The sequence below is a fragment of the Eschrichtius robustus genome, chromosome 3 (assembly GCF_028021215.1).
Source record: "Eschrichtius robustus isolate mEscRob2 chromosome 3, mEscRob2.pri, whole genome shotgun sequence".
In the NCBI taxonomy this organism is placed as follows: Eukaryota; Metazoa; Chordata; class Mammalia; order Artiodactyla; family Eschrichtiidae; genus Eschrichtius; species Eschrichtius robustus.
The window spans coordinates 136042021-136114109 of NC_090826.1; positions in this window are offsets into that span (position 1 = coordinate 136042021).

The following is a 72089-nucleotide window of genomic DNA, read 5'->3' on the forward strand; positions in this document are numbered from 1 at the left end:
ATTCTCCATGACCCATGACACCACAATGCTCCATGACCACATTCATTACAAATCTCCATGACCCATTTCATCACAATGCTAAAAAGCCCTTGTCATCAAAATGCTCCACGGCGGTTTTCAGCACAATGCTCCATGCCCAATGTCATCACAATGCTCCATGACCACATGCATCACAATGCTCCATGAAATGTTTCACTACAATGCTCCATGATCCCTTTAATCACAATGCTCCATGACGATTTTCATCAAAATGCTCCATGGCCCCTCTCATCACAATGCTCCATGCCCCGTGTCATCACAAGGCATCATGACTACTTTCCTCACAATGCTCCATGATCGCTATCATCACAATAATCCATGATCACTATCATGACAATAATACATGACCCTTTTCAACACAATGCTCCAGTACCACTTTCATCACAATGCTCCATGGCCCCTGTTATCCCAATGCTCCATGACCCCTGTCATCACAGTGGTCCATGCACCTTGTCATCAAAATGGCCCATGGCGCTTGTCATCACAAAGCTCCATGACAATATTCATCACAATGCTCCATGATACCTGTCATCACAATGCTCCATGGCCCTCATCTTCACAATTCTCCATGACCCATGACACCACAATGCTCCATGATCACTTTCCTCACAATAATCCATGACCCCTTTCATTACAATACTCCAGTACGTCTTTCATCACAATGCTCCTTGCCCCCTGTCATCACAATGATCCATATCCCCTATCATCAAAATAATGCATTACCACTTCCATCAAAATGATCCATGACCCCTTTCATCACAATGCAACTTTGCCTGTGTCATCACAATACTCCATGACCCCTGTCTTCAAATAGTTTTATGACCCCTGTCATCACACTACCCTATGACCCCTGTCATCCCAAGGCTCCGTGGCCCTTGTCATCAGAATGCTCCATAACACCTGTCATCACGATCCTCCATGACCTTGTCGTGACAACGCTCCATGACCCCTGTCATCACAAGGCTCCATGGCCATTGACATCAGAATTCCCCATGACACATGACAACACAATGCTCCAGTACGCCTTTCATCACAATGCTCTAGGCCCCCTGTCATCACAATGCACCATGTTCCTTTTCATGACAATAATCCATGACCCCTGTCATCACAATGCTCCATGACCCCTGTCATCACAATGCTCCATGCCCCCTGTCATCACAATGCCCAATGACCCAGGTCATCACAATGCTCCAAGGCCCTTTCCATCACAATGCTCCATGCGCCCTGTCATCACAATGCTTCATTAGCACTTTCATCACAATGATCCATGACTCCTTTCATCACAATGCTCCTTGGTCCTTGTCATCACAATGCTCCATGACCCCTGTCATCACAATGCTCCATGCCACCTGTCATCACAATGCTTCATGACAACTTTCATCATAATGCTCAATGACCCGTGTCATCACAATGCTCGTGTACACATTTCATCACAATGGTCCATGGCCACTCTTATTGCGAGGCTCCATGACACCTGTCATCACAATGCTCCATGGCGCTTGTCATCACAATGCTAAAAGGCCCTTGTCATAACAATGCTCCATGACACTTGTCATCACAATGCTCCATGACCACTTTCATCACAACGCTCAATGACCCCTGTCATCAAAACGCTCCATTATCCATTTCATCACAATACCCCTTGACCACTTTCATCACAATGCTCCAGTAGGCCTTTCATCAAGATACTCCATGCCCGCAGTCATGACAATTCCCCATGACGCCTGTCATCACAATGCTGAATGACAATTGTCATCACAATGCTCCAAGACCCATTTCAACACAATGCTCCATGACCTCTTTCATCATAATGCTCCATGATCACTATCATCACAATGATCCATGACCCCTTTCATCACAATGCACCTTGGCTCGTGTCATCACAATGCTCCATGCCCCTTGTCATCACAATAGTCCATGGCGTTTGTCATCACAATGCTCCTTGCCCACTCTCATCACAATGCTCCAAGACCACATTCATCACAAAGCTCCATGACACGGTTCATCACAATGCTAAAAGGCCCATGTCATCACAATGCTCAATGGCGCTTGTCATCACAAAGCTCCATGACAATATTCATCACAATGCTCCATGATACCTGTCATCACAATGCTCCATGGCCCTCATCATCACAATTCTCATGAACCATGACACCACAATGCTCCATGATCACTTTCATCACAATAATCCATGACCCCTTTCATTACAATACTCCAGTACGTCTTTCATCACAATGCTCCTTGCCCCCTGTCATCACAATGATCCATATCCCCTATCATCAAAATAATGCATTACCACTTCCATCAAAATGATCCATGACCCCTTTCATCACAATGCAACTTTGCCTGTGTCATCACAATACTCCATGACCCCTGTCTTCAAATAGTTTTATGACCCCTGTCATCACACTACCCTATGACCCCTGTCATCCCAAGGCTCCGTGGCCCTTGTCATCAGAATGCTCCATAACACCTGTCATCACGATCCTCCATGACCTTGTCGTGACAACGCTCCATGACCCCTGTCATCACAAGGCTCCATGGCCATTGACATCAGAATTCCCCATGACACATGACAACACAATGCTCCAGTACGCCTTTCATCACAATGCTCTAGGCCCCCTGTCATCACAATGCACCATGTTCCTTTTCATGACAATAATCCATGACCCCTGTCATCACAATGCTCCATGACCCCTGTCATCACAATGCTCCATGCCCCCTGTCATCACAATGCCCAATGACCCAGGTCATCACAATGCTCCAAGGCCCTTTCCATCACAATGCTCCATGCGCCCTGTCATCACAATGCTTCATTAGCACTTTCATCACAATGATCCATGACTCCTTTCATCACAATGCTCCTTGGTCCTTGTCATCACAATGCTCCATGACCCCTGTCATCACAATGCTCCATGCCACCTGTCATCACAATGCTTCATGACAACTTTCATCATAATGCTCAATGACCCGTGTCATCACAATGCTCGTGTACACATTTCATCACAATGGTCCATGGCCACTCTTATTGCGAGGCTCCATGACACCTGTCATCACAATGCTCCATGGCGCTTGTCATCACAATGCTAAAAGGCCCTTGTCATAACAATGCTCCATGACACTTGTCATCACAATGCTCCATGACCACTATCATCACAACGCTCAATGACCCCTGTCATCAAAACGCTCCATTATCCATTTCATCACAATACCCCTTGACCACTTTCATCACAATGCTCCAGTAGGCCTTTCATCAAGATACTCCATGCCCGCAGTCATGACAATTCCCCATGACGCCTGTCATCACAATGCTGAATGACAATTGTCATCACAATGCTCCAAGACCCATTTCAACACAATGCTCCATGACCTCTTTCATCATAATGCTCCATGATCGCTATCATCACAATGATCCATGACCCCTTTCATCACAATGCACCTTGGCTCGTGTCATCACAATGCTCCATGCCCCTTGTCATCACAATAGTCCATGGCGTTTGTCATCACAATGCTCCTTGCCCACTCTCATCACAATGCTCCAAGACCACATTCATCACAAAGCTCCATGACACGGTTCATCACAATGCTAAAAGGCCCATGTCATCACAATGCTCAATGGCGCTTGTCATCACAAAGCTCCATGACAATATTCATCACAATGCTCCATGATACCTGTCATCACAATGCTCCATGGCCCTCATCATCACAATTCTCATGAACCATGACACCACAATGCTCCATGATCACTTTCATCACAATAATCCATGACCCCTTTCATTACAATACTCCAGTACGTCTTTCATCACAATGCTCCTTGCTCCCCGTCATCACAATGATCCATATCCCCTATCATCAGAATAAAACATTACCACTTCCATCAAAATGATCCATGACCCTTTTAATCAAAATGATCCATGACCCCTTTCATCACAATGCACCTTGGCCTGTGTCATCACAATACTCAATGACCCTTGTCATCACAATGTTCTATGGCACTTGTCATCACAATGCTCCCTGATTCTTTTCATCACAATGCTCCATGACCCCTCTCATTACAATACTCCGTGCTGTGATCTTCTCCAGGCTCCATGCCCTTGTCATCACAATCCTACATGACACTTTTCATCACAATGTTAAACGACCCTTGTCATCACAATGCTCCATGGCCCTTCCCATGACAATGCTCCATGACTGCTTTCATCACAATGCTCCATGACCTCTGTCATCACAATGCTCCATGTTGTGGTCTTCACCATGCTCCCTGCCCTTGTCATCACAATTCTACATGACCCCTTTCATCACAAGCCTCCATGACCACTTTCATCACAATGCTCTATGACGAGTTTCATCCCAATGCTCCATCACCCCTTTCATCACAATGCTCCTTGGCCCGTGTCATTACAACTCTCCATGAACCTTGTTATCACAAAGCTCTATGGCCCTTGTCATCACAATGCTCCATGAGCCATGTTATCACAAAGCTCCATGACTCTTTTCATTCCTATGCTCAATGATCCATTTCATCACAATGCTCCATGACCGCCTTCCTCACAATGCTCTATGAGCGCTATCATCACAATAATCCATGATCACTATCATCACAATAATACATGACCCTTTTCAACACAATGCTCCAGTACCACTTTCATCACAATGCTCCATGGCCCCTGTTATCCCAATGCTCCATGACCCCTGTCATCACAGTGGTCCATGCCCATTGTCATCACAATGGTCCATGGTGCTTTTCATCACAAAGCTCCATGCCCACTGACATCACAATGCTCCATGAGCACATTAATCACAAAGCTCCATGACAGGTTTCATCACAATGCTAAAGGCCCATGTCATTACAATGCTCAATGGCGCTTGTCATCACACTGCTCCATTACCACATTCATCACAATGCTCCATGACAACTGTCATCACAATGCTTCATGGGCCTTGTTGTCACAATGCTCCATGACCACTGACTTCACAATTCTCCATGGCCCTTGTCATCACAATGCTCCATGACTGCTTTCACCACAATGCACCATGGCCCTTGTCAACACATTGCTCCATGCCCCCTGTCATCACAAAGACCCATGACCACTTTTATCACAATGCTGCATTACCACTTTCATCACAATGCTCCCTGACCACTTTCCTCACAATGCTCCATGACCCCTGTCATCACAATGCTCCATGATCCCTTTCATCACAATAATCCATTACCCCTTTCATCACAACACTCCAGTACGCCTTTTATCACAATGCTCCATGGCCCCTCCCATCACAATGCCCTATGACCCTTGTCATCACAAAGCTCCATGGCCCTTTTCATCACAATGCTCCACGATACCTGTCATCACAACTCTCCATGGCCCTCGTCGTCACAATGCTCCATGACCCCTTTCATCACAATGCTCCACGACCCCTGTTTTCAAAAAGTTTTATGACCCCTCTCATCACACTACCCTATGACCCCTGTCATCCCAAGGCTCCGTGGCCCTTGTCATCAGAATGCTCCATAACACCTGTCATCACGATCCTCCATGACCTTGTCGTGACAACGCTCCATGACCCCTGTCATCACAAGGCTCCATGGCCATTGACATCAGAATTCCCCATGACACATGACAACACAATGCTCCAGTACGCCTTTCATCACAATGCTCTAGGCCCCCTGTCATCACAATGCACCATGTTCCTTTTCATGACAATAATCCATGACCCCTTTCATCACAATGCTCCAGTATGCCTTTCATCACAATACTCGATGCCCCCTGTCATCACAATGCCCCATGACCACTGTCATCAACATATTCATTGCCCCCTGTAGTCACAATGCTCCATAACCCCTGTCATCACAATGCTCCATAGCCCTTGTCATCACAATGCTTCATGACCCCTGACATCACAATGCTCCGTGACCCGTTTCATCACAATGCTTCATGCTCCTTGTCATCACAATTCTCCAGGACCACATTCATCACAAAGCTCCATGACACGTTTCATCACAATGCTAAACGGCTCTTTTCATCAAAATGCTCCATGGCGCTTGTCATCACAATGCTCCATGACCCATTTCAACACAATGCTCCATGACCGCTTTCAGCATAATGCTCCATGATCGCTATCATCACAATGATCCATGACCCCTTTCATCACAATGCACCTTGGCTCTTGTCATCACAATGCTCCATGCCCCTTGTCATCACAATAGTCCATGGTGCTTGTCATCACAATGCTCCATGCCCACTCCCATCACAATGCTCCAAGACCACATTCATCACAAAGCTCCATGACACGGTTCATCACAATGCTACAAGGCCCATGTCATCACAATGCTCAATGGCACTTGTCATCACAAAGCTCCATGATAATATTCATCACAATGCTCCATGATACCTGACATCACAATGCTCCATGGCCCTCATCATCACAATTCTCCAAGAATCATGACACCACAATGCTCCATGATCACTTTCCTCACAATAATCCATGACCCCTTTCATTACAATACTCCAGTACGTCTTTCATCACAATGCTCCTTGCCCCCTGTCATCACAATGATTCATATCCCCTATCATCAAAATAATACATTACCACTTCCATCAAAATGATCCATGACCCCTTTCATCAAAAAGATCCATGACCCCTTTCATCACAATGCACCTTGGCCTGTGTCATCACAATACTCCATGACCCTTGTCATCACAATGCTCCCTGATTCTTTTCATCACAATGCTCCATGACCCCTCTCATTACAATACTCCGTGCTGTGATCTTCTCCAGGCTCCATGCCCTTGTCATCACAATCCTACATGACCCTTTTCATCACAATGTTAAATGACCCTTGTCATCACAATGCTCCATGGCCCTTCCCATGACAATGCTCCATGACTGCTTTCTTCACAATGCTCCATGACCTCTGTCATCACAATGCTCCATGATGTGGTCTTCACCATGCTCCCTGCCCTTGTCATCACAATCCTACAAGACCCCTTTCATCACAAGCCTCCATGACCACTTTCATCACAATGATCTATGACGAGTTTCATCCCAATGCTCCATCACCCCTTTCATCACAATGCTCCTTGGCCCGTGTCATTACAACTCTCCATGAACCTTGTTATCACAAAGCTCTATGGCCCTTGTCATCACAATGCTCCATGAGCCATGTTATCACAATGCTCCATGACCACTGACTTCACAATTCTCCATGGCCCTTGTCATCATAATGCTCCATGACTGCTTTCACCACAATGCACCATGGCCCTTGTCAACACATTGCTCCATGCCCCCTGTCATCACAAAGACCCATGACCACTTTTATCACAATGCTGCATTACCACTTTCATCACAATGCTCCCTGACCACTTTCCTCACAATGCTCCATGACCCCTGTCATCACAATGCTCCATGATCCCTTTCATCACAATAATCCATTACCCCTTTCATCACAACACTCCAGTATGCCTTTTATCACAATGCTCCATGCCCCCTGCCATCACAATGCCCTGTGACCCCTGTCATCACAAAGCTCCATGGCCCTTTTCATCACAATGCTCCACGATACCTGTCATCACAACTCTCCATGGCCCTCGTCGTCACAATGCTCCATGACCCCTTTCATCACAATGCTCCATGACCCCTGTCTTCAAAAAGTTTTATGACCCCTGTCATCACACTGCCCTATGACCCCTGTCATCCCAAGGCTCCGTGGCCCTTGTCAGCAGAATGCTCCATAACACCTGTCATCACGATCCTCCATGACCTTGTCATGACAACGCTCCATGAACCCTGTCATCACAAGGCTCCATGGCCATTGACATCAGAATTCCCCATGACACATGACAACACAATGCTCCAGTACGCCTTTTATCACAATGCTCTAGGCCCCCTGTCATCACAATGCACCATGTTCCTTTTCATGACAATAATCCATGACCCCTTTCATCACAGTGCTCCAGTATGCCTTTCATCACAATACTCGATGCCCCCTGTCATCACAATGCCCCATGACCACTGTCATCAACATATTCAATGCCCCATGTAGTCACAATGCTCCATAACCCCTGTCATCACAATGCTCCATAACCCCTGTCATCACAATGCTCCATGACCCCTGTCATCACAATGCTCCATGCCCCCTGTCATCACAATGCCCAATGACCCAGGTCATCACAATGATCCAAGGCCCTTTCCATCACAATGCTCCATGCGCCCTGTCATCACAATGCTTCATTACCACTTTCATCACAATGATCCATGACTCCGTTCATCACAATGCTCCTTGGTCCATGTCATCACAATGCTCCATGACCCTTCTCATCACAATGCTCCATGACCCCTGTCATCACAATGCTCCATGCCACCTGTCATCACAATGCTTCATGACAACTTTCATCATAATGCTCAATGACCCGTGTCATCACAAGGCTCGTGTACACATTTCATCACAATGGTCCATGGCTACTCTTATTGCGAGGCTCCATGACACCTGTCATCACAATGCTCCATGGCGCTTGTCATCACAATGCTAAAAGGCCATTGTCATAACAATGCTCCATGACACTTGTCATCACAATGCTCCATGACCACTTTCATCACAACGCTCAATGACCCCTGTCATCAAAACGCTCCATTATCCATTTCATCACAATACCCCTTGACCACTTTCATCACAATGCTCCAGTAGGCCTTTCATCAAGATACTCTATGCCCGCTGTCATTACAATTCCCCATGAGGCCTGTCATCACAATCCTGAATGACAACTGTCATCACAATGCTCCATGACCCATTTCAACACAATGATCCATGGCCCCTTTCATCACAATGCACCTTGGCTCGTGTCATCACAATGCTCCATGGCACTTGTCATCACAATAGTCCATGGCGCTTGTCATCACAATGCTCCATGCCCACTCTCATCACAATGCTCCAAGACCACATTCATCACAAAGCTCCATGACACGGTTCATCACAATGCTAAAAGGCCCATGTCATCACAATGCTCAATGGCGCTTGTCATCACAAAGCTCCATGACAATATTCATCACAATGCTCCATGATACCTATCATCACAATGCTCCATGGCCCTCATCATCACAATTCTCCATGACCCATGAGACCACAATGCTCCATGATCACTTTCCTCAAAATAATCCATGACCCCTTTCATTACAATACTCCAGTACGTCTTTCATCACAATGCTCCTTGCCCCTTGTCATCACAATGATCCATATCCCTATCATCAAAATAATGCATTATCACTTCCATCGAAATGATCCATGACCCCTTTCATCACAATGCACCTTGGCCTGTGTCATCACAATAATCCATGACCCTTGTCATCACAATGCTCCCTGATTCTTTTCATCACAATGCTCCATGACCCCTCTCATTCCAAGACTCCGTGCTGTGATCTTCTCCAGGCACCATGCCCTTGTCATCACAATCCTACATGACACTTTTCATCACAATGTTAAACGACCCTTGTCATCACAATGCTCCATGGCCCTTCCCATGACAATGCTCCATGACTGCTTTCATCACAATGCTCCATGACCTCTGTCATCACAATGCTCCATGTTGTGGTCTTCACCATGCTCCCTGCCCTTGTCATCACAATTCTACATGACCCCTTTCATCACAAGCCTCCATGACCACTTTCATCACAATGCTCTATGACGAGTTTCATCCCAATGCTCCATCACCACTTTCATCACAATGCTCCTTGGCCCGTGTCATTACAACTCTCCATGAACCTTGTTATCACAAAGCTCTATGGACCTTGTCATCACAATGCTCCATAAGCCATGTTATCACAATTCTCCATGACTCTTTTCATTCCTATGCTCAATGACCCATTTCATCACAATGCTCCATGACCGCCTTCCTCACAATGCTCCATGAGCGCTATCATCACAATAATCCATGATCACTATCATCACAATAATACATGACACTTTTCAACACAATGCTCCAGTACCACTTTCATCACAATGCTCCATGCCCCCTGTTATCCCAATGCTCCATGACCCCTGTAATCACAGTGGTCCATGCCCATTGCCATCACAATGTTCCATGGTGCTTTTCATCACAAAGCTCCATGCCCCCTGACATCACAATGCTCCATGAGCACATTAATCACAAAGCTCCATGACAGGTTTCATCACAATGCTAAAGGCCCATGTCATTACAATGCTCAATGGCGCTTGTCATCACAATGCTCCATGACCGCCTTCCTCACAATGCTCCATGAGCGCTATCATCACAATAATCCATGATCACTATCATCACAATAATACATGACACTTTTCAACACAATGCTCCAGTACCACTTTCATCACAATGCTTCATGGGCCTTGTTGTCACAATGCTCCATGACCACTGACTTCACAATTCTCCATGGCCCTTGTCATCACAATGCTCCATGCCTGCTTTCACCACAATGCACCATGGCCCTTGTCAACACATTGCTCCATGCCCCCTGTCATCACAAAGACCCATGAGCACTTTTATCACAATGCTGCATTACCACTTTCATCACAATGCTCCCTGACCACTTTCCTCACAATGCTCCTTGACCCCTGTCATCACAATGCTCCATGATCCCTTTCATCACAATAATCCATTACCCCTTTCATCACAACACTCCAGTATGCCTTTTATCACAATGCTCCATGCCCCCTGCCATCACAATGCCCTGTGACCCCTGTCATCACAAAGCTCCATGGCCCTTTTCATCACAATGCTCCACGATACCTGTCATCACAACTCTCCATGGCCCTCATCGTCACAATGCTCCATGACCCCTTTCATCACAATGCTCCATGACCCCTGTCTTCAAAAAGTTTTATGACCCCTGTCATCACACTGCCCTATGACCCCTGTCATCCCAAGGCTCCGTGGCCCTTGTCATCAGAATGCTCCATAACACCTGTCATCACGATCCTCCATGACCTTGTCATGACAACGCTCCATGACCCCTGTCATCACAAGGCTCCATGGCCATTGACATCAAAATTCCCCATGACACCTGACAACACAATGCTCCAGTACGCCTTTCATCACAATACTCTAGGCCCCCTGTCATCACAATGCACCATGATCCTTTTCATGACAATAATCCATGACCCCGTTCATCACAATGCTCCAGTATGACTTTCATCACAATACTCGATGCCCTCTGTCATCACAATGCCCCATGACCACTGTCATCAACATATTCAATGCCCCCTGTAGTCACAATGCTCCATAACCCCTGTCATCACAATGCTCCATAGCCCTTGTCATCACAATGCTTCATGACCCCTGACATCACAATGCTCCGTGACCCGTTTCATCACAATGCTTCATGCTCCTTGTCATCACAATTCTCCAGGACCACATTCATCACAAAGCTCCATGACACGTTTCATCACAATGCTAAACGGCTCTTTTCATCAAAATGCTCCATGGTGCTTGTCATGACAATGCTCCATGACCCATTTCAACACAATGCTCCATGACCGCTTTCAGCATAATGCTCCATGATCGCTATCATCACAATGATCCATGACCCCTTTCATCACAATGCACCTTGGCTCGTGTCATCACAATGCTCCATGCCCCTTGCCATCACAATAGTCCATGGCGCTTGTCATCACAATGCTCCATGCCCACTCTCATCACAATGCTCCAAGACCACATTCATCACAAAGCTCCATGACACGGTTCATCACAATGCTAAAAGGCCCATGTCATCACAATGCTCAATGGCGCTTGTCATCACAAAGCTCCATGACAATATTCATCACAATGCTCCATGATACCTGTCATCACAATGCTCCATGGCCCTCATCATCACAATTCTCCATGACCCATGACACCACAATGCTCCATGACCACATTCATTACAAATGTCCATGACCCATTTCATCACAATGCTAAAAAGCCCTTGTCATCAAAATGCTCCACGGCGGTTTTCATCACAATGCTCCATGCCCAATGTCATCACAATGCTCCATGACCACATGCATCACAATGCTCCATGAAATGTTTCACTACAATGCTCCATGATCCCTTTAATCACAATGCTCCATGACGATTTTCATCAAAATGCTCCATGGCCCCTCTCATCACAATGCTCCATGCCCCGTGTCATCACAAGGCATCATGACTACTTTCCTCACAATGCTCCATGATGGCTATCATCACAATAATCCATGATCACTATCATGACAAGAATACATGACCCTTTTCAACACAATGCTCCAGTACCACTTTCATCACAATGCTCCATGGCCCCTGTTATCCCAATGCTCCATGACCCCTGTCATCACAGTGGTCCATGCCCCTTGTCATCACAATGGCCCATGGCGCTTGTCATCACAAAGCTCCATGACAATATTCATCACAATGCTCCATGATACCTGTCATCACAATGCTCAATGGCCCTCATCATCACAATTCTCCATGACCCATGACACCACAATGCTCCATGATCACTTTCCTCACAATAATCCATGACCCCTTTCATTACAATACTCCAGTACGTCTTTCATCACAATACTCCTTGCCCCTTGTCATCACAATGATCCATATCCCCTACCATCAAAATAATGCATTACCACTTCCATCAAAATGATCCATGACCCCTTTCATCACAATGCACCTTGGCCTGTGTCATCACAATACTCCATGACCCTTGTCATCACAATGCTCCCTGATTCTTTTCATCACAATGCTCCATGACCCCTCTCATTACAATACTCCGTGCTGTGATCTTCTCCAGGCTCCATGCCCTTGTCATCACAATCCTACATGACCCTTTTCATCACAATGTTAAATGACCCTTGTCATCACAATGCTCCATGGCCCTTCCCATGACAATGCTCCATGACTGCTTTCATCACAATGCTCCATGACCTCTGTCCTCACAATGCTCCATGTTGTGGTCTTCACCATGCTCCCTGCCCTTGTCATCACAATCCTACATGACCCCTTTCATCACAAGCCTCCATGACCACTTTCATCACAATGCTCTATGACGAGTTTCATCCCAATGCTCCATCACCCCTTTCATCACAATGCTCCTTGGCCCGTGTCATTACAACTCTCCATGAACCTTGTTATCACAAAGCTCTATGGCCCTTGTCATCACAATGCTCCATGAGCCATGTTATCACAATGCTCCATGACTCTTTTCATTCCTATGCTCAATGACCCATTTCATCACAATGCTCCATGACCGCCTTCCTCACAATGCTCCATGAGCGCTATCATCACAATAATCCATGATCACTATCATCACAATAATACATGACCCTTTTCAACACAATGCTCCAGTACCACTTTCATCACAATGCTCCATGGCCCCTGTTATCCCAATGCTCCATGACCCCTGTCATCACAGTGGTCCATGCCCATTGTCATCACAATGGTCCATGGTGCTTTTCATCACAAAGCTCCATGCCCACTGACATCACAATGCTCCATGAGCACATTAATCACAAAGCTCCATGACAGGTTTCATCACAATGCTAAAGGCCCATGTCATTACAATGCTCAATGGCGCTTGTCATCACAATGCTCCATTACCACATTCATCACAATGCTCCATGACAACTGTCATCACAATGCTTCATGGGCCTTGTTGTCACAATGCTCCATGACCACTGACTTCACAATTCTCCATGGCCCTTGTCATCACAATGCTCCATGACTGCTTTCACCACAATGCACCATGGCCCTTGTCAACACATTGCTCCATGCCCCCTGTCATCACAAAAACCCATGACCACTTTTATCACAATGCTGCATTACCACTTTCATCACAATGCTCCCTGACCACTTTCCTCACAATGCTCCATGACCCCTGTCATCACAATGCTCCATGACACCTTTCATCACAATGCTCCACGACCCCTGTCTTCAAAAAGTTTTATGACCCCTGTCATCACACTGCCCTATGACCCCTGTCATCCCAAGGCTCCGTGGCCCTTGTCAGCAGAATGCTCCATAACACCTGTCATCACGATCCTCCATGACCTTGTGATGACAACGCTCCATGACCCCTGTCATCACAAGGCTCCATGGCCATTGACATCACAATTCCCCATGACACCTGACAACACAATGCTCCAGTACGCCTTTCATCACAATACTCTAGGCCCCCTGTCATCACAATGCACCATGATCCTTTTCATGACAATAATCCATGACCCCTTTCATCACAATGCTCCAGTATGACTTTCATCACAATACTCGATGCCCCCTGTCATCACAATGCCCCATGACCACTGTCATCAACATATTCAATGCCCCCTGTAGTCACAATGCTCCATAACCCCTGTCATCACAATGGTCCATGACCCCTGTCATCACAATTCTCCATGGCCCCTGTCATCACGATGCTCCATAGCCCTTGTCATCACAATGCTTCATGACCCCTGACATCACAATGCTCCGTGACCCGTTTCATCACAATGCTTCATGCTCCTTGTCATCACAATTCTCCAGGACCACATTCATCACAAAGCTCCATGACACGTTTCATCACAATGCTAAACGGCTCTTTTCATCAAAATGCTCCATGGCGCTTGTCATCACAATGCTCCATGACCCATTTCAACACAATGCTCCATGACCGCTTTCAGCATAATGCTCGATGATCGCTATCATCACAATGATCCATGACCCCTTTCATCACAATGCACCTTGGCTCGTGTCATCACAATGCTCCATGCCCCTTGTCATCACAATAGTCCATGGCGCTTGTCATCACAATGCTCCATGCCCACTCTCATCACAATGCTCCAAGACCACATTCATCACAAAGCTCCATGACACGGTTCATCACAATGCTAAAAGGCCCATGTCATCACAATGCTCAATGGCGCTTGTCATCACAAAGCTCCATGACAATATTCATCACAATGCTCCATGATACCTGTCATCACAATGCTCCATGGCCCTCATCATCACAATTCTCCATGACCCATGACACCACAATGCTCCATGACCACATTCATTACAAATCTCCATGACCCATTTCATCACAATGCTAAAAAGCCCTTGTCATCAAAATGCTCCACGGCGGTTTTCATCACAATGCTCCATGCCCAATGTCATCACAATGCTCCATGACCACATGCATCACAATGCTCCATGAAATGTTTCACTACAATGCTCCATGATCCCTTTAATCATAATGCTCCATGACGATTTTCATCAAAATGCTCCATGGCCCCTCTCATCACAATGCTCCATGCCCCGTGTCATCACAAGGCATCATGACTACTTTCCTCACAATGCTCCATGATGGCTATCATCACAATAATCCATGATCACTATCATGACAAGAATACATGACCCTTTTCAACACAATGCTCCAGTACCACTTTCATCACAATGCTCCATGGCCCCTGTTATCCCAATGCTCCATGACCCCTGTCATCACAGTGGTCCATGCCCCTTGTCATCACAATGGCCCATGGCGCTTGTCATCACAAAGCTCCATGACAATATTCATCACAATGCTCCATGATACCTGTCATCACAATGCTCAATGGCCCTCATCATCACAATTCTCCATGACCCATGACACCACAATGCTCCATGATCACTTTCCTCACAATAATCCATGACCCCTTTCATTACAATACTCCAGTACGTCTTTCATCACAATACTCCTTGCCCCTTGTCATCACAATGATCCATATCCCCTACCATCAAAATAATGCATTACCACTTCCATCAAAATGATCCATGACCCCTTTCATCACAATGCACCTTGGCCTGTGTCATCACAATACTCCATGACCCTTGTCATCACAATGCTCCCTGATTCTTTTCATCACAATGCTCCATGACCCCTCTCATTACAATACTCCGTGCTGTGATCTTCTCCAGGCTCCATGCCCTTGTCATCACAATCCTACATGACCCTTTTCATCACAATGTTAAATGACCCTTGTCATCACAATGCTCCATGGCCCTTCCCATGACAATGCTCCATGACTGCTTTCATCACAATGCTCCATGACCTCTGTCCTCACAATGCTCCATGTTGTGGTCTTCACCATGCTCCCTGCCCTTGTCATCACAATCCTACATGACCCCTTTCATCACAAGCCTCCATGACCACTTTCATCACAATGCTCTATGACGAGTTTCATCCCAATGCTCCATCACCCCTTTCATCACAATGCTCCTTGGCCCGTGTCATTACAACTCTCCATGAACCTTGTTATCACAAAGCTCTATGGCCCTTGTCATCACAATGCTCCATGAGCCATGTTATCACAATGCTCCATGACTCTTTTCATTCCTATGCTCAATGACCCATTTCATCACAATGCTCCATGACCGCCTTCCTCACAATGCTCCATGAGCGCTATCATCACAATAATCCATGATCACTATCATCACAATAATACATGACCCTTTTCAACACAATGCTCCAGTACCACTTTCATCACAATGCTCCATGGCCCCTGTTATCCCAATGCTCCATGACCCCTGTCATCACAGTGGTCCATGCCCATTGTCATCACAATGGTCCATGGTGCTTTTCATCACAAAGCTCCATGCCCACTGACATCACAATGCTCCATGAGCACATTAATCACAAAGCTCCATGACAGGTTTCATCACAATGCTAAAGGCCCATGTCATTACAATGCTGAATGGCGCTTGTGATCACAATGCTCCATTACCACATTCATCACAATGCTCCATGACAACTGTCATCACAATGCTTCATGGGCCTTGTTGTCACAATGCTCCATGACCACTGACTTCACAATTCTCCATGGCCCTTGTCATCACAATGCTCCATGACTGCTTTCACCACAATGCACCATGGCCCTTGTCAACACATTGCTCCATGCCCCCTGTCATCACAAAAACCCATGACCACTTTTATCACAATGCTGCATTACCACTTTCATCACAATGCTCCCTGACCACTTTCCTCACAATGCTCCATGACCCCTGTCATCACAATGCTCCATGACACCTTTCATCACAATGCTCCACGACCCCTGTCTTCAAAAAGTTTTATGACCCCTGTCATCACACTGCCCTATGACCCCTGTCATCCCAAGGCTCCGTGGCCCTTGTCAGCAGAATGCTCCATAACACCTGTCATCACGATCCTCCATGACCTTGTGATGACAACGCTCCATGACCCCTGTCATCACAAGGCTCCATGGCCATTGACATCACAATTCCCCATGACACCTGACAACACAATGCTCCAGTATGCCTTTCATCACAATACTCTAGGCCCCCTGTCATCACAATGCACCATGATCCTTTTCATGACAATAATCCATGACCCCTTTCATCACAATGCTCCAGTATGACTTTCATCACAATACTCGATGCCCCCTGTCATCACAATGCCCCATGACCACTGTCATCAACATATTCAATGCCCCCTGTAGTCACAATGCTCCATAACCCCTGTCATCACAATGGTCCATGACCCCTGTCATCACAATTCTCCATGGCCCCTGTCATCACGATGCTCCATAGCCCTTGTCATCACAATGCTTCATGACCCCTGACATCACAATGCTCCGTGACCCGTTTCATCACAATGCTTCATGCTCCTTGTCATCACAATTCTCCAGGACCACATTCATCACAAAGCTCCATGACACGTTTCATCACAATGCTAAACGGCTCTTTTCATCAAAATGCTCCATGGCGCTTGTCATCACAATGCTCCATGACCCATTTCAACACAATGCTCCATGACCGCTTTCAGCATAATGCTCGATGATCGCTATCATCACAATGATCCATGACCCCTTTCATCACAATGCACCTTGGCTCGTGTCATCACAATGCTCCATGCCCCTTGTCATCACAATAGTCCATGGCGCTTGTCATCACAATGCTCCATGCCCACTCTCATCACAATGCTCCAAGACCACATTCATCACAAAGCTCCATGACACGGTTCATCACAATGCTAAAAGGCCCATGTCATCACAATGCTCAATGGCGCTTGTCATCACAAAGCTCCATGACAATATTCATCACAATGCTCCATGATACCTGTCATCACAATGCTCCATGGCCCTCATCATCACAATTCTCCATGACCCATGACACCACAATGCTCCATGACCACATTCATTACAAATCTCCATGACCCATTTCATCACAATGCTAAAAAGCCCTTGTCATCAAAATGCTCCACGGCGGTTTTCATCACAATGCTCCATGCCCAATGTCATCACAATGCTCCATGACCACATGCATCACAATGCTCCATGAAATGTTTCACTACAATGCTCCATGATCCCTTTAATCATAATGCTCCATGACGATTTTCATCAAAATGCTCCATGGCCCCTCTCATCACAATGCTCCATGCCCCGTGTCATCACAAGGCATCATGACTACTTTCCTCACAATGCTCCATGATCGCTATCATCACAATAATCCATGATCACTATCATGACAATAATACATGACCCTTTTCAACACAATGCTCCAGTACCACTTTCATCACAATGCTCCATGGCCCCTCTTATCCCAATGCTCCATGACCCCTGTCATCACAGTGGTCCATGCACCTTGTCATCAAAATGGCCCATGGCGCTTTTCATCACAAAGCTCCATGACAATATTCATCACAATGCTCCATGATACCTGTCATCACAATGCTCCATGGCCCTCATCATCACAATTCTGCATGACCCATGACACCACAATGCTCCATGATCACTTTCCTCACAATAATCCATGACCCCTTTCATTACAATACTCCAGTACGTCTTTCATCACAATGCTCCTTGCCCCCTGTCATCACAATGATCCATATCCCCTATCATCAAAATAATGCATTACCACTTCCATCAAAATGATCCATGACCCCTTTCATCACAATGCACCTTGGCCTGTGTCATCACAATACTCCATGACCCTTGTCATCACAATGCTCCCTGATTCTTTTCATCACAATGCTCCATGACCCCTCTCATTACAATACTCCGTGCTGTGATCTTCTCCAGGCTCCATGCCCTTGTCATCACAATCCTACATGACCCTTTTCATCACAATGTTAAATGACCCTTGTCATCACAATGCTCCATGGCCCTTCCCATGACAATGCTCCATGACTGCTTTCATCACAATGCTCCATGACCTCTGTCCTCACAATGCTCCATGTTGTGGTCTTCACCATGCTCCCTGCCCTTGTCATCACAATCCTACATGACCCCTTTCATCACAAGCCTCCATGACCACTTTCATCACAATGCTCTATGACGAGTTTCATCCCAATGCTCCATCACCCCTTTCATCACAATGCTCCTTGGCCCGTGTCATTACAACTCTCCATGAACCTTGTTATCACAAAGCTCTATGGCCCTTGTCATCACAATGCTCCATGAGCCATGTTATCACAATGCTCCATGACTCTTTTCATTCCTATGCTCAATGACCCATTTCATCACAATGCTCCATGACCGCCTTCCTCACAATGCTCCATGAGCGCTATCATCACAATAATCCATGATCACTATCATCACAATAATACATGACCCTTTTCAACACAATGCTCCAGTACCACTTTCATCACAATGCTCCATGGCCCCTGTTATCCCAATGCTCCATGACCCCTGTCATCACAGTGGTCCATGCCCATTGTCATCACAATGGTCCATGGTGCTTTTCATCACAAAGCTCCATGCCCACTGACATCACAATGCTCCATGAGCACATTAATCACAAAGCTCCATGACAGGTTTCATCACAATGCTAAAGGCCCATGTCATTACAATGCTGAATGGCGCTTGTGATCACAATGCTCCATTACCACATTCATCACAATGCTCCATGACAACTGTCATCACAATGCTTCATGGGCCTTGTTGTCACAATGCTCCATGACCACTGACTTCACAATTCTCCATGGCCCTTGTCATCACAATGCTCCATGACTGCTTTCACCACAATGCACCATGGCCCTTGTCAACACATTGCTCCATGCCCCCTGTCATCACAAAAACCCATGACCACTTTTATCACAATGCTGCATTACCACTTTCATCACAATGCTCCCTGACCACTTTCCTCACAATGCTCCATGACCCCTGTCATCACAATTCTCCATGACACCTTTCATCACAATGCTCCACGACCCCTGTCTTCAAAAAGTTTTATGACCCCTGTCATCACACTGCCCTATGACCCCTGTCATCCCAAGGCTCCGTGGCCCTTGTCAGCAGAATGCTCCATAACACCTGTCATCACGATCCTCCATGACCTTGTGATGACAACGCTCCATGACCCCTGTCATCACAAGTCTCCATGGCCATTGACATCACAATTCCCCATGACACCTGACAACACAATGCTCCAGTACGCCTTTCATCACAATACTCTAGGCCCCCTGTCATCACAATGCACCATGATCCTTTTCATGACAATAATCCATGACCCCTTTCATCACAATGCTCCAGTATGACTTTCATCACAATACTCGATGCCCCCTGTCATCACAATGCCCCATGACCACTGTCATCAACATATTCAATGCCCCCTGTAGTCACAATGCTCCATAACCCCTGTCATCACAATGGTCCATGACCCCTGTCATCACAATTCTCCATGGCCCCTGTCATCACGATGATCCATAGCCCTTGTCATCACAATGCTTCATGACCCCTGACATCACAATGCTCCGTGACCCGTTTCATCACAATGCTTCATGCTCCTTGTCATCACAATTCTCCAGGACCACATTCATCACAAAGCTCCATGACACGTTTCATCACAATGCTAAACGGCTCTTTTCATCAAAATGCTCCATGGCGCTTGTCATCACAATGCTCCATGACCCATTTCAACACAATGCTCCATGACCGCTTTCAGCATAATGCTCGATGATCGCTATCATCACAATGATCCATGACCCCTTTCATCACAATGCACCTTGGCTCGTGTCATCACAATGCTCCATGCCCCTTGTCATCACAATAGTCCATGGCGCTTGTCATCACAATGCTCCATGCCCACTCTCATCACAATGCTCCAAGACCACATTCATCACAAAGCTCCATGACACGGTTCATCACAATGCTAAAAGGCCCATGTCATCACAATGCTCAATGGCGCTTGTCATCACAAAGCTCCATGACAATATTCATCACAATGCTCCATGATACCTGTCATCACAATGCTCCATGGCCCTCATCATCACAATTCTCCATGACCCATGACACCACAATGCTCCATGACCACATTCATTACAAATCTCCATGACCCATTTCATCACAATGCTAAAAAGCCCTTGTCATCAAAATGCTCCACGGCGGTTTTCATCACAATGCTCCATGCCCAATGTCATCACAATGCTCCATGACCACATGCATCACAATGCTCCATGAAATGTTTCACTACAATGCTCCATGATCCCTTTAATCATAATGCTCCATGACGATTTTCATCAAAATGCTCCATGGCCCCTCTCATCACAATGCTCCATGCCCCGTGTCATCACAAGGCATCATGACTACTTTCCTCACAATGCTCCATGATCGCTATCATCACAATAATCCATGATCACTATCATGACAATAATACATGACCCTTTTCAACACAATGCTCCAGTACCACTTTCATCACAATGCTCCATGGCCCCTCTTATCCCAATGCTCCATGACCCCTGTCATCACAGTGGTCCATGCACCTTGTCATCAAAATGGCCCATGGCGCTTGTCATCACAAAGCTCCATGACAATATTCATCACAATGCTCCATGATACCTGTCATCACAATGCTCCATGGCCCTCATCATCACAATTCTGCATGACCCATGACACCACAATGCTCCATGATCACTTTCCTCACAATAATCCATGACCCCTTTCATTACAATACTCCAGTACGTCTTTCATCACAATGCTCCTTGCCCCCTGTCATCACAATGATCCATATCCCCTATCATCAAAATAATGCATTACCACTTCCATCAAAATGATCCATGACCCCTTTCATAACAATGCACCTTGGCCTGTGTCATCACAATACTCCATGACCCTTGTCATCACAATGCTCCCTGATTCTTTTCATCACAATGCTCCATGACCTCTCTCATTACAATACTCCGTGCTGTGATCTTCTCCAGGCTCCATGCCCTTGTCATCACAATCCTACATGACCCTTTTCATCACAATGTTAAATGACCCTTGTCATCACAATGCTCCATGGCCCTTCCCATGACAATGCTCCATGACTGCTTTCATCACAATGCTCCATGACCTCTGTCCTCACAATGCTCCATGTTGTGGTCTTCACCATGCTCCCTGCCCTTGTCATCACAATCCTACATGACCCCTTTCATCACAAGCCTCCATGACCACTTTCATCACAATGCTCTATGACGAGTTTCATCCCAATGCTCCATCACCCCTTTCATCACAATGCTCCTTGGCCCGTGTCATTACAACTCTCCATGAACCTTGTTATCACAAAGCTCTATGGCCCTTGTCATCACAATGCTCCATGAGCCATGTTATCACAATGCTCCATGACTCTTTTCATTCCTATGCTCAATGACCCATTTCATCACAATGCTCCATGACCGCCTTCCTCACAATGCTCCATGAGCGCTATCATCACAATAATCCATGATCACTATCATCACAATAATACATGACCCTTTTCAACACAATGCTCCAGTACCACTTTCATCACAATGCTCCATGGCCCCTGTTATCCCAATGCTCCATGACCCCTGTCATCACAGTGGTCCATGCCCATTGTCATCACAATGGTCCATGGTGCTTTTCATCACAAAGCTCCATGCCCACTGACATCACAATGCTCCATGAGCACATTAATCACAAAGCTCCATGACAGGTTTCATCACAATGCTAAAGGCCCATGTCATTACAATGCTCAATGGCGCTTGTCATCACAATGCTCCATTACCACATTCATCACAATGCTCCATGACAACTGTCATCACAATGCTTCATGGGCCTTGTTGTCACAATGCTCCATGACCACTGACTTCACAATTCTCCATGGCCCTTGTCATCACAATGCTCCATGACTGCTTTCACCACAATGCACCATGGCCCTTGTCAACACATTGCTCCATGCCCCCTGTCATCACAAAGACCCATGACCACTTTTATCACAACGCTGCATTACCACTTTCATCACAATGCTCCCTGACCACTTTCCTCACAATGCTCCATGAACCCTGTCATCACAATGCTCCATGATCCCTTTCATCACAATAATCTATTACCCCTTTCATCACAACACTCCAGTATGCCTTTTATCACAATGCTCCATGCCCCCTGCCATCACAATGCCCTGTGACCCCTGTCATCACAAAGCTCCATGGCCCTTTTCATCACAATGCTCCACGAAACCTGTCATCACAACTCTCCACGGCCCTCATCGTCACAATGCTCCATGACACCTTTCATCACAATGCTCCACGACCCCTGTCTTCAAAAAGTTTTATGACCCCTGTCATCACACTGCCCTATGACCCCTGTCATCCCAAGGCTCCGTGGCCCTTGTCAGCAGAATGCTCCATAACACCTGTCATCACGATCTTCCATGACCTTGTCATGACAACGCTCCATGACCCCTGTCATCACAAGGCTCCATGGCCATTGACATCAGAATTCCCCATGACACCTGACAACACAATGCTCCAGTACGCCTTTCATCACAATACTCTAGGCCCCCTGTCATCACAATGCACCATGATCCTTTTCATGACAATAATCCATGACCCCTTTCATCACAATGCTCCAGTATGACTTTCATCACAATACTCGATGCCCCCTCTCATCACAATGCCCCATGACCACTGTCATCAACATATTCAATGCCCCCTGTAGTCACAATGCTCCATAACCCCTGTCATCACAATGCTCCATGACCCCTGTCATCACAATTCTCCATGGCTCCTGTCATCACGATGCTCCATAGCCCTTGTCATCACAATGCTTCATGACCCCTGACATCACAATGCTCCGTGACCCGTTTCATCACAATGCTTCATGCTCCTTGTCATCACAATTCTCCAGGACCATATTCATCACAATGCTAAACGGCTCTTTTCATCAAAATGCTCCATGGCGCTTCTCATCACAATGCTCCATGACCCATTTCAACACAATGCTCCATGACCGCTTTCAGCATAATGCTCCATGATCGCTATCATCACAATGATCCATGACCCCTTTCATCACAATGCACCTTGGCTCGTGTCATCACAATGCTCCATGCCCCTTGCCATCACAATAGTCCATGGCGCTTGTCATCACAATGCTCCTTGCCCACTCTCATCACAATGCTCCAAGACCACATTCATCACAAAGCTCCATGACACGGTTCATCACAATGCTAAAAGGCCCATGTCATCACAATGCTCAATGGCGCTTGTCATCACAAAGCTCCATGACAATATTCATCACAATGCTCCATGATACCTGTCATCACAATGCTCCATGGCCCTCATCATCACAATTCTCCATGACCCATGACACCACAATGCTCCATGACCACATTCATTACAAATCTCCATGACCAATTTCATCACAATGCTAAAAAGCCCTTGTCATCAAAATGCTCCACGGCGGTTTTCATCACAATGCTCCATGCCCAATGTCATCACAATGCTCCATGACCACATGCATCACAATGCTCCATGAAATGTTTCACTACAATGCTCCATGATCCCTTTAATCACAATGCTCCATGACGATTTTCATCAAAATGCTCCATGGCCCCTCTCATCACAATGCTCCATGCCCCGTGTCATCACAAGGCATCATGACTACTTTCCTCACAATGCTCCATGATGGCTATCATCACAATAATCCATGATCACTATCATGACAAGAATACATGACCCTTTTCAACACAATGCTCCAGTACCACTTTCATCACAATGCTCCATGGCCCCTGTTATCCCAATGCTCCATGACCCCTGTCATCACAGTGGTCCATGCCCCTTGTCATCACACTGGCCCATGGCGCTTGTCATCACAAAGCTCCATGACAATATTCATCACAATGCTCCATGGCCCTCATCATCACAATTCTCCAAGAACCATGACACCACAATGCTCCATGATCACTTTCCTCACAATAATCCATTACCCCTTTCATTACAATACTCCAGTACGTCTTTCATCACAATGCTCCTTGCCCCCTGTCATCTCAATGATCCATATCCCCTATCATCAAAATAATGCATTACCACTTCCATCAAAATGATCCATGACCCCTTTCATCACAATGCACCTTGGCCTGTGTCATCACAATACTCCATGAACCTTGTCATCACAATGCTCCCTGATTCTTTTCATCACAATGCTCCATGACCTCTCTCATTACAATACTCCGTGCTGTGATCTTCTCCAGGCTCCATGCCCTTGTCATCACAATCCTACATGACCCTTTTCATCACAATGTTAAATGACCCTTGTCATCACAATGCTCCATGGCCCTTCCCATGACAATGCTCCATGACTGCTTTCATCACAATGCTCCATGACCTCTGTCCTCACAATGCTCCATGTTGTGGTCTTCACCATGCTCCCTGCCCTTGTCATCACAATCCTACATGACCCCTTTCATCACAAGCCTCCATGACCACTTTCATCACAATGCTCTATGACGAGTTTCATCCCAATGCTCCATCACCCCTTTCATCACAATGCTCCTTGGCCCGTGTCATTACAACTCTCCATGAACCTTGTTATCACAAAGCTCTATGGCCCTTGTCATCACAATGCTCCATGAGCCATGTTATCACAATGCTCCATGACTCTTTTCATTCCTATGCTCAATGACCCATTTCATCACAATGCTCCATGACCGCCTTCCTCACAATGCTCCATGAGCGCTATCATCACAATAATCCATGATCACTATCATCACAATAATACATGACCCTTTTCAACACAATGCTCCAGTACCACTTTCATCACAATGCTCCATGGCCCCTGTTATCCCAATGCTCCATGACCCCTGTCATCACAGTGGTCCATGCCCATTGTCATCACAATGGTCCATGGTGCTTTTCATCACAAAGCTCCATGCCCACTGACATCACAATGCTCCATGAGCACATTAATCACAAAGCTCCATGACAGGTTTCATCACAATGCTAAAGGCCCATGTCATTACAATGCTCAATGGCGCTTGTCATCACAATGCTCCATTACCACATTCATCACAATGCTCCATGACAACTGTCATCACAATGCTTCATGGGCCTTGTTGTCACAATGCTCCATGACCACTGACTTCACAATTCTCCATGGCCCTTGTTATCACAATGCTCCATGACTGCTTTCACCACAATGCACCATGGCCCTTGTCAAGACATTGCTCCATGCCCCCTGTCATCACAAAGCCCCATGACCACTTTTATCACAATGCTGCATTACCACTTTCATCACAATGCTCCCTGACCACTTTCCTCACAATGCTCCATGACCCCTGTCATCACAATGCTCCATGATCCCTTTCATCACAATAATCCATTACCCCTTTCATCACAACACTCCAGTATGCCTTTTATCACAATGCTCCATGCCCCCTGCCATCACAATGCCCTGTGACCCCTGTCATCACAAAGCTCCATGGCCCTTTTCATCACAATGCTCCACGATACCTGTCATCACAACTCTCCATGGCCCTCGTCGTCACATTGCTCCGTGACCCCTTTCATCACAATGCTCCATGACCCCTGTCTTCAAAAAGTTTTATGACCCCTGTCATCGCACTGCCGTATGACCCCTGTCATCCCAAGGCTCCGTGGCCCTTGTCATCAGAATGCTCCATAACACCTGTCATCACGATCCTCCATGACCTTGTCGTGACAACGCTCCATGAACCCTGTCATCACAAGGCTCCATGGCCATTGACATCAGAATTCCCCATGACACATGACAACACAATGCTCCAGTACGCCTTTCATCGCAATGCTCTAGGCCCCCTGTCATCACAATGCACCATGTTCCTTTTCATGACAATAATCCATGACCCCTTTCATCACAGTGCTCCAGTATGCCTTTCATCACAATACTCGATGCCCCCTGTCATCACAATGCCCCATGACTACTGTCATCAACATATTCAATGCCCCCTGTAGTCACAATGCTCCATAACGCCTGTCATCACAATGCTCCATAACCCCTGTCATCACAATGCTCCATGACCCCTGTCATCACAATGCTCTATGCCCCCTGTCATCACAATGCCCAATGACCCAGGTCATCACAATGCTCCAAGGCCCTTTCCATCACAATGCTCCATGCGCCCTGTCATCACAATGCTTCATTAGCACTTTCATCACAATGATCCATGACTCCTTTCATCACAATGCTCCTTGGTCCTTGTCATCACAATGCTCCATGACCCCTGTCATCACAATGCTCCATGCCACCTGTCATCACAATGCTTCATGACAACTTTCATCATAATGCTCAATGACCCGTGTCATCACAATGCTCGTGTACACATTTCATCACAATGGTCCATGGCCACTCTTATTGCGAGGCTCCATGACACCTGTCATCACAATGCTCCATGGCGCTTGTCATCACAATGCTAAAAGGCCCTTGTCATAACAATGCTCCATGACACTTGTCATCACAATGCTCCATGACCACTTTCATCACAACGCTCAATGACCCCTGTCATCAAAACGCTCCATTATCCATTTCATCACAATACCCCTTGACCACTTTCATCACAATGCTCCAGTAGGCCTTTCATCAAGATACTCCATGCCCGCAGTCATGACAATTCCCCATGACGCCTGTCATCACAATGCTGAATGACAATTGTCATCACAATGCTCCAAGACCCATTTCAACACAATGCTCCATGACCTCTTTCATCATAATGCTCCATGATCGCTATCATCACAATGATCCATGACCCCTTTCATCACAATGCACCTTGGCTCGTGTCATCACAATGCTCCATGCCCCTTGTCATCACAATAGTCCATGGCGTTTGTCATCACAATGCTCCTTGCCCACTCTCATCACAATGCTCCAAGACCACATTCATCACAAAGCTCCATGACACGGTTCATCACAATGCTAAAAGGCCCATGTCATCACAATGCTCAATGGCGCTTGTCATCACAAAGCTCCATGACAATATTCATCACAATGCTCCATGATACCTGTCATCACAATGCTCCATGGCCCTCATCATCACAATTCTCATGAACCATGACACCACAATGCTCCATGATCACTTTCATCACAATAATCCATGACCCCTTTCATTACAATACTCCAGTACGTCTTTCATCACAATTCTCCTTGCTCCCCGTCATCACAATGATCCATATCCCCTATCATCAGAATAAAACATTACCACTTCCATCAAAATGATCCATGACCCTTTTAATCAAAATGATCCATGACCCCTTTCATCACAATGCACCTTGGCCTGTGTCATCACAATACTCAATGACCCTTGTCATCACAATGTTCTATGGCACTTGTCATCACAATGCTCCCTGATTCTTTTCATCACAATGCTCCATGACCCCTCTCATTACAATACTCCGTGCTGTGATCTTCTCCAGGCTCCATGCCCTTGTCATCACAATCCTACATGACACTTTTCATCACAATGTTAAACGACCCTTGTCATCACAATGCTCCATGGCCCTTCCCATGACAATGCTCCATGACTGCTTTCATCACAATGCTCCATGACCTCTGTCATCACAATGCTCCATGTTGTGGTCTTCACCATGCTCCCTGCCCTTGTCATCACAATTCTACATGACCCCTTTCATCACAAGCCTCCATGACCACTTTCATCACAATGCTCTATGACGAGTTTCATCCCAATGCTCCATCACCCCTTTCATCACAATGCTCCTTGGCCCGTGTCATTACAACTCTCCATGAACCTTGTTATCACAAAGCTCTATGGCCCTTGTCATCACAATGCTCCATGAGCCATGTTATCACAATGCTCCATGACTCTTTTCATTCCTATGCTCAATGATCCATTTCATCACAATGCTCCATGACCGCCTTCCTCACAATGCTCTATGAGCGCTATCATCACAATAATCCATGATCACTATCATCACAATAATACATGACCCTTTTCAACACAATGCTCCAGTACCACTTTCATCACAATGCTCCATGGCCCCTGTTATCCCAATGCTCCATGACCCCTGTCATCACAGTGGTCCATGCCCATTGTCATCACAATGGTCCATGGTGCTTTTCATCACAAAGCTCCATGCCCACTGACATCACAATGCTCCATGAGCACATTAATCACAAAGCTCCATGACAGGTTTCATCACAATGCTAAAGGCCCATGTCATTACAATGCTCAATGGCGCTTGTCATCACAATGCTCCATTACCACATTCATCACAATGCTCCATGACAACTGTCATCACAATGCTTCATGGGCCTTGTTGTCACAATGCTCCATGACCACTGACTTCACAATTCTCCATGGCCCTTGTCATCACAATGCTCCATGACTGCTTTCACCACAATGCACCATGGCCCTTGTCAACACATTGCTCCATGCCCCCTGTCATCACAAAGACCCATGACCACTTTTATCAAAATGCTGCATTACCACTTTCATCACAATGCTCCCTGACCACTTTCCTCACAATGCTCCATGACCCCTGTCATCACAATGCTCCATGATCCCTTTCATCACAATAATCCATTACCCCTTTCATCACAACACTCCAGTACGCCTTTTATCACAATGCTCCATGGCCCCTCCCATCACAATGCCCTATGACCCTTGTCATCACAAAGCTCCATGGCCCTTTTCATCACAATGCTCCACGATACCTGTCATCACAACTCTCCATGGCCCTCGTCGTCACAATGCTCCATGACCCCTTTCATCACAATGCTCCACGACCCCTGTTTTCAAAAAGTTTTATGACCCCTCTCATCACACTACCCTATGACCCCTGTCATCCCAAGGCTCCGTGGCCCTTGTCATCAGAATGCTCCATAACACCTGTCATCACGATCCTCCATGACCTTGTCGTGACAACGCTCCATGACCCCTGTCATCACAAGGCTCCATGGCCATTGACATCAGAATTCCCCATGACACATGACAACACAATGCTCCAGTACGCCTTTCATCACAATGCTCTAGTCCCCCTGTCATCACAATGCACCATGTTCCTTTTCATGACAATAATCCATGACCCCTTTCATCACAATGCTCCAGTATGCCTTTCATCACAATACTCGATGCCCCCTGTCATCACAATGCCCCATGACCACTGTCATCAACATATTCATTGCCCCCTGTAGTCACAATGCTCCATAACCCCTGTCATCAAAATGCTCCATAGCCCTTGTCATCACAATGCTTCATGACCCCTGACATCACAATGCTCCGTGACCCGTTTCATCACAATGCTTCATGCTCCTTGTCATCACAATTCTCCAGGACCACATTCATCACAAAGCTCCATGACACGTTTCATCACAATGCTAAACGGCTCTTTTCATCAAAATGCTCCATGGCGCTTGTCATCACAATGCTCCATGACCCATTTCAACACAATGCTCCATGACCGCTTTCAGCATAATGCTCCATGATCGCTATCATCACAATGATCCATGACCCCTTTCATCACAATGCACCTTGGCTCTTGTCATCACAATGCTCCATGCCCCTTGTCATCACAATAGTCCATGGTGCTTGTCATCACAATGCTCCATGCCCACTCCCATCACAATGCTCCAAGACCACATTCATCACAAAGCTCCATGACACGGTTCATCACAATGCTACAAGGCCCATGTCATCACAATGCTCAATGGCACTTGTCATCACAAAGCTCCATGATAATATTCATCACAATGCTCCATGATACCTGACATCACAATGCTCCATGGCCCTCATCATCACAATTCTCCAAGAACCATGACACCACAATGCTCCATGATCACTTTCCTCACAATAATCCATGACCCCTTTCATTACAATACTCCAGTACGTCTTTCATCACAATGCTCCTTGCCCCCTGTCATCACAATGATTCATATCCCCTATCATCAAAATAATACATTACCACTTCCATCAAAATGATCCATGACCCCTTTCATCAAAAAGATCCATGACCCCTTTCATCACAATGCACCTTGGCCTGTGTCATCACAATACTCCATGACCCTTGTCATCACAATGCTCCCTGATTCTTTTCATCACAATGCTCCATGACCCCTCTCATTACAATACTCCGTGCTGTGATCTTCTCCAGGCTCCATGCCCTTGTCATCACAATCCTACATGACCCTTTTCATCACAATGGTAAATGACCCTTGTCATCACAATGCTCCATGGCCCTTCCCATGACAATGCTCCATGACTGCTTTCTTCACAATGCTCCATGACCTCTGTCATCACAATGCTCCATGATGTGGTCTTCACCATGCTCCCTGCCCTTGTCATCACAATCCTACAAGACCCCTTTCATCACAAGCCTCCATGACCACTTTCATCACAATGATCTATGACGAGTTTCATCCCAATGCTCCATCACCACTTTCATCACAATGCTCCTTGGCCCGTGTCATTACAACTCTCCATGAACCTTGTTATCACAAAGCTCTATGGCCCTTGTCATCACAATGCTCCATGAGCCATGTTATCACAATGCTCCATGACCACTGACTTCACAATTCTCCATGGCCCTTGTCATCATAATGCTGCATGACTGCTTTCACCACAATGCACCATGGCCCTTGTCAACACATTGCTCCATGCCCCCTGTCATCACAAAGACCCATGACCACTTTTATCACAATGCTGCATTACCACTTTCATCACAATGCTCCCTGACCACTTTCCTCACAATGCTCCATGACCCCTGTCATCACAATGCTCCATGATCCCTTTCATCACAATAATCCATTACCCCTTTCATCACAACACTCCAGTATGCCTTTTATCACAATGCTCCATGCCCCCTGCCATCACAATGCCCTGTGACCCCTGTCATCACAAAGCTCCATGGCCCTTTTCATCACAATGCTCCACGATACCTGTCATCACAACTCTCCATGGCCCTCGTCGTCACAATGCTCCATGACCCCTTTCATCACAATGCTCCATGACCCCTGTCTTCAAAAAGTTTTATGACCCCTGTCATCACACTGCCCTATGACCCCTGTCATCCCAAGGCTCCGTGGCCCTTGTCATCAGAATGCTCCATAACACCTGTCATCACGATCCTCCATGACCTTGTCATGACAACGCTCCATGAACCCTGTCATCACAAGGCTCCATGGCCATTGACATCAGAATTCCCCATGACACATGACAACACAATGCTCCAGTACGCCTTTTATCACAATGCTCTAGGCCCCCTGTCATCACAATGCACCATGTTCCTTTTCATGACAATAATCCATGACCCCTTTCATCACAGTGCTCCAGTATGCCTTTCATCACAATACTCGATGCCCCCTGTCATCACAATGCCCCATGACCACTGTCATCAACATATTCAATGCCCCATGTAGTCACAATGCTCCATAACCCCTGTCATCACAATGCTCCATAACCCCTGTCATCACAATGCTCCATGACCCCTGTCATCACAATGCTCCATGCCCCCTGTCATCACAATGCCCAATGACCCAGGTCATCACAATGATCCAAGGCCCTTTCCATCACAATGCTCCATGCGCCCTGTCATCACAATGCTTCATTACCACTTTCATCACAATGATCCATGACTCCGTTCATCACAATGCTCCTTGGTCCATGTCATCACAATGCTCCATGACCCTTCTCATCACAATGCTCCATGACCCCTGTCATCACAATGCTCCATGCCACCTGTCATCACAATGCTTCATGACAACTTTCATCATAATGCTCAATGACCCGTGTCATCACAAGGCTCGTGTACACATTTCATCACAATGGTCCATGGCTACTCTTATTGCGAGGCTCCATGACACCTGTCATCACAATGCTCCATGGCGCTTGTCATCACAATGCTAAAAGGCCATTGTCATAACAATGCTCCATGACACTTGTCATCACAATGCTCCATGACCACTTTCATCACAACGCTCAATGACCCCTGTCATCAAAACGCTCCATTATCCATTTCATCACAATACCCCTTGACCACTTTCATCACAATGCTCCAGTAGGCCTTTCATCAAGATACTCTATGCCCGCTGTCATTACAATTCCCCATGAGGCCTGTCATCACAATCCTGAATGACAACTGTCATCACAATGCTCCATGACCCATTTCAACACAATGATCCATGACCCCTTTCATCACAATGCACCTTGGCTCGTGTCATCACAATGCTCCATGGCACTTGTCATCACAATAGTCCATGGCGCTTGTCATCACAATGCTCCATGACCACTCTCATCACAATGCTCCAAGACCACATTCATCACAAAGCTCCATGACACGGTTCATCACAATGCTAAAAGGCCCATGTCATCACAATGCTCAATGGCGCTTGTCATCACAAAGCTCCATGACAATATTCATCACAATGCTCCATGATACCTATCATCACAATGCTCCATGGCCCTCATCATCACAATTCTCCATGACCCATGACACCACAATGCTCCATGATCACTTTCCTCAAAATAATCCATGACCCCTTTCATTACAATACTCCAGTACGTCTTTCATCACAATGCTCCTTGCCCCTTGTCATCACAATGATCCATATCCCTATCATCAAAATAATGCATTATCACTTCCATCGAAATGATCCATGACCCCTTTCATCACAATGCACCTTGGCCTGTGTCATCACAATAATCCATGACCCTTGTCATCACAATGCTCCCTGATTCTTTTCATCACAATGCTCCATGACCCCTCTCATTCCAAGACTCCGTGCTGTGATCTTCTCCAGGCACCATGCCCTTGTCATCACAATCCTACATGACCCTTTTCATCACAATGTTAAACGACCCTTGTCATCACAATGCTCCATGGCCCTTCCCATGACAATGCTCCATGACTGCTTTCATCACAATGCTCCATGACCTCTGTCATCACAATGCTCCATGTTGTGGTCTTCACCATGCTCCCTGCCCTTGTCATCACAATTCTACATGACCCCTTTCATCACAAGCCTCCATGACCACTTTCATCACAATGCTCTATGACGAGTTTCATCCCAATGCTCCATCACCACTTTCATCACAATGCTCCTTGGCCCGTGTCATTACAACTCTCCATGAACCTTTTTATCACAAAGCTCTATGGACCTTGTCATCACAATGCTCCATGAGCCATGTTATCACAATTCTCCATGACTCTTTTCATTCCTATGCTCAATGACCCATTTCATCACAATGCTCCATGACCGCCTTCCTCACAATGCTCCATGAGCGCTATCATCACAATAATCCATGATCACTATCATCACAATAATACATGACACTTTTCAACACAATGCTCCAGTACCACTTTCATCACAATGCTCCATGCCCCCTGTTATCCCAATGCTCCATGACCCCTGTAATCACAGTGGTCCATGCCCATTGCCATCACAATGTTCCATGGTGCTTTTCATCACAAAGCTCCATGCCCACTGACATCACAATGCTCCATGAGCACATTAATCACAAAGCTCCATGACAGGTTTCATCACAATGCTAAAGGCCCATGTCATTACAATGCTCAATGGCGCTTGTCATCACAATGCTCCATGACCGCCTTCCTCACAATGCTCCATGAGCGCTATCATCACAATAATCCATGATCACTATCATCACAATAATACATGACACTTTTCAACACAATGCTCCAGTACCACTTTCATCACAATGCTTCATGGGCCTTGTTGTCACAATGCTCCATGACCACTGACTTCACAATTCTCCATGGCCCTTGTCATCACAATGCTCCATGCCTGCTTTCACCACAATGCACCATGGCCCTTGTCAACACATTGCTCCTTGCCCCCTGTCATCACAAAGACCCATGAGCACTTTTATCACAATGCTGCATTACCACTTTCATCACAATGCTCCCTGACCACTTTCCTCACAATGCTCCATGACCCCTGTCATCACAATGCTCCATGATCCCTTTCATCACAATAATCCATTACCCCTTTCATCACAACACTCCAGTATGCCTTTTATCACAATGCTCCATGCCCCCTGCCATCACAATGCCCTGTGACCCCTGTCATCACAAAGCTCCATGGCCCTTTTCATCACAATGCTCCACGATACCTGTCATCACAACTCTCCATGGCCCTCATCGTCACAATGCTCCATGACACCTTTCATCACAATGCTCCATGACCCCTGTCTTCAAAAAGTTTTATGACCCCTGTCATCACACTGCCCTATGACCCCTGTCATCCCAAGGCTCCGTGGCCCTTGTCATCAGAATGCTCCATAACACCTGTCATCACGATCCTGCATGACCTTGTCATGACAACGCTCCATGACCCCTGTCATCACAAGGCTCCATGGCCATTGACATCAAAATTCCCCATGACACCTGACAACACAATGCTCCAGTACGCCTTTCATCACAATACTCTAGGCCCCCTGTCATCACAATGCACCATGATCCTTTTCATGACAATAATCCATGACCCCGTTCATCACAATGCTCCAGTATGACTTTCATCACAATACTCGATGCCCTCTGTCATCACAATGCCCCATGACCACTGTCATCAACATATTCAATGCCCCCTGTAGTCACAATGCTCCATAACCCCTGTCATCACAATGCTCCATAGCCCTTGTCATCACAATGCTTCATGACCCCTGACATCACAATGCTCCGTGACCCGTTTCATCACAATGCTTCATGCTCCTTGTCATCACAATTCTCCAGGACCACATTCATCACAAAGCTCCATGACACGTTTCATCACAATGCTAAACGGCTCTTTTCATCAAAATGCTCCATGGTGCTTGTCATCACAATGCTCCATGACCCATTTCAACACAATGCTCCATGACCGCTTTCAGCATAATGCTCCATGATCGCTATCATCACAATGATCCATGACCCCTTTCATCACAATGCACCTTGGCTCGTGTCATCACAATGCTCCATGCCCCTTGCCATCACAATAGTCCATGGCGCTTGTCATCACAATGCTCCATGCCCACTCTCATCACAATGCTCCAAGACCACATTCATCACAAAGCTCCATGACACGGTTCATCACAATGCTAAAAGGCCCATGTCATCACAATGCTCAATGGCGCTTGTCATCACAAAGCTCCATGACAATATTCATCACAATGCTCCATGATACCTGTCATCACAATGCTCCATGGCCCTCATCATCACAATTCTCCATGACCCATGACACCACAATGCTCCATGACCACATTCATTACAAATCTCCATGACCCATTTCATCACAATGCTAAAAAGCCCTTGTCATCAAAATGCTCCACGGCGGTTTTCATCACAGTGCTCCATGCCCAATGTCATCACAATGCTCCATGACCACATGCATCACAATGCTCCATGAAATGTTTCACTACAATGCTCCATGATCCCTTTAATCACAATGCTCCATGACGATTTTCATCAAAATGCTCCATGGCCCCTCTCATCACAATGCTCCATGCCCCGTGTCATCACAAGGCATCATGACTACTTTCCTCACAATGCTCCATGATGGCTATCATCACAATAATCCATGATCACTATCATGACAAGAATACATGACCCTTTTCAACACAATGCTCCAGTACCACTTTCATCACAATGCTCCATGGCCCCTGTTATCCCAATGCTCCATGACCCCTGTCATCACAGTGGTCCATGCCCCTTGTCATCACAATGGCCCATGGCGCTTGTCATCACAAAGCTCCATGACAATATTCATCACAATGCTCCATGATACCTGTCATCACAATGCTCAATGGCCCTCATCATCACAATTCTCCATGACCCATGACACCACAATGCTCCATGATCACTTTCCTCACAATAATCCATGACCCCTTTCATTACAATACTCCAGTACGTCTTTCATCACAATACTCCTTGCCCCTTGTCATCACAATGATCCATATCCCCTATCATCAAAATAATGCATTACCACTTCCATCAAAATGATCCATGACCCCTTTCATCACAATGCACCTTGGCCTGTGTCATCACAATACTCCATGACACGTATCATCACAATGCTCCCTGATTCTTTTCATCACAATGCTCCATGACCCCTCTCATTACAATACTCCGTGCTGTGATCTTCTCCAGGCTCCATGCCCTTGTCATCACAATCCTACATGACCCTTTTCATCACAATGTTAAATGACCCTTGTCATCACAATGCTCCATGGCCCTTCCCATGACAATTCTCCATGACTGCTTTCATCACAATGCTCCATGACCTCTGTCCTCACAATGCTCCATGTTGTGGTCTTCACCATGCTCCCTGCCCTTGTCATCACAATCCTACATGACCCCTTTCATCACAAGCCTCCATGACCACTTTCATCACAATGCTCTATGACGAGTTTCATCCCAATGCTCCATCACCCCTTTCATCACAATGCTCCTTGGCCCGTGTCATTACAACTCTCCATGAACCTTGTTATCACAAAGCTCTATGGCCCTTGTCATCACAATGCTCCATGAGCCATGTTATCACAATGCTCCATGACTCTTTTCATTCCTATGCTCAATGACCCATTTCATCACAATGCTCCATGACCGCCTTCCTCACAATGCTCCATGAGCGCTATCATCACAATAATCCATGATCACTATCATCACAATAATACATGACCCTTTTCAACACAATGCTCCAGTACCACTTTCATCACAATGCTCCATGGCCCCTGTTATCCCAATGCTCCATGACCCCTGTCATCACAGTGGTCCATGCCCATTGTCATCACAATGGTCCATGGTGCTTTTCATCACAAAGCTCCATGCCCACTGACATCACAATGCTCCATGAGCACATTAATCACAAAGCTCCATGACAGGTTTCATCACAATGCTAAAGGCCCATGTCATTACAATGCTGAATGGCGCTTGTGATCACAATGCTCCATTACCACATTCATCACAATGCTCCATGACAACTGTCATCACAATGCTTCATGGGCCTTGTTGTCACAATGCTCCATGACCACTGACTTCACAATTCTCCATGGCCCTTGTCATCACAATGCTCCATGACTGCTTTCACCACAATGCACCATGGCACTTGTCAACACATTGCTCCATGCCCCCTGTCATCACAAAAACCCATGACCACTTTTATCACAATGCTGCATTACCACTTTCATCACAATGCTCCCTGACCACTTTCCTCACAATGCTCCATGACCCCTGTCATCACAATGCTCCATGACACCTTTCATCACAATGCTCCACGACCCCTGTCTTCAAAAAGTTTTATGACCCCTGTCATCACACTACCCTATGACCCCTGTCATCCCAAGGCTCCGTGGCCCTTGTCAGCAGAATGCTCCATAACACCTGTCATCACGATCCTCCATGACCTTGTGATGACAACGCTCCATGACCCCTGTCATCACAAGTCTTCATGGCCATTGACATCACAATTCCCCATGACACCTGACAACACAATGCTCCAGTACGCCTTTCATCACAATACTCTAGGCCCCCTGTCATCACAATGCACCATGATCCTTTTCATGACAATAATCCATGACCCCTTTCATCACAATGCTCCAGTATGACTTTCATCACAATACTCGATGCCCCCTGTCATCACAATGCCCCATGACCACTGTCATCAACATATTCAATGCCCCCTGTAGTCACAATGCTCCATAACCCCTGTCATCACAATGGTCCATGACCCCTGTCATCACAATTCTCCATGGCCCCTGTCATCACGATGCTCCATAGCCCTTGTCATCACAATGCTTCATGACCCCTGACATCACAATGCTCCGTGACCCGTTTCATCACAATGCTTCATGCTCCTTGTCATCACAATTCTCCAGGACCACATTCATCACAAAGCTCCATGACACGTTTCATCACAATGCTAAACGGCTCTTTTCATCAAAATGCTCCATGGCGCTTGTCATCACAATGCTCCATGACCCATTTCAACACAATGCTCCATGACCGCTTTCAGCATAATGCTCGATGATCGCTATCATCACAATGACCAATGACCCCTTTCATCACAATGCACCTTGGCTCGTGTCATCACAATGCTCCATGCCCCTTGTCATCACAATAGTCCATGGCGCTTGTCATCACAATGCTCCATGCCCACTCTCATCACAATGCTCCAAGACCACATTCATCACAAAGCTCCATGACACGGTTCATCACAATGCTAAAAGGCCCATGTCATCACAATGCTCAATGGCGCTTGTCATCACAAAGCTCCATGACAATATTCATCACAATGCTCCATGATACCTCTCATCACAATGCTCCATGGCCCTCATCATCACAATTCTCCATGACCCATGACACCACAATGCTCCATGACCACATTCATTACAAATCTCCATGACCCATTTCATCACAATGCTAAAAAGCCCTTGTCATCAAAATGCTCCACGGCGGTTTTCATCACAATGCTCCATGCCCAATGTCATCACAATGCTCCATGACCACATGCATCACAATGCTCCATGAAATGTTTCACTACAATGCTCCATGATCCCTTTAATCATAATGCTCCATGACGATTTTCATCAAAATGCTCCATGGCCCCTCTCATCACAATGCTCCATGCCCCGTGTCATCACAAGGCATCATGACTACTTTCCTCACAATGCTCCATGATCGCTATCATCACAATAATCCATGATCACTATCATGACAATAATACATGACCCTTTTCAACACAATGCTCCAGTACCACTTTCATCACAATGCTCCATGGCCCCTCTTATCCCAATGCTCCATGACCCCTGTCATCACAGTGGTCCATGCACCTTGTCATCAAAATGGCCCATGGCGCTTGTCATCACAAAGCTCCATGACAATATTCATCACAATGCTCCATGATACCTGTCATCACAATGCTCCATGGCCCTCATCATCACAATTCTGCATGACCCATGACACCACAATGCTCCATGATCACTTTCCTCACAATAATCCATGACCCCTTTCATTACAATACTCCAGTACGTCTTTCATCACAATGCTCCTTGCCCCCTGTCATCACAATGATCCATATCCCCTATCATCAAAATAATGCATTACCACTTCCATCAAAATGATCCATGACCCCTTTCATAACAATGCACCTTGGCCTGTGTCATCACAATACTCCATGACCCTTGTCATCACAATGCTCCCTGATTCTTTTCATCACAATGCTCCATGACCTCTCTCATTACAATACTCCGTGCTGTGATCTTCTCCAGGCTCCATGCCCTTGTCATCACAATCCTACATGACCCTTTTCATCACAATGTTAAATGACCCTTGTCATCACAATGCTCCATGGCCCTTCCCATGACAACGCTCCATGACTGCTTTCATCACAATGCTCCATGACCTCTGTCATCACAATGCTCCATGTTGTGGTCTTCACCATGCTCCCTGCCCTTGTCATCACAATCCTACATGACCCCTTTCATCACAAGCCTCCATGACCACTTTCATCACAATGCTCTATGACGAGTTTCATCCCTATGCTCCATCACCCCTTTCATCACAATGCTCCTTGGCCCGTGTCATTACAACTCTCCATGAACCTTGTTATCACAAAGCTCTATGGCCCTTGTCATCACAATGCTCCATGAGCCATGTTATCCCAATGCTCCATGACTCTTTTCATTCCTATGCTCAATGACCCATTTCATCACAATGCTCCATGACCGCCTTCCTCACAATGCTCCATGAGCGCTATCATCACAATAATCCATGATCACTATCATCACAATAATACATGACGCTTTTCAACACAATGCTCCAGTACCACTTTCATCACAATGCTCCATGGCCCCTGTTATCCCTATGCTCCATGACCCCTGTCATCACAGTGGTCCATGCCCATTGTCATCACAATGGTCCATGGTGCTTTTCATCACAAAGCTCCATGCCCACTGACATCACAATGCTCCATGAGCACATTAATCACAAAGCTCCATGACAGGTTTCATCACAATGCTAAAGGCCCATGTCATTACAATGCTCAATGGCGCTTGTCATCACAATGCTCCATTACCACATTCATCACAATGCTCCATGACAACTGTCATCACAATGCTTCATGGGCCTTGTTGTCACAATGCTCCATGACCACTGACTTCACAATTCTCCATGGCCCTTGTCATCACAATGCTCCATGACTGCTTTCACCACAATGCACCATGGCCCTTGTCAACACATTGCTCCATGCCCCCTGTCATCACAAAGACCCATGACCACTTTTATCACAACGCTGCATTACCACTTTCATCACAATGCTCCCTGACCACTTTCCTCACAATGCTCCATGACCCCTGTCATCACAATGCTCCATGATCCCTTTCATCACAATAATCCATTACCCCTTTCATCACAACACTCCAGTATGCCTTTTATCACAATACTCCATGCCCCCTGCCATCACAATGCCCTGTGACCCCTGTCATCACAAAGCTCCATGGCCCTTTTCATCACAATGCTCCACGAAACCTGTCATCACAACTCTCCACGGCCCTCATCGTCACAATGCTCCATGACACCTTTCATCACAATGCTCCACGACCCCTGTCTTCAAAAAGTTTTATGACCCCTGTCATCACACTGCCCTATGACCCCTGTCATCCCAAGGCTCCGTGGCCCTTGTCAGCAGAATGCTCCATAACACCTGTCATCACGATCCTCCATGACCTTGTCATGACAACGCTCCATGACCCCTGTCATCACAATGCACCTTGGCTCGTGTCATCACAATGCTCCATGCCCCTTGTCATCACAATAGTCCATGGTGCTTGTCATCACAATGCTCCATGCCCAATGTCATCACAATGCTCCATGACCACATGCATCACAATGCTCCATGAAATGTTTCACTACAATGCTCCATGATCCCTTTAATCACAATGCTCCATGACGAATTTCATCAAAATGCTCCATGGCCCCTCTCATCACAATGCTCCATGTCCCGTGTCATCACAAGGCATCATGACTACTTTCCTCACAATGCTCCATGATGGCTATCATCACAATAATCCATGATCACTATCATGACAATAATACATGACCCTTTTCAACACAATGCTCCAGTACCACTTTCATCACAATGCTCCATGGCCCCTGTTATCCCAATGCTCCATGACCCCTGTCATCACAGTGGTCCATGCCCCTTGTCATCACAATGGCCCATGGCGCTTGTCATCACAAAGCTCCATGACAATATTCATCACAATGCTCCATGATACCTGTCATCACAATGCTCCATGGCCCTCATCATCACAATTCTCCATGACCCATGACACCACAATGCTCCATGACCACATTCATTAAAAATCTCCATGACCCATTTCATCACAATGCTAAAAAGCCCTTGTCATCAAAATGCTCCACGGCGGTTTTCATCACAATGCTCCATGCCCAATGTCATCACAATGCTCCATGACCACATGCATCACAATGCTCCATGAAATGTTTCACTACAATGCTCCATGATCCCTTTAATCACAATGCTCCATGACGATTTTCATCAAAATGCTCCATGGCCCCTCTCATCACAATGCTCCATGCCCCGTGTCATCACAAGGCATCATGACTACTTTCCTCACACTGCTCCATGATCGCTATCATCACAATAATCCATGATCACTATCATGACAATAATACATGACCCTTTTCAACACAATGCTCCAGTACCACTTTCATCACAATGCTCCATGGCCCCTGTTATCCCAATGCTCCATGACCCCTGTCATCACAGTGGTCCATGCCCCTTGTCATCACAATGGCCCATGGCGCTTGTCATCACAAAGCTCCATGACAATATTCATCACAATGCTCCATGGCCCTCATCATCACAATTCTCCATGACCCATGACACCACAATGCTCCATGATCACTTTCCTCACAATAATCCATGACCCCTTTCATTACAATACTCCAGTACGTCTTTCATCACAATGCTCCTTGCCCCCTGTCATCACAATGATCCATATCCCCTATCATCAAAATAATGCATTACCACTTCCATCAAAATGATTCATGACCCCTTTCATCACAATGCACCTTGGCCTGTGTCATCACAATACTCCATGACCCTTGTCATCACAATGCTCCCTGATTCTTTTCATCACAATGCTCCATGACCCCTCTCATTACAATACTCCGTGCTGTGATCTTCTCCAGGCTCCATGCCCTTGTCATCACAATCCTACATGACCCTTTTCATCACAATGTTAAATGACCCTTGTCATCACAATGCTCCATGGCCCTTCCCATGACAATGCACCATGACTGCTTTCATCACAATGCTCCATGACCTCTGTCCTCACAATGCTCCTTGTTGTGGTCTTCACCATGCTCCCTGCCCTTGTCATCACAATCCTACATGACCCCTTTCATCACAAGCCTCCATGACCACTTTCATCACAATGCTCTATGACGAGTTTCATCCCAATGCTCCATCACCCCTTTCATCACAATGCTCCTTGGCCCGTGTCATTACGACTCTCCATGAACCTTGTTATCACAAAGCTCTATGGCCCTTGTCATCACAATGCTCCATGAGCCATGTTATCACAATGCTCCATGACTCTTTTCATTCCTACGCTCAATGACCCATTTCATCACAGTGCTCCATGACTGCCTTCCTCACAATGCTCCATGAGCGCTATCATCACAATAATCCATGATCACTATCATCACAATAATACATGACCCTTTTCAACACAATGCTCCAGTACCACTTTCATCACAATGCTCCATGGCCCCTGTTATCCCAATGCTCCATGACCCCTGTCATCACAGTGGTCCATGCCCATTGTCATCACAATGGTCCATGGTGCTTTTCATCACAAAGCTCCATGCCCACTGACATCAGAATGCTCCATGAGCACATTAATCACAAAGCTCCATGACAGGTTTCATCACAATGCTAAAGGCCCATGTCATTACAATGCTCAATGGCCCTTGTCATCACAATGCTCCATTGCCACATTCATCACAATGCTCCATGACATCTGTCATCACAATGCTTCATGGGCCTTGTTGTCACAATGCTCCATGACCACTGACTTAACAATTCTCCATGGCCTTTGTCATCACAATGCTCCATTACCACATTCATCACAATGCTCCATGACAACTGTCATCACAATGCTTCATGGGCCTTGTTGTCACAATGCTCCATGACCACTGACTTCACAATTCTCCATGGCCCTTGTTATCACAATGCTCCATGACTGCTTTCACCACAATGCACCATGGCCCTTGTCAACACATTGCTCCATGCCCCCTGTCATCACAAAGCCCCATGACCACTTTTATCACAATGCTGCATTACCACTTTCATCACAATGCTCCCTGACCACTTTCCTCACAATGCTCCATGACCCCTGTCATCACAATGCTCCATGATCCCTTTCATCACAATAATCCATTACCCCTTTCATCACAACACTCCAGTACGCCTTTTATCACAATGCTCCATGCCCCCTGCCATCACAATGCCCTGTGACCCCTGTCATCACAAAGCTCCATGGCCCTTTTCATCACAATGCTCCACGATACCTGTCATCACAACTCTCCATGGCCCTCGTCGTCACATTGCTCCGTGACCCCTTTCATCACAATGCTCCATGACCCCTGTCTTCAAAAAGTTTTATGACCCCTGTCATCGCACTGCCGTATGACCCCTGTCATCCCAAGGCTCCGTGGCCCTTGTCATCAGAATGCTCCATAACACCTGTCATCACGATCCTCCATGACCTTGTCATGACAACGCTCCATGAACCCTGTCATCACAAGGCTCCATGGCCATTGACATCAGAATTCCCCATGACACATGACAACACGATGCTCCAGTACGCCTTTCATCACAATGCTCTAGGCCCCCTGTCATCACAATGCACCATGTTCCTTTTCATGACAATAATCCATGACCCCTTTCATCACAGTGCTCCAGTATGCCTTTCATCACAATACTCGATGCCCCCTGTCATCACAATGCCCCATGACTACTGTCATCAACATATTCAATGCCCCCTGTAGTCACAATGCTCCATAACGCCTGTCATCACAATGCTCCATAACCCCTGTCATCACAATGCTCCATGACACCTGTCATCACAATGCTCCATGCCCCCTGTCATCACAATGCCCAATGACCCAGGTCATCACAATGCTCCAAGGCCCTTTCCATCACAATGCTCCATGCGCCCTGTCATCACAATGCTTCATTAGCACTTTCATCACAATGATCCATGACTCCTTTCATCACAATGCTCCTTGGTCCTTGTCATCACAATGCTCCATGACCCCTGTCATCACAATGCTCCATGCCACCTGTCATCACAATGCTTCATGACAACTTTCATCATAATGCTCAATGACCCGTGTCATCACAATGCTCGTGTACACATTTCATCACAATGGTCCATGGCCACTCTTATTGCGAGGCTCCATGACACCTGTCATCACAATGCTCCATGGCGCTTGTCATCACAATGCTAAAAGGCCCTTGTCATAACAATGCTCCATGACACTTGTCATCACAATGCTCCATGACCACTTTCATCACAACGCTCAATGACCCCTGTCATCAAAACGCTCCATTATCCATTTCATCAAAATACCCCTTGACCACTTTCATCACAATGCTCCAGTAGGCCTTTCATCAAGATACTCCATGCCCGCAGTCATGACAATTCCCCATGACGCCTGTCATCACAATGCTGAATGACAATTGTCATCACAATGCTCCAAGACCCATTTCAACACAATGCTCCATGACCTCTTTCATCATAATGCTCCATGATCGCTATCATCACAATGATCCATGACCCCTTTCATCACAATGCACCTTGGCTCGTGTCATCACAATGCTCCATGCCCCTTGTCATCACAATAGTCCATGGCGTTTGTCATCACAATGCTCCATGCCCACTCTCATCACAATGCTCCAAGACCACATTCATCACAAAGCTCCATGACACGGTTCATCACAATGCTAAAAGGCCCATGTCATCACAATGCTCAATGGCGCTTGTCATCACAAAGCTCCATGACAATATTCATCACAATGCTCCATGATACCTGTCATCACAATGCTCCATGGCCCTCATCATCACAATTCTCATGAACCATGACACCACAATGCTCCATGATCACTTTCATCACAATAATCCATGACCCCTTTCATTACAATACTCCAGTACGTCTTTCATCACAATGCTCCTTGCTCCCCGTCATCACAATGATCCATATCCCCTATCATCAGAATAAAACATTACCACTTCCATCAAAATGATCCATGACCCTTTTAATCAAAATGATCCATGACCCCTTTCATCACAATGCACCTTGGCCTGTGTCATCACAATACTCAATGACCCTTGTCATCACAATGTTCTATGGCACTTGTCAGCACAATGCTCCCTGATTCTTTTCATCACAATGCTCCATGACCCCTCTCATTACAATACTCCGTGCTGTGATCTTCTCCAGGCTCCATGCCCTTGTCATCACAATCCTACATGACATTTTTCATCACAATGTTAAACGACCCTTGTCATCACAATGCTCCATGGCCCTTCCCATGACAATGCTCCATGACTGCTTTCATCACAATGCTCCATGACCTCTGTCATCACAATGCTCCATGTTGTGGTCTTACCATGCTCCCTGCCCTTGTCATCACAATTCTACATGACCCCTTTCATCACAAGCCTCCATGACCACTTTCATCACAATGCTCTATGACGAGTTTCATCCCAATGCTCCATCACCCCTTTCATCACAAAGCTCCTTGGCCCGTGTCATTACAACTCTCCATGAACCTTGTTATCACAAAGCTCTATGGCCCTTGTCATCACAATGCTCCATGAGCCATGTTATCACAATGCTCCATGACTCTTTTCATTCCTATGCTCAATGATCCATTTCATCACAATGCTCCATGACCGCCTTCCTCACGATGCTCCATGAGCGCTATCATCACAATAATCCATGATCACTATCATCACAATAATACATGACCCTTTTCAACACAATGCTCCAGTACCACTTTCATCACAATGCTCCATGCCCCCTGTTATCCCAATGCTCCATGACCCCTGTCATCACAGTGGTCCATGCCCATTGTCATCACAATGGTCCATGGTGCTTTTCATCACAAAGCTCCATGCCCACTGACATCACAATGCTCCATGAGCACATTAATCACAAAGCTCCATGACAGGTTTCATCACAATGCTAAAGGCCCATGTCATTACAATGCTCAATGGCGCTTGTCATCACAATGCTCCATTACCACATTCATCACAATGCTCCATGACAACTGTCATCACAATGCTTCATGGGCCTTGTTGTCACAATGCTCCATGACCACTGACTTCACAATTCTCCATGGCCCTTGTCATCACAATGCTCCATGACTGCTTTCACCACAATGCACCATGGCCCTTGTCAACACATTGCTCCATGCCCCCTGTCATCACAAAGACCCATGACCACTTTTATCACAATGCTGCATTACCACTTTCATCACAATGTACCCTGACTACTTTCCTCACAATGCTCCATGACCCCTGTCATCACAATGCTCCATGATCCCTTTCATCACAATAATCCATTACCCCTTTCATCACAACACTCCAGTACGCCTTTTATCACAATGCTCCATGGCCCCTGCCATCACAATGCCCTATGACCCTTGTCATCACAAAGCTCCATGGCCCTTTTCATCACAATGCTCCACGATACCTGTCATCAAAACTCTCCATGGCCCTCGTCGTCACAATGCTCCATGACCCCTTTCATCACAATGCTCCACGACCCCTGTTTTCAAAAAGTTTTATGACCCCTCTCATCACACTACCCTATGACCCCTGTCATCCCAAGGCTCCGTGGCCCTTGTCATCAGAATGCTCCATAACACCTGTCATCACGATCCTCCATGACCTTGTCGTGACAACGCTCCATGACCCCTGTCATCACAAGGCTCCATGGCCATTGACATCAGAATTCCCCATGACACCTGACAACACAATGCTCCAGTACGCCTTTCATCACAATGCTCTAGGCCCCCTGTCATCACAATGCACCATGTTCCTTTTCATGACAATAATCCATGACCCCTTTCATCACAATGCTCCAGTATGCCTTTCATCACAATACTCGATGCCCCCTGTCATCACAATGCCCCATGACCACTGTCATCAACATATTCATTGCCCCCTGTAGTCACAATGCTCCATAACCCCTGTCATCACAATGCTCCATAGCCCTTGTCATCACAATGCTTCATGACCCCTGACATCACAATGCTCCGTGACCCGTTTCATCACAATGCTTCATGCTCCTTGTCATCACAATTCTCCAGGACCACATTCATCACAAAGCTCCATGACACGTTTCATCACAATGCTAAACGGCTCTTTTCATCAAAATGCTCCATGGCGCTTGTCATCACAATGCTCCATGACCCATTTCAACACAATGCTCCATGACCGCTTTCAGCATAATGCTCCATGATCGCTATCATCACAATGATCCATGACCCCTTTCATCACAATGCACCTTGGCTCGTGTCATCACAATGCTCCATGCCCCTTGTCATCACAATAGTCCATGGTGCTTGTCATCACAATGCTCCATGCCCACTCCCATCACAATGCTCCAAGACCACATTCATCACAAAGCTCCATGACACGGTTCATCACAATGCTACAAGGCCCATGTCATCACAATGCTCAATGGCACTTGTCATCACAAAGCTCCATGATAATATTCATCACAATGCTCCATGATACTTGACATCACAATGCTCCATGGCCCTCATCATCACAATTCTCCAAGAACCATGACACCACAATGCTCCATGATCACTTTCCTCACAATAATCCATGACCCCTTTCATTACAATACTCCAGTACGTCTTTCATCACAATGCTCCTTGCCCCCTGTCATCACAATGATCCATATCCCCTATCATCAAAATAATACATTACCACTTCCATCAAAATGATCCATGACCCTTTTCATCAAAAAGATCCATGACCCCTTTCATCACAATGCACCTTGGCCTGTGTCATCACAATACTCCATGACCCTTGTCATAACAATGCTCCCTGATTCTTTTCATCACAATGCTCCATGACCCCTCTCATTACAATACTCCGTGCTGTGATCTTCTCCAGGCTCCATGCCCTTGTCATCACAATCCTACATGACCCTTTTCATCACAATGTTAAATGACCCTTGTCATCACAATGCTCCATGGCCCTTCCCATGACAATGCTCCATGACTGCTTTCTTCACAATGCTCCATGACCTCTGTCATCACAATGCTCCATGATGTGGTCTTCACCATGCTCCCTGCCCTTGTCATCACAATCCTACAAGACCCCTTTCATCACAAGCCTCCATGACCACTTTCATCACAATGCTCTATGACGAGTTTCATCCCAATGCTCCATCACCCCTTTCATCACAATGCTCCTTGGCCCGTGTCATTACAACTCTCCATGAACCTTGTTATCACAAAGCTCTATGGCCCTTGTCATCACAATGCTCCATGAGCCATGTTATCACAATGCTCCATGACCACTGACTTCACAATTCTCCATGGCCCTTGTCATCATAATGCTCCATGACTGCTTTCACCACAATGCACCATGGCCCTTGTCAACACATTGCTCCATGCCCCCTGTCATCACAAAGACCCATGACCACTTTTATCACAATGCTGCATTACCACTTTCATCACAATGCTCCCTGACCACTTTCCTCACAATGCTCCATGACCCCTGTCATCACAATGCTCCATGATCCCTTTCATCACAATAATCCATTACCCTTTCATCACAACACTCCAGTATGCCTTTTATCACAATGCTCCATGCCCCCTGCCATCACAATGCCCTGTGACCCCTGTCATCACAAAGCTCCATGGCCCTTTTCATCACAATGCTCCACGATACCTGTCATCACAACTCTCCATGGCCCTCGTCGTCACAATGCTCCATGACCCCTTTCATCACAATGCTCCATGACCCCTGTCTTCAAAAAGTTTTATGACCCCTGTCATCACACTGCCCTATGACCCCTGTCATCCCAAGGCTCCGTGGCCCTTGTCATCAGAATGCTCCATAACACCTGTCATCACGATCCTCCATGACCTTGTCATGACAACGCTCCATGAACCCTGTCATCACAAGGCTCCATGGCCATTGACATCAGAATTCCCCATGACACATGACAACACAATGCTCCAGTACGCCTTTTATCACAATGCTCTAGGCCCCCTGTCATCACAATGCACCATGTTCCTTTTCATGACAATAATCCATGACCCCTTTCATCACAGTGCTCCAGTATGCCTTTCATCACAATACTCGATGCCCCCTGTCATCACAATGCCCCATGACCACTGTCATCAACATATTCAATGCCCCATGTAGTCACAATGCTCCATAACCCCTGTCATCACAATGCTCCATAACCCCTGTCATCACAATGCTCCATGACCCCTGTCATCACAATGCTCCATGCCCCCTGTCATCACAATGCCCAATGACCCAGGTCATCACAATGATCCAAGGCCCTTTCCATCACAATGCTCCATGCGCCCTGTCATCACAATGCTTCATTACCACTTTCATCACAATGATCCATGACTCCGTTCATCACAATGCTCCTTGGTCCATGTCATCACAATGCTCCATGACCCTTCTCATCACAATGCTCCATGACCCCTGTCATCACAATGCTCCATGCCACCTGTCATCACAATGCTTCATGACAACTTTCATCATAATGCTCAATGACCCGTGTCATCACAAGGCTCGTGTACACATTTCATCACAATGGTCCATGGCTACTCTTATTGCGAGGCTCCATGACACCTGTCATCACAATGCTCCATGGCGCTTGTCATCACAATGCTAAAAGGCCATTGTCATAACAATGCTCCATGACACTTGTCATCACAATGCTCCATGACCACTTTCATCACAACGCTCAATGACCCCTGTCATCAAAACGCTCCATTATCCATTTCATCACAATACCCCTTGACCACTTTCATCACAATGCTCCAGTAGGCCTTTCATCAAGATACTCTATGCCCGCTGTCATTACAATTCCCCATGAGGCCTGTCATCACAATCCTGAATGACAATTGTCATCACAATGCTCCATGACCCATTTCAACACAATGATCCATGACCCCTTTCATCACAATGCACCTTGGCTCGTGTCATCACAATGCTCCATGGCACTTGTCATCACAATAGTCCATGGCGCTTGTCATCACAATGCTCCATGCCCACTCTCATCACAATGCTCCAAGACCACATTCATCACAAAGCTCCATGACACGGTTCATCACAATGCTAAAAGGCCCATGTCATCACAATGCTCAATGGCACTTGTCATCACAAAGCTCCATGACAATATTCATCACAATGCTCCATGATACCTATCATCACAATGCTCCATGGCCCTCATCATCACAATTCTCCATGACCCATGACACCACAATGCTCCATGATCACTTTCCTCAAAATAATCCATGACCCCTTTCATTACAATACTCCAGTACGTCTTTCATCACAATGCTCCTTGCCCCTTGTCATCACAATGATCCATATCCCTATCATCAAAATAATGCATTATCACTTCCATCGAAATGATCCATGACCCCTTTCATCACAATGCACCTTGGCCTGTGTCATCACAATACTCCATGACCCTTGTCATCACAATGCTCCCTGATTCTTTTCATCACAATGCTCCATGACCCCTCTCATTCCAAGACTCCGTGCTGTGATCTTCTCCAGGCTCCATGCCCTTGTCATCACAATCCTACATGACACTTTTCATCACAATGTTAAACGACCCTTGTCATCACAATGCTCCATGGCCCTTCCCATGACAATGCTCCATGACTGCTTTCATCACAATGCTCCATGACCTCTGTCATCACAATGCTCCATGTTGTGGTCTTCACCATGCTCCCTGCCCTTGTCATCACAATTCTACATGACCCCTTTCATCACAAGCCTCCATGACCACTTTCATCACAATGCTCTATGACGAGTTTCATCCCAATGCTCCATCACCCCTTTCATCACAATGCTCCTTGGCCCGTGTCATTACAACTCTCCATGAACCTTGTTATCACAAAGCTCTATGGACCTTGTCATCACAATGCTCCATAAGCCATGTTATCACAATTCTCCATGACTCTTTTCATTCCTATGCTCAATGACCCATTTCATCACAATGCTCCATGACCGCCTTCCTCACAATGCTCCATGAGCGCTATCATCACAATAATCCATGATCACTATCATCACAATAATACATGACACTTTTCAACACAATGCTCCAGTACCACTTTCATCACAATGCTCCATGCCCCCTGTTATCCCAATGCTCCATGACCCCTGTCATCACAGTGGTCCATGCCCATTGTCATCACAATGGTCCATGGTGCTTTTCATCACAAAGCTCCATGCCCACTGACATCACAATGCTCCATGAGCACATTAATCACAAAGCTCCATGACAGGTTTCATCACAATGCTAAAGGCCCATGTCATTACAATGCTCAATGGCGCTTGTCATCACAATGCTCCATGACCGCCTTCCTCACAATGCTCCATGAGCGCTATCATCACAATAATCCATGATCACTATCATCACAATAATACATGACACTTTTCAACACAATGCTCCAGTACCACTTTCATCACAATGCTTCATGGGCCTTGTTGTCACAATGCTCCATGACCACTGACTTCACAATTCTCCATGGCCCTTGTCATCACAATGCTCCATGCCTGCTTTCACCACAATGCACCATGGCCCTTGTCAACACATTGCTCCATGCCCCCTGTCATCACAAAGACCCATGACCACTTTTATCACAATGCTGAATTACCACTTTCATCACAATGCTCCCTGACCACTTTCCTCACAATGCTCCATGACCCCTGCCATCACAATGCCCTGTGACCACAGTCATCACAAAGCTCCATGGCCCTTTTCATCACAATGCTCCACGATACCTGTCATCACAACTCTCCATGGCTCTCGTCGTCACAATGCTCCATGACCCCTTTCATCACAATGCTCCATGACCCCTGTCTTCAAAATTTTTATGACCCCTGTCATCACACTGCCGTATGACCCCTGTCATCCCAAGGCTCCGTGGCCCTTGTCATCAGAATGCTCCATAACACCTGTCATCACGATCCTCCATGACCTTGTCATGACAACGCTCCATGACCACTGTCATCACAAGGCTCCATGGCCATTGACATCAGAATTCCCCATGACACATGACAACACAATGCTCCAGTACGCCTTTCATCACAATGCTCTAGGCCCCCTGTCATCACAATGCACCATGATCCTTTTCATGACAATAATCCATGACCCCTTTCATCACAATGCTCCAGTATGCCTTTCATCACAATACTCGATGCCCCCTGTCATCACAATGCCCCATGACCACTGTCATCAACATATTCAATGCCCCCTGTAGTCACAATGCTCCATAACCCCTGTCATCACAATGCTCCATAACCCCTGTCATCACCATGCTCCATGACCCCTGTCATCACAATTCTCCATGGCCCCTGTCATCACAATGCTCCATAGCCCTTGTCATCACAATGCTTCATGACCCCTGAAATCACAATGCTCCGTGACCCGTTTCATCACAATGCTTCATGCTCCTTGTCATCACAATTCTCCAGGACCACATTCATCACAAAGCTACATGACACGTTTCATCACAATGCTAAACGGCTCTTTTCATCAAAATGCTCCATGGCGCTTGTCATCACAATGCTCCATGACCGCTTTCAGCATAATGCTCCATGATCGCTATCATCACAATGATCCATGACCCCCTTTCATCACAATGCACCTTGGCTCGTGTCATCACAATGCTCCATGCCCCTTGTCATCACAATAGTCCATGGCGCTTGTCATCACAATGCTCCATGCCCACTCCCATCACAATGCTCCAAGACCACATTCATCACAAAGCTCCATGACACGGTTCATCACAATGCTAAAAGGCCCATGTCATCACAATGCTCAATGGCGCTTGTCATCACAAAGCTCCATGATAATATTCACCACAATGCTCCATGATACCTGTCATCACAATGCACCATGGCCCTCATCATCACAATTCTCCATGACCCATGACACTACAATGCTCCATGATCAATTTCCTCAAAATAATCCATGACCCCTTTCATTACAATACTCCAGTACGTCTTTCATCACAATGCTCCTTGCCCCCTGTCATCACAATGATCCATATACCCTATCATCAAAATAATACAATACCACTTCCATCAAAATGATCCATGACCCCTTTCATCAAAATGATCCATGACCCCTTTCATCACAATGCACCTTGGCCTGTGTCATCACAATACTCCATGACCCTTGTCATCACAATGCTCCCTGATTCTTTTCATCACAATGCTCCATGACCCCTCTCATTACAATACTCCGTGCTGTGATCTTCTCCAGGCTCCATGCCCTTGTCATCACAATCCTACATGACCCTTTTCATCACAATGTTAAATGACCCTTGTCATCACAATGCTCCATGGCCCTTCCCATGACAATGCTCCATGACTGCTTTCATCACAATGCTCCATGACCTCTGTCATCACAATGCTCCATGTTGTGGTCTTCACCATGCTCCCTGCCCTTGTCATCACAATCCTACATGACCCCTTTCATCACAAGCCTCCATGACCACTTTCATCACAATGCTCTATGACGAGTTTCATCCCAATGCTCCATCACCCCTTTCATCACAATGCTCCTTGGCCCGTGTCATTACAACTCTCCATGAACCTTGTTATCACAAAGCTCTATGGCCCTTGTCATCACAATGCTCCATGAGCCATGTTATCACAATGCTCCATGACTCTTTTCATTCCTATGCTCAATGACCCATTTCATCACAATGCTCCATGACCGCCTTCCTCACAATGCTCTATGAGCGCTATCATCACAATAATCCATGATCACTATCATCACAATAATACATGACCCTTTTCAACACAATGCTCCAGTACCACTTTCATCACAATGCTCCATGGCCCCTGTTATCCCAATGCTCCATGACCCCTGTCATCACAGTGGTCCATGCCCATTGTCATCACAATGGTCCATGGTGCTTTTCATCACAAAGCTCCATGCCCACTGACATCACAATGCTCCATGAGCACATTAATCACAAAGCTCCATGACAGGTTTCATCACAATGCTAAAGGCCCATGTCATTACAATGCTCAATGGCGCTTGTCATCACAATGCTCCATTACCACATTCATCACAATGCTCCATGACAACTGTCATCACAATGCTTCATGGGCCTTGTTGTCACAATGCTCCATGACCACTGACTTCACAATTCTCCATGGCCCTTGTCATCACAATGCTCCATGACTGCTTTCACCACAATGCACCATGGCCCTTGTCAACACATTGCTCCATGCCCCCTGTCATCACAAAGACCCATGACCACTTTTATCACAATGCTGCATTACCACTTTCATCACAATGCTCCCTGACCACTTTCCTCACAATGCTCCATGACCCCTGTCATCACAATGCTCCATGATCACTTTCATCACAATAATCCATTACCCCTTTCATCACAACACTCCAGTATGCCTTTTATCACAATGCTCCATGCCCCCTGCCATCACAATGCCCTGTGACCCCTGTCATCACAAAGCTCCATGGCCCTTTTCATCACAATGCTCCACGATACCTGTCATCACAACTCTCCATGGCCCTCATCGTCACAATGCTCCATGACCCCTTTCATCACAATGCTCCATGACCCCTGTCTTCAAAAAGATTTATGACCCCTGTCATCACACTGCCCTATGACCCCTGTCATCCCAAGGCTCCGTGGCCCTTGTCAGCAGAATGCTCCATAACACCTGTCATCACGATCCTCCATGACCTTGTAATGACAACGCTCCATGACCCCTGTCATCACAAGGCTCCATGGCCATTGACATCAGAATTCCCCATGACACCTGACAACACAATGCTCCAGTACGCCTTTCATCACAATACTCTAGGCCCCCTGTCATCACAATGCACCATGATCCTTTTCATGACAATAATCCATGACCCCTTTCATCACAATGCTCCAGTATGACTTTCATCACAATACTCGATGCCCTCTGTCATCACAATGCCCCATGACCACTGTCATCAACATATTCAATGCCCCCTGTAGTCACAATGCTCCATAACCCCTGTCATCACAATGCTCCATAGCCCTTGTCATCACAATGCTTCATGACCCCTGACATCACAATGCTCCGTGACCCGTTTCATCACAATGCTTCATGCTCCTTGTCATCACAATTCTCCAGGACCACATTCATCACAAAGCTCCATGACACGTTTCATCACAATGGTAAACGGCTCTTTTCATCAAAATGCTCCATGGCGCTTGTCATCACAATGCTCCATGACCCATTTCAACACAATGCTCCATGACCGCTTTCAGCATAATGCTCCATGATCGCTATCATCACAATGATCCATGACCCCTTTCATCACAATGCACCTTGGCTCGTGTCATCACAATGCTCCATGCCCCTTGTCATCACAATAGTCCATGGTGCTTGTCATCACAATGCTCCATGCCCACTCCCATCACAATGCTCCAAGACCACATTCATCACAAAGCTCCATGACACGGTTCATCACAATGCTACAAGGCCCATGTCATCACAATGCTCAATGGCACTTGTCATCACAAAGCTCCATGATAATATTCATCACAATGCTCCATGATACCTGACATCACAATGCTCCATGGCCCTCATCATCACAATTCTCCAAGAACCATGACACCACAATGCTCCATGATCACTTTCCTCACAATAATCCATGACCCCTTTCATTACAATACTCCAGTACGTCTTTCATCACAATGCTCCTTGCCCCCTGTCATCACAATGATCCATATCCCCTATCATCAAAATAATGCATTACCACTTCCATCAAAATGATCCAAGACCCTTTTCATCAAAAAGATCCATGACACCTTTCATCACAATGCACCTTGGCCTGTGTCATCACAATACTCCATGACCCTTGTCATCACAATGCTCCCTGATTCTTTTCATCACAATGCTCCATGACCCCTCTCATTACAATACTCCGTGCTGTGATCTTCTCCAGGCTCCATGCCCTTGTCATCACAATCCTACATGACCCTTTTCATCACAATGTTAAATGACCCTTGTCATCACAATGCTCCATGGCCCTTCCCATGACAATGCTCCATGACTGCTTTCTTCACAATGCTCCATGACCTCTGTCATCACAATGCTCCATGATGTGGTCTTCACCATGCTCCCTGCCCTTGTCATCACAATCCTACAAGACCCCTTTCATCACAAGCCTCCATGACCACTTTCATCACAATGCTCTATGACGAGTTTCATCCCAATGCTCCATCACCCCTTTCATCACAATGCTCCTTGTCCCGTGTCATTACAACTCTCCATGAACCTTGTTATCACAAAGCTCTATGGCCCTTGTCATCACAATGCTCCATGAGCCATGTTATCACAATGCTCCATGACCACTGACTTCACAATTCTCCATGGCCCTTGTCATCATAATGCTCCATGACTGCTTTCACCACAATGCACCATGGCCCTTGTCAACACATTGCTCCATGCCCCCTGTCATCACAAAGACCCATGACCACTTTTATCACAATGCTGCATTACCACTTTCATCACAATGCTCCCTGACCACTTTCCTCACAATGCTCCATGACCCCTGTCATCACAATGCTCCATGATCCCTTTCATCACAATAATCCATTACCCCTTTCATCACAACACTCCAGTATGCCTTTTATCACAATGCTCCATGCCCCCTGCCATCACAATGCCCTGTGACCCCTGTCATCACAAAGCTCCATGGCCCTTTTCATCACAATGCTCCACGATACCTGTCATCACAACTCTCCATGGCCCTCGTCGTCACAATGCTCCATGACCCCTTTCATCACAATGCTCCATGACCCCTGTCTTCAAAAAGTTTTATGACCCCTGTCATCACACTGCCCTATGACCCCTGTCATCCCAAGGCTCCGTGGCCCTTGTCAGCAGAATGCTCCATAACACCTGTCATCACGATCCTCCATGACCTTGTAATGACAACGCTCCATGACCCCTGTCATCACAAGGCTCCATGGCCATTGACATCAGAATTCCCCATGACACCTGACAACACAATGCTCCAGTACGCCTTTCATCACAATACTATAGGCCCCCTGTCATCACAATGCACCATGTTCCTTTTCATGACAATAATCCATGACCCCTTTCATCACAGTGCTCCATTATGCCTTTCATCACAATACTCGATGCCCCCTGTCATCACAATGCCCCATGACCACTGTCATCAACATATTCAATGCCCCATGTAGTCACAATGCTCCATAACCCCTGTCATCACAATGCTCCATAACCCCTGTCATCACAATGCTCCATGACCCCTGTCATCACAATGCTCCATGCCCCCTGTCATCACAATGCCCAATGACCCAGGTCATCACAATGATCCAAGGCCCTTTCCATCACAATGCTCCATGCGCCCTGTCATCACAATGCTTCATTACCACTTTCATCACAATGATCCATGACTCCGTTCATCACAATGCTCCTTGGTCCATGTCATCACAATGCTCCATGACCCTTCTCATCACAATGCTCCATGACCCCTGTCATCACAATGCTCCATGCCACCTGTCATCACAATGCTTCATGACAACTTTCATCATAATGCTCAATGACCCGTGTCATCACAAGGCTCGTGTACACATTTCATCACAATGGTCCATGGCTACTCTTATTGCGAGGCTCCATGACACCTGTCATCACAATGCTCCATGGCGCTTGTCATCACAATGCTAAAAGGCCATTGTCATAACAATGCTCCATGACACTTGTCATCACAATGCTCCATGACCACTCTCATCACAACGCTCAATGACCCCTGTCATCAAAACGCTCCATTATCCATTTCATCACAATACCCCTTGACCACTTTCATCACAATGCTCCAGTAGGCCTTTCATCAAGATACTCTATGCCCGCTGTCATTACAATTCCCCATGAGGCCTGTCATCACAATCCTGAATGACAATTGTCATCACAATGCTCCATGACCCATTTCAACACAATGATCCATGACCCCTTTCATCACAATGCACCTTGGCTCGTGTCATCACAATGCTCCATGGCACTTGTCATCACAATAGTCCATGGCGCTTGTCATCACAATGCTCCATGCCCACTCTCATCACAATGCTCCAAGACCACATTCATCACAAAGCTCCATGACACGGTTCATCACAATGCTAAAAGGCCCATGTCATCACAATGCTCAATGGCACTTGTCATCACAAAGCTCCATGACAATATTCATCACAATGCTCCATGATACCTATCATCACAATGCTCCATGGCCCTCATCATCACAATTCTCCATGACCCATGACACCACAATGCTCCATGATCACTTTCCTCAAAATAATCCATGACCCCTTTCATTACAATACTCCAGTACGTCTTTCATCACAATGCTCCTTGCCCCTTGTCATCACAATGATCCATATCCCTATCATCAAAATAATGCATTATCACTTCCATCGAAATGATCCATGACCCCTTTCATCACAATGCACCTTGGCCTGTGTCATCACAATACTCCATGACCCTTGTCATCACAATGCTCCCTGATTCTTTTCATCACAATGCTCCATGACCCCTCTCATTCCAAGACTCCGTGCTGTGATCTTCTCCAGGCTCCATGCCCTTGTCATCACAATCCTACATGACACTTTTCATCACAATGTTAAACGACCCTTGTCATCACAATGCTCCATGGCCCTTCCCATGACAATGCTCCATGACTGCTTTCATCACAATGCTCCATGACCTCTGTCATCACAATGCTCCATGTTGTGGTCTTCACCATGCTCCCTGCCCTTGTCATCACAATTCTACATGACCCCTTTCATCACAAGCCTCCATGACCACTTTCATCACAATGCTCTATGACGAGTTTCATCCCAATGCTCCATCACCCCTTTCATCACAATGCTCCTTGGCCCGTGTCATTACAACTCTCCATGAACCTTGTTATCACAAAGCTCTATGGACCTTGTCATCACAATGCTCCATAAGCCATGTTATCACAATTCTCCATGACTCTTTTCATTCCTATGCTCAATGACCCATTTCATCACAATGCTCCATGACCGCCTTCCTCACAATGCTCCATGAGCGCTATCATCACAATAATCCATGATCACTATCATCACAATAATACATGACACTTTTCAACACAATGCTCCAGTACCACTTTCATCACAATGCTCCATGCCCCCTGTTATCCCAATGCTCCATGACCCCTGTCATCACAGTGGTCCATGCCCATTGTCATCACAATGGTCCATGGTGCTTTTCATCACAAAGCTCCATGCCCACTGACATCACAATGCTCCATGAGCACATTAATCACAAAGCTCCATGACAGGTTTCATCACAATGCTAAAGGCCCATGTCATTACAATGCTCAATGGCGCTTGTCATCACAATGCTCCATGACCGCCTTCCTCACAATGCTCCATGAGCGCTATCATCACAATAATCCATGATCACTATCATCACAATAATACATGACACTTTTCAACACAATGCTCCAGTACCACTTTCATCACAATGCTTCATGGGCCTTGTTGTCACAATGCTCCATGACCACTGACTTCACAATTCTCCATGGCCCTTGTCATCACAATGCTCCATGCCTGCTTTCACCACAATGCACCATGGCCCTTGTCAACACATTGCTCCATGCCCCCTGTCATCACAAAGACCCATGACCACTTTTATCACAATGCTGAATTACCACTTTCATCACAATGCTCCCTGACCACTTTCCTCACAATGCTCCATGACCCCTGCCATCACAATGCCCTGTGACCACAGTCATCACAAAGCTCCATGGCCCTTTTCATCACAATGCTCCACGATACCTGTCATCACAACTCTCCATGGCTCTCGTCGTCACAATGCTCCATGACCCCTTTCATCACAATGCTCCATGACCCCTGTCTTCAAAATTTTTATGACCCCTGTCATCACACTGCCGTATGACCCCTGTCATCCCAAGGCTCCGTGGCCCTTGTCATCAGAATGCTCCATAACACCTGTCATCACGATCCTCCATGACCTTGTCATGACAACGCTCCATGACCACTGTCATCACAAGGCTCCATGGCCATTGACATCAGAATTCCCCATGACACATGACAACACAATGCTCCAGTACGCCTTTCATCACAATGCTCTAGGCCCCCTGTCATCACAATGCACCATGATCCTTTTCATGACAATAATCCATGACCCCTTTCATCACAATGCTCCAGTATGCCTTTCATCACAATACTCGATGCCCCCTGTCATCACAATGCCCCATGACCACTGTCATCAACATATTCAATGCCCCCTGTAGTCACAATGCTCCATAACCCCTGTCATCACAATGCTCCATAACCCCTGTCATCACCATGCTCCATGACCCCTGTCATCACAATTCTCCATGGCCCCTGTCATCACAATGCTCCATAGCCCTTGTCATCACAATGCTTCATGACCCCTGAAATCACAATGCTCCGTGACACGTTTCATCACAATGCTTCATGCTCCTTGTCATCACAATTCTCCAGGACCACATTCATCACAAAGCTACATGACACGTTTCATCACAATGCTAAACGGCTCTTTTCATCAAAATGCTCCATGGCGCTTGTCATCACAATGCTCCATGACCGCTTTCAGCATAATGCTCCATGATCGCTATCATCACAATGATCCATGACCCCCTTTCATCACAATGCACCTTGGCTCGTGTCATCACAATGCTCCATGCCCCTTGTCATCACAATAGTCCATGGCGCTTGTCATCACAATGCTCCATGCCCACTCCCATCACAATGCTCCAAGACCACATTCATCACAAAGCTCCATGACACGGTTCATCACAATGCTAAAAGGCCCATGTCATCACAATGCTCAATGGTGCTTGTCATCACAAAGCTCCATGATAATATTCACCACAATGCTCCATGATACCTGTCATCACAATGCACCATGGCCCTCATCATCACAATTCTCCATGACCCATGACACTACAATGCTCCATGATCAATTTCCTCAAAATAATCCATGACCCCTTTCATTACAATACTCCAGTACGTCTTTCATCACAATGCTCCTTGCCCCCTGTCATCACAATGATCCATATACCCTATCATCAAAATAATACAATACCACTTCCATCAAAATGATCCATGACCCCTTTCATCAAAATGATCCATGACCCCTTTCATCACAATGCACCTTGGCCTGTGTCATCACAATACTCCATGACCCTTGTCATCACAATGCTCCCTGATTCTTTTCATCACAATGCTCCATGACCCCTCTCATTACAATACTCCGTGCTGTGATCTTCTCCAGGCTCCATGCCCTTGTCATCACAATCCTACATGACCCTTTTCATCACAATGTTAAATGACCCTTGTCATCACAATGCTCCATGGCCCTTCCCATGACAATGCTCCATGACTGCTTTCATCACAATGCTCCATGACCTCTGTCATCACAATGCTCCATGTTGTGGTCTTCACCATGCTCCCTGCCCTTGTCATCACAATCCTACATGACCCCTTTCATCACAAGCCTCCATGACCACTTTCATCACAATGCTCTATGACGAGTTTCATCCCAATGCTCCATCACCCCTTTCATCACAATGCTCCTTGGCCCGTGTCATTACAACTCTCCATGAACCTTGTTATCACAAAGCTCTATGGCCCTTGTCATCACAATGCTCCATGAGCCATGTTATCACAATGCTCCATGACTCTTTTCATTCCTATGCTCAATGACCCATTTCATCACAATGCTCCATGACCGCCTTCCTCACAATGCTCTATGAGCGCTATCATCACAATAATCCATGATCACTATCATCACAATAATACATGACCCTTTTCAACACAATGCTCCAGTACCACTTTCATCACAATGCTCCATGGCCCCTGTTATCCCAATGCTCCATGACCCCTGTCATCACAGTGGTCCATGCCCATTGTCATCACAATGGTCCATGGTGCTTTTCATCACAAAGCTCCATGCCCACTGACATCACAATGCTCCATGAGCACATTAATCACAAAGCTCCATGACAGGTTTCATCACAATGCTAAAGGCCCATGTCATTACAATGCTCAATGGCGCTTGTCATCACAATGCTCCATTACCACATTCATCACAATGCTCCATGACAACTGTCATCACAATGCTTCATGGGCCTTGTTGTCACAATGCTCCATGACCACTGACTTCACAATTCTCCATGGCCCTTGTCATCACAATGCTCCATGACTGCTTTCACCACAATGCACCATGGCCCTTGTCAACACATTGCTCCATGCCCCCTGTCATCACAAAGACCCATGACCACTTTTATCACAATGCTGCATTACCACTTTCATCACAATGCTCCCTGACCACTTTCCTCACAATGCTCCATGACCCCTGTCATCACAATGCTCCATGATCACTTTCATCACAATAATCCATTACCCCTTTCATCACAACACTCCAGTATGCCTTTTATCACAATGCTCCATGCCCCCTGCCATCACAATGCCCTGTGACCCCTGTCATCACAAAGCTCCATGGCCCTTTTCATCACAATGCTCCACGATACCTGTCATCACAACTCTCCATGGCCCTCATCGTCACAATGCTCCATGACCCCTTTCATCACAATGCTCCATGACCCCTGTCTTCAAAAAGATTTATGACCCCTGTCATCACACTGCCCTATGACCCCTGTCATCCCAAGGCTCCGTGGCCCTTGTCAGCAGAATGCTCCATAACACCTGTCATCACGATCCTCCATGACCTTGTAATGACAACGCTCCATGACCCCTGTCATCACAAGGCTCCATGGCCATTGACATCAGAATTCCCCATGACACCTGACAACACAATGCTCCAGTACGCCTTTCATCACAATACTCTAGGCCCCCTGTCATCACAATGCACCATGATCCTTTTCATGACAATAATCCATGACCCCTTTCATCACAATGCTCCAGTATGACTTTCATCACAATACTCGATGCCCTCTGTCATCACAATGCCCCATGACCACTGTCATCAACATATTCAATGCCCCCTGTAGTCACAATGCTCCATAACCCCTGTCATCACAATGCTCCATAGCCCTTGTCATCACAATGCTTCATGACCCCTGACATCACAATGCTCCGTGACCCGTTTCATCACAATGCTTCATGCTCCTTGTCATCACAATTCTCCAGGACCACATTCATCACAAAGCTCCATGACACGTTTCATCACAATGGTAAACGGCTCTTTTCATCAAAATGCTCCATGGCGCTTGTCATCACAATGCTCCATGACCCATTTCAACACAATGCTCCATGACCGCTTTCAGCATAATGCTCCATGATCGCTATCATCACAATGATCCATGACCCCTTTCATCACAATGCACCTTGGCTCGTGTCATCACAATGCTCCATGCCCCTTGTCATCACAATAGTCCATGGTGCTTGTCATCACAATGCTCCATGCCCACTCCCATCACAATGCTCCAAGACCACATTCATCACAAAGCTCCATGACACGGTTCATCACAATGCTACAAGGCCCATGTCATCACAATGCTCAATGGCACTTGTCATCACAAAGCTCCATGATAATATTCATCACAATGCTCCATGATACCTGACATCACAATGCTCCATGGCCCTCATCATCACAATTCTCCAAGAACCATGACACCACAATGCTCCATGATCACTTTCCTCACAATAATCCATGACCCCTTTCATTACAATACTCCAGTACGTCTTTCATCACAATGCTCCTTGCCCCCTGTCATCACAATGATCCATATCCCCTATCATCAAAATAATGCATTACCACTTCCATCAAAATGATCCATGACCCTTTTCATCAAAAAGATCCATGACCCCTTTCATCACAATGCACCTTGGCCTGTGTCATCACAATACTCCATGACCCTTGTCATCACAATGCTCCCTGATTCTTTTCATCACAATGCTCCATGACCCCTCTCATTACAATACTCCGTGCTGTGATCTTCTCCAGGCTCCATGCCCTTGTCATCACAATCCTACATGACCCTTTTCATCACAATGTTAAATGACCCTTGTCATCACAATGCTCCATGGCCCTTCCCATGACAATGCTCCATGACTGCTTTCTTCACAATGCTCCATGACCTCTGTCATCACAATGCTCCATGATGTGGTCTTCACCATGCTCCCTGCCCTTGTCATCACAATCCTACAAGACCCCTTTCATCACAAGCCTCCATGACCACTTTCATCACAATGCTCTATGACGAGTTTCATCCCAATGCTCCATCACCCCTTTCATCACAATGCTCCTTGTCCCGTGTCATTACAACTCTCCATGAACCTTGTTATCACAAAGCTCTATGGCCCTTGTCATCACAATGCTCCATGAGCCATGTTATCACAATGCTCCATGACCACTGACTTCACAATTCTCCATGGCCCTTGTCATCATAATGCTCCATGACTGCTTTCACCACAATGCACCATGGCCCTTGTCAACACATTGCTCCATGCCCCCTGTCATCACAAAGACCCATGACCACTTTTATCACAATGCTGCATTACCACTTTCATCACAATGCTCCCTGACCACTTTCCTCACAATGCTCCATGACCCCTGTCATCACAATGCTCCATGATCCCTTTCATCACAATAATCCATTACCCCTTTCATCACAACACTCCAGTATGCCTTTTATCACAATGCTCCATGCCCCCTGCCATCACAATGCCCTGTGACCCCTGTCATCACAAAGCTCCATGGCCCTTTTCATCACAATGCTCCACGATACCTGTCATCACAACTCTCCATGGCCCTCGTCGTCACAATGCTCCATGACCCCTTTCATCACAATGCTCCATGACCCCTGTCTTCAAAAAGTTTTATGACCCCTGTCATCACACTGCCCTATGACCCCTGTCATCCCAAGGCTCCGTGGCCCTTGTCAGCAGAATGCTCCATAACACCTGTCATCACGATCCTCCATGACCTTTTAATGACAACGCTCCATGACCCCTGTCATCACAAGGCTCCATGGCCATTGACATCAGAATTCCCCATGACACCTGACAACACAATGCTCCAGTACGCCTTTCATCACAATACTCTAGGCCCCCTGTCATCACAATGCACCATGTTCCTTTTCATGACAATAATCCATGACCCCTTTCATCACAGTGCTCCATTATGCCTTTCATCACAATACTCGATGCCCCCTGTCATCACAATGCCCCATGACCACTGTCATCAACATATTCAATGCCCCATGTAGTCACAATGCTCCATAACCCCTGCCATCACAATGCTCCATAACCCCTGTCATCACAATGCTCCATGACCCCTGTCATCACAATGCTCCATGCCCCCTGTCATCACAATGACCAATGACCCAGGTCATCACAATGATCCAAGGCCCTTTCCATCACAATGCTCCATGCGCCCTGTCATCACAATGCTTCATTACCACTTTCATCACAATGATCCATGACTCCGTTCATCACAATGCTCCTTGGTCCATGTCATCACAATGCTCCATGACCCTTCTCATCACAATGCTCCATGACCCCTGTCATCACAATGCTCCATGCCACCTGTCATCACAATGCTTCATGACAACTTTCATCATAATGCTCAATGACCCGTGTCATCACAAGGCTCGTGTACACATTTTATCACAATGGTCCATGGCTACTCTTATTGCGAGGCTCCATGACACCTGTCATCACAATGCTCCATGGCGCTTGTCATCACAATGCTAAAAGGCCATTGTCATAACAATGCTCCATGACACTTGTCATCACAATGCTCCATGACCACTTTCATCACAACGCTCAATGACCCCTGTCATCAAAACGCTCCATTATCCATTTCATCACAATACCCCTTGACCACTTTCATCACAATGCTCCAGTAGGCCTTTCATCAAGATACTCTATGCCCGCTGTCATTACAATTCCCCATGAGGCCTGTCATCACAATCCTGAATGACAATTGTCATCACAATGCTCCATGACCCATTTCAACACAATGATCCATGACCCCTTTCATCACAATGCACCTTGGCTCGTGTCATCACAATGCTCCATGCCCCTTGTCATCACAATAGTCCATGGTGCTTGTCATCACAATGCTCCATGCCCACTCTCATCACAATGCTCCAAGACCACATTCATCACAAAGCTCCATGACACGGTTCATCACAATGCTACAAGGCCCATGTCATCACAATGCTCAATGGCACTTGTCATCACAAAGCTCCATGACAATATTCATCACAATGCTCCATGATACCTCTCATCACAATGCTCCATGGCCCTCATCATCACAATTCTCCATGACCCATGACACCACAATGCTCCATGATCACTTTCCTCAAAATAATCCATGACCCCTTTCATTACAATACTCCAGTACGTCTTTCATCACAATGCTCCTTGCCCCTTGTCATCACAATGATCCATATCCCTATCATCAAAATAATGCATTATCACTTCCATCGAAATGATCCATGACCCCTTTCATCACAATGCACCTTGGCCTGTGTCATCACAATACTCCATGACCCTTGTCATCACAATGCTCCCTGATTCTTTTCATCACAATGCTCCATGACCCCTCTCATTCCAAGACTCCGTGCTGTGATCTTCTCCAGGCTCCATGCCCTTGTCATCACAATCCTACATGACACTTTTCATCACAATGTTAAACGACCCTTGTCATCACAATGCTCCATGGCCCTTCCCATGACAATGCTCCATGACTGCTTTCATCACAATGCTCCATGACCTCTGTCATCACAATGCTCCATGTTGTGGTCTTCACCATGCTCCCTGCCCTTGTCATCACAATTCTACATGACCCCTTTCATCACAAGCCTCCATGACCACTTTCATCACAATGCTCTATGACGAGTTTCATCCCAATGCTCCATCACCCCTTTCATCACAATGCTCCTTGGCCCGTGTCATTACAACTCTCCATGAACCTTGTTATCACAAAGCTCTATGGACCTTGTCATCACAATGCTCCATAAGCCATGTTATCACAATTCTCCATGACTCTTTTCATTCCTATGCTCAATGACCCATTTCATCACAATGCTCCATGACCGCCTTCCTCACAATGCTCCATGAGCGCTATCATCACAATAATCCATGATCACTATCATCACAATAATACATGACACTTTTCAACACAATGCTCCAGTACCACTTTCATCACAATGCTCCATGCCCCCTGTTATCCCAATGCTCCATGACCCCTGTCATCACAGTGGTCCATGCCCATTGTCATCACAATGGTCCATGGTGCTTTTCATCACAAAGCTCCATGCCCACTGACATCACAATGCTCCATGAGCACATTAATCACAAAGCTCCATGACAGGTTTCATCACAATGCTAAAGGCCCATGTCATTACAATGCTCAATGGCGCTTGTCATCACAATGCTCCATGACCGCCTTCCTCACAATGCTCCATGAGCGCTATCATCACAATAATCCATGATCACTATCATCACAATAATACATGACACTTTTCAACACAATGCTCCAGTACCACTTTCATCACAATGCTTCATGGGCCTTGTTGTCACAATGCTCCATGACCACTGACTTCACAATTCTCCATGGCCCTTGTCATCACAATGCTCCATGCCTGCTTTCACCACAATGCACCATGGCCCTTGTCAACACATTGCTCCATGCCCCCTGTCATCACAAAGACCCATGACCACTTTTATCACAATGCTGAATTACCACTTTCATCACAATGCTCCCTGACCACTTTCCTCACAATGCTCCATGACCCCTGCCATCACAATGCCCTGTGACCACAGTCATCACAAAGCTCCATGGCCCTTTTCATCACAATGCTCCACGATACCTGTCATCACAACTCTCCATGGCTCTCGTCGTCACAATGCTCCATGACCCCTTTCATCACAATGCTCCATGACCCCTGTCTTCAAAATTTTTATGACCCCTGTCATCACACTGCCGTATGACCCCTGTCATCCCAAGGCTCCGTGGCCCTTGTCATCAGAATGCTCCATAACACCTGTCATCACGATCCTCCATGACCTTGTCATGACAACGCTCCATGACCACTGTCATCACAAGGCTCCATGGCCATTGACATCAGAATTCCCCATGACACATGACAACACAATGCTCCAGTACGCCTTTCATCACAATGCTCTAGGCCCCCTGTCATCACAATGCACCATGATCCTTTTCATGACAATAATCCATGACCCCTTTCATCACAATGCTCCAGTATGCCTTTCATCACAATACTCGATGCCCCCTGTCATCACAATGCCCCATGACCACTGTCATCAACATATTCAATGCCCCCTGTAGTCACAATGCTCCATAACCCCTGTCATCACAATGCTCCATAACCCCTGTCATCACCATGCTCCATGACCCCTGTCATCACAATTCTCCATGGCCCCTGTCATCACAATGCTCCATAGCCCTTGTCATCACAATGCTTCATGACCCCTGAAATCACAATGCTCCGTGACACGTTTCATCACAATGCTTCATGCTCCTTGTCATCACAATTCTCCAGGACCACATTCATCACAAAGCTCCATGACACGTTTCATCACAATGCTAAACGGCTCTTTTCATCAAAATGCTCCATGGCGCTTGTCATCACAATGCTCCATGACCGCTTTCAGCATAATGCTCCATGATCGCTATCATCACAATGATCCATGACCCCCTTTCATCACAATGCACCTTGGCTCGTGTCATCACAATGCTCCATGCCCCTTGTCATCACAATAGTCCATGGCGCTTGTCATCACAATGCTCCATGCCCACTCCCATCACAATGCTCCAAGACCACATTCATCACAAAGCTCCATGACACGGTTCATCACAATGCTAAAAGGCCCATGTCATCACAATGCTCAATGGCGCTTGTCATCACAAAGCTCCATGATAATATTCACCACAATGCTCCATGATACCTGTCATCACAATGCACCATGGCCCTCATCATCACAATTCTCCATGACCCATGACACTACAATGCTCCATGATCAATTTCCTCAAAATAATCCATGACCCCTTTCATTACAATACTCCAGTACGTCTTTCATCACAATGCTCCTTGCCCCCTGTCATCACAATGATCCATATACCCTATCATCAAAATAATACAATACCACTTCCATCAAAATGATCCATGACCCCTTTCATCAAAATGATCCATGACCCCTTTCATCACAATGCACCTTGGCCTGTGTCATCACAATACTCCATGACCCTTGTCATCACAATGCTCCCTGATTCTTTTCATCACAATGCTCCATGACCCCTCTCATTACAATACTCCGTGCTGTGATCTTCTCCAGGCTCCATGCCCTTGTCATCACAATCCTACATGACCCTTTTCATCACAATGTTAAATGACCCTTGTCATCACAATGCTCCATGGCCCTTCCCATGACAATGCTCCATGACCTCTGTCATCACAATGCTCCATGTTGTGGTCTTCACCATGCTCCCTGCCCTTGTCATCACAATCCTACATGACCCCTTTCATCACAAGCCTCCATGACCACTTTCATCACAATGCTCTATGACGAGTTTCATCCCAATGCTCCATCACCCCTTTCATCACAATGCTCCTTGGCCCGTGTCATTACAACTCTCCATGAACCTTGTTATCACAAAGCTCTATGGCCCTTGTCATCACAATGCTCCATGAGCCATGTTATCACAATGCTCCATGACTCTTTTCATTCCTATGCTCAATGACCCATTTCATCACAATGCTCCATGACCGCCTTCCTCACAATGCTCTATGAGCGCTATCATCACAATAATCCATGATCACTATCATCACAATAATACATGACCCTTTTCAACACAATGCTCCAGTACCACTTTCATCACAATGCTCCATGGCCCCTGTTATCCCAATGCTCCATGACCCCTGTCATCACAGTGGTCCATGCCCATTGTCATCACAATGGTCCATGGTGCTTTTCATCACAAAGCTCCATGCCCACTGACATCACAATGCTCCATGAGCACATTAATCACAAAGCTCCATGACAGGTTTCATCACAATGCTAAAGGCCCATGTCATTACAATGCTCAATGGCGCTTGTCATCACAATGCTCCATTACCACATTCATCACAATGCTCCATGACAACTGTCATCACAATGCTTCATGGGCCTTGTTGTCACAATGCTCCATGACCACTGACTTCACAATTCTCCATGGCCCTTGTCATCACAATGCTCCATGACTGCTTTCACCACAATGCACCATGGCCCTTGTCAACACATTGCTCCATGCCCCCTGTCATCACAAAGACCCATGACCACTTTTATCACAATGCTGCATTACCACTTTCATCACAATGCTCCCTGACCACTTTCCTCACAATGCTCCATGACCCCTGTCATCACAATGCTCCATGATCACTTTCATCACAATAATCCATTACCCCTTTCATCACAACACTCCAGTATGCCTTTTATCACAATGCTCCATGCCCCCTGCCATCACAATGCCCTGTGACCCCTGTCATCACAAAGCTCCATGGCCCTTTTCATCACAATGCTCCACGATACC